The sequence below is a fragment of the Cucumis melo genome, chromosome 9, assembly GCF_025177605.1.
Source record: "Cucumis melo cultivar AY chromosome 9, USDA_Cmelo_AY_1.0, whole genome shotgun sequence".
NCBI classification, from domain to species: Eukaryota; Viridiplantae; Streptophyta; class Magnoliopsida; order Cucurbitales; family Cucurbitaceae; genus Cucumis; species Cucumis melo.
Genome location: NC_066865.1, coordinates 21,294,171 through 21,363,572, shown reverse-complemented (window position 1 = coordinate 21,363,572; position 69,402 = coordinate 21,294,171). Strand labels below are relative to the sequence as shown.

The window sequence follows — 69,402 nt, the reverse complement described above, 5'->3', positions numbered from 1 at the left end:
AGAGATTATTAAGAAACAAACTTAAATTTCAAAAAAAAAAATCTAAGAAGTTCTAATTCATCCGAACTAAACTATTGAATTCCACGAAAATCCAAAGACTTAAATGAAATGAATTTGTAATAGGTTTCAATTTTAAGCCCGATTGAGCATTTTGAGTCCATTTGGTTATACCAAACTCACCTACTACTCCTATAGTTTTTTCCCGTTGTTTTTGCTCTGTTTCTTGTTTTGTCATCGATTTCCTACTCATTTCAATATTCTTAAGATTTCAATAATCTTAATTATATTCAATCCTTCCAAAAAAAAACTTTATTGATTTTCTAGAAGGAAAGAAAAAAGAAAAAAAAAAACGACAACAAACCCTGATCCATTTATTAATTAACACATGATCACTAGATGGAAAAACAAAAAGAAAAAAAAAATAACACCTACTACATGCAACTCAAACATAGAAAAAACACATGTAATCTTTACCTTACGAAGAAGAATAATTAAGATAAACTATAATCCTTAATATAGAATTTAAACCAAATTCTAGTTAGACCATTTCATCATTTCATTTTTTACGATTGTTCTTATTTAGGTAGTTATTTTGATTTTAGTATAGATTACCCTTGATGGGTTATATAAATATTTAAGAAGTGCCTCTTTTGCATCATCAATCCAAAACTTGAAAGTATTCAATTTCAAAGCAAGACCAAAATGAAAGGACAACAACATTGGAAAAATATTGCTTTAGTTTGTGTTTTTGTGATGTTAATTTCTAAGACGTATTCGTTGCCGCTTTCAACCAATGGAAGATGGATCGTCGATGCCACAACAGGCCAACGTGTGAAGTTAATTTGTGTAAATTGGCCAGGACACATGCAGGGTATGTTGGCAGAGGGTCTTCATCTTAGGCCACTTAATGATATTGTCGCATTGGTAGTGAAGTTGCGGTTCAATTGCGTGCGTTTGACATATTCAATTCATATGTTTACACGCCATGCTAATTTGACTGTTCAACAATCCTTTGAGAATTTTGATATGAAGGATACCATCGCAGGAATAGCTCAAAACAATCCTTCTATATTAAACCTGACACTTGTTCAGGCGTATGGAACAGTGATTGATTCACTTGCTGTACATGGGATCATGGTAGTTTCTGATAATCATATAAGTCAACCAAGATGGTGTTGTGACAATAATGATGGCAACGGCTTCTTTGGAGATCGATATTTCGATCCTCAAGAATGGTTACAAGGAATTAGCTTGGCAGCACAAAGCCTAAAAAGCAAATCACAAGTATGTTTTTTCTTAAGAAGATATAAAAACAAACTTTAGTTTTTTTTACGATGATTAATGCAACATTTTTAAACTCATCGTTTAAATTTTCAATGGTTAAAATATAGAAAACGATCTCCAATTATTTATTTATTTAGTTATTTATTTCCATTTTGATTATTAAGTTTTAATTACTTAAAAAAGGCATAGTTGTTTTCCATGAGGTTTCAAATTCTAGCATTAATATAATACAAGAACAAAACCATTTATCTTGTCCAATTTGATAAAATAAGAATAGTTTCTTTCCAGAAAAGGAGTAGTAGAGATTTTTTCTTTACTTTGTAAAAAATGTTTGACCATAAACTAATAATAGTGATCGATCTTTAGAAATATTTAAACTACGATAACTAATTTAGACTGCGATTTAATATAACATGCTAACTATTTACATTATAATGTATATGTAAAAGGTGGTGGCAATGAGCTTGAGAAACGAACTGCGAGGACCAAATCAGAACGTGGAGACGTGGTTTCAATACATGAGCCAAGGAGCTAAGCTTATTCACCAAATTAACCCAAATGCTTTAGTAGTAGTTTCTGGATTGAGCTACGACACCGATCTTAGCTTCTTGAAGAATAGGTCAATGGGCTTCAACTTGGACAATAAACTTGTATTTGAGGCTCATTTGTACTCCTTCACAAACAACATGGGTGATTTTTGGACGTCGAAGCCATTAAACACATTTTGTGCTTGTGTCAACCAAGGATTTGAAGACTGAGCAGGGTTTCTTGTGAGAGGAAAAAACCCAATACCACTATTTGTTAGTGAATTTGGGATTGACCAAACAGGTGTAAATGAGGGTCAAAATCGATTTTTGAACTGCTTTTTTACCTATCTTACCGAGAATGATTTTGATTGGGGATTATGGGCATTGCAAGGTAGCTACTATTATAGAGAAGGTGTGAAAAATGCAAAAGAAAATTTTAATTTGGTGTCTTGGATTCCACTTTTGCAAAAGCAAAAAACTCTAAGTTATTCCTCAAGAAGTTTCAACTTATGCAATCAAAACTTCAAGGTATGAATCCTCAAGTTTTAGGTTACTTTTCTCGTTTTACTTTTTGTGAAATATTTTCAATTTATATCTTAAAAAGAAGATTAATTTCTATCCAATTTTCATTTCTATTATTTTACGATCCCTACTAATTGAAGAATCAAAATGATTATCTTTCACAGATTCAAGTTCAAATCTCACAACATCATTCATAATGTACCATCCTCTTAGCGGTGGGTGTGTGCGAATGAACAAAAAATATCAATTAGGAATTAGTAGCTGTAAGACCTCTAACCGTTGGAGTCATGAACAAGACGGTGCTCCTATTAAGTTGGCAGGATCTATATTGTGTTTGAAAGCTATAGGAGTTGGGCTCCCTCCAATTCTCTCTCAAGACTGCTCAAGCCAACAAAGTATTTGGAAATATGGTTCAGATGCCAAATTGCAATTGGCCACTGTTGATGAACAAGGACAAGTCTTATGCTTGCAAAGAGCTTCTCATTCTCATCAAATTGTGACCAATAAGTGCTTGTGTTCTAATGATTCTCAATGCCAAGAAGATCCACAAAGCCAATGGTTCACACTTGTTCCATCAAATTTACGTCTCATTTAATTGAGTTCAAAATGTAATTATATATATATATATATATATATATATATATATATATATATTTGTTTGAACCTCATTTATTTCGATTCAACCAAACTATTATTCAAATATTTTTTAGGGAAATAAAGTTATCCCAATTGTTCTAAAAAATGTTAAGAAAATCCCACAACTAAAATTTGAGGAGTAAAATAAGTATTATTACAATTTTTTTCCTTGAGAATTATATATTAAATTTATTTGACTAAAATTAGAAATTTGAAAAATGAGTTCTTTCTATGTAAATTAAATTTAACATCATATTCATGATAGCTTTAACATGTTACTAAATAAATAATAGTATATTATAAGATTAAAATCAATCCACAATTACTTGACATAAATCGATTTTTGTTTTAAATTTACGCTAAATGCTATATTTTTAATTTTGAGCTTTGAAATTTATTTGAAATGATACTAGATTAATTTTGAAATTATTTTAATTGTTTTCCTAATAAGATAAAGAATGAAAATTGACGTAGTAATTATGATCGTAGAAATTTCAAGAAAAGACAATTAATTAAACGATCGTGTAACCAAATCTAAACGATCGTATACCAAATTTTGAATTTTTTTTTAGATTTGAAACTCCAAATCTAAACGATCGCATACCAAATTTTTTTAAAAAAATCAAATCTAAACGATCGTGTACCCAATTAATTAAACGATCGTGTACCAAATCGCATTACCAAATATATTACGTGCATTGTTGACAGGACATTTTTGGTATTTTACACGGTGGGCCTCTGGACTTTTTCCATTTTCGAAATTATTTTATACAATGTAAATACTTTGCTAATTTTTTATATTTTTGAAAAGACTCCTTTCATATATATCCTTTGATGGACTCAAAAAATTTAATACCTTAATGGTAAGATTTAAACTTAAATTAATTGAATATTAGTCAAAATTACACTAATAATTATCTATGTTGAATATATTGTTTTCCCTAACAAGGTTGGGAAAAAATTTGACTATTATAAATTAAAAAGATATGTAATTTCCCTAAAAGGAGAAAAAAAGAAATTAGACAATAAAATAAGCAAAATTTAATATATGAACAAGATTAGTGTTTATAAACTTAAACTTTTAAAAAAACAAATTGAAAAAACTGCCTTTCGTAATTAATTTATATGATATTATAAAATTATATAAGTTTGAAAATTCGATTTTTATCATTTATAGATTTAATTTTTATAATTATAGCAAGTTTAAGGTATAATTTTAACATTTTTATGAATTTAAAAACAATTTCTTAATCTTAAGAGAGGATTTTTGCCGTTTGCCTTGTTTTAAAAATAATAACCAAAAAGTTATATATCCAACAAAGTCTAAGGTCCCAAACTATTCCAACCAATGATATTTTTGTTCCTTTTGTTATCTCTACTTATTAAATGTTGTCTTAAAAAAAATTCAAACCAAGTTTTTGAAAAATTAAGGAAAATAGTGTTTAAAAATCTTTTATTTTTATAATTTGACTAAGATCTCAAAAATTAGATAAAAACCATACTAGAAATTATTAAGAAACAAACCCAAATAAAAAAAAATCAAAGAAAAAATCAAAGAAGATCTAATTCATCCAAACTAAACTACTGAATAATCCCACAAAAAATCCAAAGAATAAAATGAAATGAGTTTGTAATAGGTTTTAATTCTAAGCTCAATTGAGCATTTTAAGTCCATAATTTGGTTATACCAAACTCATCTATTTCTCCTATAGTTTTCAACACTGGACCCTTTTTCCCATCGTTTTCGCATTGTTTCTTGTTTCGTTCTTGATTTCCCACTCATTTCAACATTCTTCAGATTTTAGTAATATTGATTATATTTTAACCTCAGAAACAATGATAACTTTACTGATTTTCTAGAAGGAAAAAAAAAAAAAAAAAGACAACAAACCCTTGGTGTGATCCATTTATTAATTAACACATGATCCTAGATGGAAAAGAAAAAAAGAAAAAAAAAAACACACACACACACCTACTACATACAACCCGTACTTAGAAAAAACACATGTAAATTTACCTTGCCTCCTAATCTTTACCTTACAGTCTACTTTAAGAATAACTAAGATATAACCTATCGTCCTTAATATAGAATTTAAACCAAATTCTAGTTAGACCATTTCATCATTTCATTTGTTAAAATTGTTCCTATCTAAGTAGTTATTTTTATGTCAATATAGCTTACCCTCGATGGGTTATATAAATATCGAAGAAGTGTCTCTTTTGCATTATCAATCCAAAACTTGACCGTATTCAATTTCAAACCAAGACCAAAATGAAAGGACAACACCAGAGGAAAAATATTGCTTTAGTTTGTGTTTTTGTGTTGTTATTAACTTTTAAGGCATTTTCGTTGCCTCTTTCGACCAATGGAAGATGGATCATCGATGCCACAACAGGCCAACGTGTGAAGTTAATGTGCGTAAATTGGGCAGGACACATGCAAGGTATGTTGGTAGAGGGTCTTCATCGCAGGCCACTTGATGATATTGCTGCTTTGGTAGCGAAGTTACGGTTCAATTGTGTGCGTTTGACGTACTCAATTCATATGTTCACACGACATGCCAATTTAACTGTTAAACAATCTTTTGAGAATTTTGATATGAAGGATGCGATGGCAGGAATAGCTCAAAACAATCCTTCTATATTGAATTTGACACTCGTTGAGGCGTATGGAGCAGTGGTTGATTCCCTTGTTGCACATGGAATCATGGTAGTTTCAGATAATCATATAAGTCAGCCAAGATGGTGTTGTGATAATAATGACGGCAATGGCTTCTTTGGAGATCGATATTTCGATCCTCAAGAATGGTTTCAAGGAATCAGTTTGGCAGCTCAAAGCCTAAAAAGCAAAGCTCAAGTATGTTTTGTTTTCAAGAAGATTTTTAAAAACTATAGTTTTATGATGACTAATGCAATGTTTCTTAAACTTCTCCTTTTTATTTTTAACTAAAAAGACCATTTTTTTACCATGAGGTTTCAAAGTCTAGCATTAATCTAATACAAGAACAAACTCAATTTATTATGTCCATGAGGTAATTACCAAATACCAATATGATCATCCAAGATCAGTTATTTTTGTTTCCTGACACTTCTCAAGCCTTCTGTCTAGTACTAGTAGTATATATCTTGAGACTTGTTTTGTTTAAACTTCTATATTTTCAAATTTTCAAATTGATTATATACAGTTAAATAAATAAAATGAGATATTAGTGTTAATATATATGAACTTAATTTTGTTTTTTATCAAATTCTATAAGATAAGAATAGCTTGATCCCTTCAAGAAAAGACACCATGTGTGATCAATATGGTTTAAAAATTTATATGACGTCTCACTTATTTTTATGATATAGGCTGATCATTTGCATTAATATTATATATGTCAAAGGTTGTAGCAATGAGTTTGAGAAACGAACTACGGGGACCAAACCAAAACGTGGAGAAGTGGTTTCAGTACATGAGTCAGGGAGCTAAACTCATTCACCAAATTAACCCAAATGCTTTAGTAGTAGTTTCTGGATTGAGCTATGACACTGATCTTAGCTTCTTGAAGAATAGGTCAATGGGATTCAACTTGGACAATAAACTTGTATTTGAGGCTCACTTATACTCCTTCACAAACAACATGCGTGACTTTTGGATGTCAAAGCCATTAAACACATTTTGTGCTAGTATCAACCAAGGATTTGAAGATCGAGCAGGGTTTCTTGTAAGAGGACAGAACCCAATACCACTATTTGTTAGTGAGTTTGGGATTGACCAGACAGGCACAAACGAGGGTCAAAATCGATTTTTGAGCTGCTTTTTTTCATATCTTACTGAGAATGATTTTGATTGGGGCTTATGGGCATTGCAAGGTAGCTACTACTATAAAGTTGGTGTGAAAAATGCAGAAGAAAATTTTGGTGTCTTGGATTCCAATTTTACGAAAGCAAAAAACTCTAAATTATTCCTTCAGAGGTTTCAACTAATGCAAACAAAACTTCAAGGTATACCTTCTGAAGTTATAAGTTACTTTTCTCTGCTTACTTTTCTTGAAAATAGAAGATTAATTTCTATATGTTTTCATACTCTACTTTTGTTTTTCTCTTTGCTTGTGGAAGAATCTAAAATTTTACTCTTTATATAGATCCAAATTCAAATTTCACAACAACATTCATAATGTACCATCCTCTTAGCGGCGGGTGTGTGCGAATGAACAAAAAATATCAATTAGGAATCAGTAGCTGCAAGACCTCTAACCGTTGGAGTCATGAACAAGACAGTGCTCCTATTAAGTTAGCAGGATCCATATTGTGTTTGAAAGCTATAGGAGTTGGGCTCCCTCCAATTCTCTCTCAAGACTGCTCAAGCCAACAAAGTATTTGGAGATATGCTTCAAATGCCAAATTGCAACTGGCCACTGTTGATGAACAAGGACAAGCTTTATGCTTGCAAAGAGCTTCTCATTCCCATCAAATTGTGACTAATAAGTGCTTGTGTACTATCGATTCTCAATGCCAAGAAGATCCACAAAGCCAATGGTTTACCCTTGTTCCATCAAATCTTCGTCGTCTCATTTAATTGAGCTCAAAATGTAATTATATATATGTTGAACATCATTTATTTCAATTCAAGCAAATTTATTATTATTCAAATATTTGTCATGGTGGCCACAAATAAATTACTCCCTTTAGATTGTGACAAGAAGTGGGTGTGTTCAAGTTAATTCTCCATGTCAAAGAAATTCTGCAACTCCAACTGATTTATTGTTGTTACACCAAACAATGTATTTTCTCGATAAAACTATAGTAAAAAGAGTAGAATGACAAAAGTTTCTCTACTAAATGGACATGACCACACATCCCAATCCCCAAGAACATTTTTCTTAGATATAAAAATGAGTTTAGTGGAAAGTGCCCAACCTTGACCTTGGTCTGCGTAGAAAAAATCATCAATGAGCATGTCCTTGTATGGAGGAAAAACTTAGGTCATGTATATCTATTAACTCAATTCTCACTCTCAAATTATAAAACTTCCACACTATTTACTCTTTAATTTAAGTATTGAAGTGTATCGGACAAACATAGGGAAAACACACTGTGAAACTTTCGTTGATGTACAGACCATCACATTCTTCCATCCTTTAAACAAAATTACTGTTGCTACGTGGAGACCAAACTCTTTTAGGCTATAATGTATTTCAGCATGAACACAGAGTTTGAAAATTGACCTTATGCTTCCACTACAAATATATATCATGAAATTGTGGTTGTGGAGATATGGAAATGTCCAAAATTGACATAAAAAAAATCATTATTGTCTGTCCTCATTCATGTTAGTCTCCAAAAAAACCCTATGCACATTTTTGGCCTTCAAGTAACAAAAAATTATTTACCTAAAATACATGAAGGTAATCACTAAAAAAACCTCCTAATTAGATTGGTTTTTTTTTTTTACCTAAAATACACAATTAGATTTAGAAAATACAAAATATTCATAATAAAATCTTGGACGAATATCAATAATTATTAATTTCTTATGTTAGCTAGTTATCTGACGAAATTATTTTTTGATATATAAATTCAGCAATTTAGAGGATTAATTATTATGTTTTTCCCCCTTCTACTTGTCACACATGTGATCATTTAGGCTGATTTGATCATCTTGCTTTTTACTAGAAAAGAGATATGGAATGATTTTATATAATGGCCAACTGATTGAGTGTGTTATTATTCCAAAAGCAAAAATAATTGTGTGTTGATAATGACTTTTCATAAAGTTTTTCTTTTTATCTTTATCGTCTTCGATTTGCCACAATAAAAGCAATGCAAAAAAGCAAAGTGTTAAAGCAAATGTCATCTATACTATAAATTGAAACAAGATCTATCATTAGGAAAAGATTTGATCATGATATAGAACCAACTAACTAATGGTACAAAAACTATATATATGCAAATAAGAGGTGGGGTTTTTCTTTTCTTTTCTTTTCTTTTCTGTCTATGTATAAAATAGTGAGTAAGTTAGTTTAGATCTTTGAAACTATACATAATGTTGATTGATCAAATTAAAATATACGACAATGTTATGTACATGATTATTTTGTCAATAAATTTTATGGCAAATATCAATTTTTACCTACAAATTTGTAGGTAAACTTAGAGAATTTTAGAGGTATTTAATCAATATATAATTTTCTCCAAATTCTAACATTTTATGACAATAAAGAAAAAATAATAATAGCTGAATCAATCTGGAATTGAAATTTGAACCTCCAACCTAGAAAAATAAAAATTAAAAAATATTAAAGACTAGAAACCCTAAACACTATTTGACAGACTTAGGAATTTGTTGTTGTCATTTATTATCTTTTTTCCTTGTGTGTGTAAGAAGGCAAAACTTTGTTTGTATTTGTAGAGGCCAAGGAAGGGTATGTTTGTGTATATTTTATATAAGTTTTGTTGATGAAAAAGGGAAAAAAATAGGAAAAAATAATACAAATACCAAAGCAAGAAATTTGTCTTTGTCCCCATGAAATCATATAAAAATTAAGAAAGATCCAATTTGCATGAACATGGCAGTGTGATGCATTAGATATAGATCTCTCATGTGCTTTGGTTCTTTCCTAAAACTATATAATATATCTTCTATGATTGATCTGATAAACATCAGTTTCTGACCCTTTGATACTCACAAACAATTACATACACATAATTGGTATTTTTCAAATTTTCTTTTCGGTATGTTACGAGTTTCTATTTTAGACAGAAGTTCTCATGTTTAAGGTTGATACTTATGGATCTTTAAACTTAACAGGGTTTACACTACAACAAATATCAGAAACGATATCATAGAGTTTTTCATAGTGTTTTCGAGATGCTCTGTAGTCTATTTGCATAACCTCATGACCTTTCTTTTTTGTTTCAAATCAAAAAGATCTTATGCCATTAAAGATAGTTGTCCTCTCTTTTTTAACTCACAATCATCCCCTTATTTAATCGATCGACATGAAACTTTTATTGCATTCACACCCAACACCATGTTACGTTATTGAAAGTCGTTTTTTGCGCTACGATAAAAGAACTATATACATACCAAAAATTATCTTTTGATAGAGCATATTTAGCATTATGGAAATTTTTCATAGAGTTTTAAAGACAGTATGTAGAGATTTTTTTTTTATATATCGGTAAAAAACAACTCTAAACTTTTTTTAGTGTATTTATAGTAGTAAAAAAAGTGTCATAAAAGACTTTCTATAGCTTATTTAGATAGTTTGTTGTCTAGAGCATTTTTTTTTATAAAAATAAATATGGTAAGATATAAAAACATTTTGATTGGAAATGTTTTTTTTTTAAATGCTGTAATCTCAAAAGGTGTTTCAAGCTACCATTATTCATTAACGAGGCCAAAAAATTGAGGAAAAAGATGTTTCACTTTTGTTTCAGAACTTTATTTATTCTATTTTGATCCAAAGTAGCGTATTTAGTTCTTTTTAACTCAAGAAACCTAACCATGGTGGTCCTTTCCATTATTATTCTACAATGGATAAAAAAATATATACCATTCAAAGAGTAGAACAATGGATAGAAAAATACCATTATATACTAGAATATTTATTCTCTTTTCATTTTAACTCCACGACATTTTAAAGATTTCCATTTTTCGTCTTACAATTATTATACCTATAAAAAATTTAGAGAGTGGAGTCACAGACAAAATTACAATAAAATTTGTAGTGGTTATAGTAAATAATCTTAGAAAAAACCTTAATAAGATCAAACAATTAGTTAACAAATTAACATAAGATGGAATATGGAAAGGTCAATAGGATTAAAATAAGAGCATGAAGATGTATGGATAAGAATCTTAGGGAAGGTTGAAGAGTGGGAGGTGGGGAGAGAATCCATGAAAGAAATCCAAAGTGATGTCGTTTTGTGAGAGTGGGGAATATTTGTATTCACCATAAAAAAGGCAATGGTGGTGCAGAATAAAAAGGAAGAAAAAAAAAACGAGAAGAAGAATAATTAATAATGGCCAGTAATAAAAAAAAATATACAAAAATAGAGAGATGAAGAAGGTAATAGGAAGTGTTGGGATAAAATAAAATAAAATTGAAATCGACTAACCAAATTCGATACCATTTCAAATCACCGATTAACCTACAGACTTAATATGATTAACAAAGCAAACTTAATATTATATTATTCAACGTGAACGAAAAAGAAAGCTAAAATGAAAATGTGATAAGCTAGGTTAATGTCTAACTAACTTGTAGATTTTGGGTAAAATATGAATTTAGTTCAATAGCCATTGACATGATATCTTGTAACATGGAAGATTGAAGGTTCAATGCTCGCTCGTGTAGAACTCTGAAGGAGTTTATTGTTGGAACATATATGATAATTTGTGAAGAAGAAGGAGAAGAAGAACGGAAGAGAAGAAGGAGAAAGAAGAAGGAGAAAGAAGAAGGAGAAGAAGAAGAGAGAGCTGGTAGGATTGCACGTGATGGGGTCTAAGGGTTTGAGTACGGGAATGGGACTGTCGTTGTCCTTACTTGTGGCGGCTGTGCGGTTCAAACAAAAACAAAACCGTAGTATGTTTTTGTGTGTGTGAAAGAGAGATGTGCCGTGTCTTTTCACATTCATATGTCTCATATAGCTCTAAGAAGTGAGAGTGAGATGGAAATTTGATGTAAAGTTCCTTTTATCACATGAAGAGATGTAATAATATTTGTTGTATTAATTAGAGAGATAGCTCACCGATGATTGATATGACTTTCCATCATGAAAGGTGGGAGGTTAAACCTCTATCCCCATAATTGTTTTACTAAAGAAAACAAGAGAGCATCAGTTCTTGTATTTCTAGATAGAGAGAGATGTAATGTTTTTGTATTAGCAAGAGGGAGTAAGATTTCTCGTAACATAGAAGGAGAGAGAATTAGTAAGGTTTCTTGAGTTATATATATGTATATTATGTATAGAAGAAGAAGAGTTTATTAGTGAAAAAGCTAGGGTGATGCAAAAGCACTTCTTTGTATTATAGAGAGAGGAAAAAGAGTAGTTTGTACGAGTGTGGATGTAGAAGAGTTGAAAAGTATAAGTAGCTTAGAGAGATTGAAAAACTCATAAGGAGAGAGGAAGGATAGTGTAATGTGATTGTAAACCTTTAGAATATAGGTGGGAAAATATTATACATTATAGTTTCACGATGATTCTAAAACATAAAGGAGTAATTTTCAATGTGCGTAGAAATATTGACAATAAATTTTGAGGTACAACGTGTCACCGACGAAGACGAATTAGTATTTTAATAAAATATGTGACCTATAAAACAATAAGATCAACACACTCGTGTGTCTAGATTGAAGGGGTAGATTTGAGTGTTGGGATGAAAAACGAGCTAAAAACAAAACATTTGAAACCCAAACGGAGAGTCTAAATTAGAGTGAGATTAAAGAAAACACAAAAAAATGCCTAAAGGATCTAGAACCACAAAGTCTTGATTAAAATCTACTTTCATGTTGTGGAGAATAGTTTTAGCCATGAGGATCTTAATCTCGATGTTTGTTATTAGAGGTGGTTATCAAAGTCCAAAATTAATCGTTGGAGTTGGTCACACAAAATAATCGTGAAAAGTGACTGCTGAAGTCCAACTACTTGTGAAATCGTATTTGTGAATCCACGAAGCTTCAACTATGCATTTTAATTCATAAAGTAACAAAAATAAGATGTGGTTTTAAAGGAACCAAAGGTATGAAGCTCACCTCCAAACACTCCCAAAAGGTGAGCCCAACTAAAATTATTCCTAATTCTTAGAAACTATAATATAATCTTCCACATGGGGGAAATAGTAAAGTTTTTCATTCCCATGATCACAATCATTTTAAATGCAATTTCAATTTAACATTAATTGTTGTATTAGTTAGTAATATAAACCCTTATTAATAATTTATTTCAAGTATCAACTTGATTTTTTTTATGGATGAAATGATTTTTTATTTCCATAAATTAAGATTAAAAATGGAAAATTATATCGGATGACAACAAAAAATTAGAAAAAACAACACACAGCACCTCTTTTTTACGTATGGCAAATATGACAAGTAATTAGATATATTAGAGAGCTATCAAATGACTATCAGAAGGTTGTCCGCATTTAAAATTATTACTTTTACAATTTAGAAAATGTAGTGACATGAATCCTATTATCATAAAATGTTTTGCTATTTTTATAAATAACTTTTAAAAATATGTCGTTAGGTCCGATTTCCCCTGCAAATATATCAATTATTAAGTAGAAATGTATGTTCAAATTAAAAAAAATGAGCATATTTAACTTTGGTGCCAAATATTATACTCGATCAAACTCCTCAATAAGAACAATATTTCTATTTCGTAAAGAAAACTGTTAACATTGTACAATTTCTTGTCATACTCTTATAGGGATGAACAAAAATGCTCATGTTATTATAACTTTATTTTCCTCTCAATAACGTTTTTTTTATTTAAATTTGTAAAGAGATTTTTTTATGTCATCGTTGTTTACTAATGGTATTAAAAGTAGTTGAATTGTGATAGGTTGCTAAAAAAAATGGTTAGGAGTTAAAATTCTATACCCTCAACTAACAACGTCAAAGTCAAAGTAAGTTTAATTTTTCGATAATTGACATGAGATCTTCCGGTTTAAAAGGTTGGAAGCTCCATCGATTTTCAATTTTCACATTAAAAGAACTAAAAAAACATATATCATATATTCAACAATTTGATCTTTACCGACCTTATTTTATTTTATTTTATTGTGATGCTGCCCTTTACCACACAACATTTAAATTGCTTGTCTGCTAGTAATTCTTTTTTATTCCATAGATATCATCTCATCTAAAATAAACAATCATATCTTAGAAAACTATCATTGAAAATACCATATTAAAATACCCTTTTACATAAACATATGTAATTAATTGTACAAAAAAATATTAAAGATTGGGACATATATATATATATATATATATATATATATATATGAAAGTCGAGGTTGGATGCTCTACCCTATTTAATTATTGTATTAGGAAAAAATATAGCAAGAGGGGAAAAGAAACGACATTAATATGCATATATATATATTCTAATATTAAGAAAAAATTCTAAATTATTTAAAATAAACAAGGATTAGGAAAAATATACTTAGTTCATGAACCTTTAATAAATTATGTCAACTTTAAAAAAAAAAATTAAAATGTAAAGAAAAAACCTTTAATAAATGTTTTTCTTAAGCAAATGGTAGCTTGTGATAATATTCATTGCACCTCAGCAAAAAGAATAATTAAAGTATTATTTTGAAGGTAAATAAATTAATATAAAGGATAGAACTTTCGGATATATTTATAAATATAGTAAAATTTTAAAATCTATTAATAATAGATTTTTATTGGTGCATGTCAATATAACGTCACTGATAGACAACACTATCGTCAGTTGTATATTATGATATTTTGCTATATTTATAAATATTTTCAGTAATAGTTAATAAACACTCTCATAGAAGTTTATTCAATGTCTAGATTGTGATATTTTGTCATATTTATAAATATTTTGGTCCTTCTTGCTATATTTGAAATCAATTAGAAAATTTTTAAAATGAGAAAACAAATCTAAAGACTAATTTTCTTTTGCAATTTAAATCCAAAACGTTGTTGAAAATAATAACTTAAACTAGATTAAGACATATACATTCAAACACAAAGTTGAAATATTCTATCTAAGAAACAAGGAGAAAAGACATAATTAAGTGATAATAATCTTATTTTCATAAAGGTATTGAATTAATGTATGAAATAAAGTAATCGAACCTATAATTTTAAAGTTGAAAGTACAGATACTATATCAGTTGACCTACGTTTATTTTGGTTTTTTTCTTTTCACATCTTCAATACTTTCTGTATTTGAATTTTAAAAATAATTGAAATGAAACTTAATGTTTAATTAGTTTATATAAAAATGTGTTTAATATGCACTTGAATAGTCTCAAAAAGTATTCTAAACTTTTGAATTTCTTTATATGAAATTTAAATTTAAAAATATCTAATAATTGGGCTTATTTAAATATGAAATTAAAAGTTAAAAATTTTAGTTAATAATTTAACGAATTCATTTCTTCTGTTTTTTTGTTGAATCAAAGTAAAAAAAAAAAATCCCTACTTTCTTTTATTTATTTATTTATTTATTTTACAATTATTCTTTTAGTATAATATTATATGTTTGATATTATAAAAATATATAAAGAATCATTTCAAGACAAACAACAAGACAAATTGCAGTAACTCTTTTTTTTTTTTTTTTTTGTATTCTAATATATCTCACAAACTTCCAAATATCCAGTTCTTTTTTCTTCTTTTTTTTTTTATCATAGAAAAAAACAATTATTAATGAATAAGAAGAATATGATAATAAAAGAAAATGCTTTTCACAAAAATACAACAAAAAAACAAAGTGAAAGCTACTCTGTCAAACTATATATATCCTCAATGGATATGTATTCTTATTATTATTAATTTTTATTTTTTATTCCATTTACATTAATATTTATCCAATAATTTCTTTTATTGGTTTGAAGATGTCTATTTTTTTTTATAAATAACTATTTTTCCAATTTCATCATATTATATCTCTTTCGTTTTCCCTATTTTCCTATTTATTTATAATTCCAAATAAAAGTCAAATTTTAAAGTGTATTTCATGACTATTTAGTTCGTTACCAATCACTTTCTTTCATTATACATGTCTATTATATATTTTTAAAACCTTAGCCACATTTTAAGATAAAGTTTTATAAAATCATGCCATGATATAGATTCTAAAGTATTTTTGAAAAGAATGAAAATTAATAAACTACTAGAAATAAAATATAATATCGTTATCAAACAAGCTATAAATAACTAATCCATAGACTCCAAAGTATGAAAGTGAATCGTTTTGGAATATTAGTTAGCAATATATATTTTATTTCCAAAAATTATGTACTATTTTATGAAAAATTTGGTAAAAAGAATAAGATGATTTTAAATATAGAAAAATTGGGTAACTTATTTAATTTTTGAGTAATTGAAAATATTATTTAGAGTAAAATTAAAAACAAAAAAATCAAGAGTTTTTTTTTTAAATAATAATAAAAATAAGCTATTTCCACTCTATTAGTAAAAAACCACTAAAGAACAAAAATAAAAATATTTTGTCCTTTTTGATTTGTCATTTTTAATGATTCTTCATTTTAAAATCATTCTTAAATATGTATTAAAATTTTTGGAATAATTTTGAAATTTAAAAACAAAAATCATACAAAATTTTATGTACTTTATATAATTAAAATATTTAAATACAAAATTCATTTACTAATATTTTTCGTTATATTCAAAATTGATAATAAGTTGTTATTTTCTTAAGAAATAAAATATTTTTCATAAGAAAGAAAGAGACGTGTAATATTAAATTAAACCATTTTAGAATGTATTTCATATAATCCTCTAGACTATATCTTTTTTTTTTTTCATATCTTAATTATTTTTCTTTGCCAAAATTTTTATTCTGAATTTTGTGGTGCGGTTTTCTTTATAATCTTTTTTTTTTTTTTTTTTTTTTGAAGGAGACAAAAGGAGATCAAACTGTCAATAGTTCATTTTCTTGACAGCTCTTTTACCTAAATTTATTGCAAATAGGTGACAAATATTGAAAACAACCAATATAAGGAATAAAAATTAAAAGAAAATTAATAATAATAATAAAATTAAAAAAAAAAAAAAAAAAAAAAACAAAAGGTGAGTGCTTTGTAGGCCCTATACTCATTAAAATAAAATAAGATAAAAATAAATATTCAAAAATGCAAAAGGCTTGGAAAATGCCTTTTACTAGACAACAAAGGCCAATATCAATTCAATATTAAAAAAATCAAATAATCTTACCTATAATTTAAAATTGTATTTTATTTCTTAATTACACTTTTCCAATTTGATCTTTTATTATTCTACCATCTAAATTCAATTTTGTTTATGGATCTTATTCTTCACTAAAACATGGATTGTCACAAAACACATAGAATTAGTTTCAAAAGTGCTACTAATATAATGTAATTAATATCATATTAATTACACTTTAGTAATTGAGTTAAACAAATTTAATGCACCATGTGATATGAAAATAATTGATCCTAACTTATTCATAAGAATGAGAATTATTAACTAAATTGAATTAGGGTTAACGGTAATGATATGATCTTCCTCTTTAGACATTAAAGGTATAATCTCGAATTTTGTAAATTTTTACTTATAATAAAGACAAAAGAGATGTTAATGGGTAAAAGAAACTGATTGGTAATACTTACAAATTTGTTCTCACAATAAGTATTTACAAATATGACCATTTCTTACATCGGATGCCATTTATATATCAAATATGTACAATTGATAAAATATTTATTATTCATATACCTAATATAAATGATATCATTTGACACATATCGAGATTTAAGCATACCAAAAAAACATGCCTTTTTTTTTTATCATTTATATATTCCTAATATGAACTTTAGCACACGTAGTACCTCTATACTAATTAATCTATTATTTTTTTTTTATCATAGATAAAATAAATCACTTAATATATTTACAAATGTTTATTGATATACGTTTAATTAACCATAGGTTTGGGTTGGGTGTTGTGTTTTTGAAATTATTAAATTTCGTTGTGTACGACTTCACGTTGAAAACACCACTCCAAAATACTCACTCAATTACTAAAACATAATATAATATTTAATTTTACAAGGTAAATACAATCTTCGTATCATCAAAATTAATTTTGAATAATTAAAAATTATTTGAGGTGATTTTAACTATTTTGAAATCACTCTTAAACACACGCTCTAAAAAACATTAATCGATTTACATGTAGTACTACTATTAGTTAGATTTATCTTTCTTTAAAAAGTACAATAAGAAGTACGAGATTCAATCACTCCTTCTAAATAACCTAATGCATAAAGATGAAATAGATGAAAGAGTAGGGACCAAATTGAAAAGACAGAAACTATTAGGGACTAGAACTGCACACACACAAACATTATTAGCAATTCCTTTTTTTTTTTTTTTTTTTTTTTGTTGAAACTAGAGGTTCATCACTAGAAGCTAAGAAAGTTACTTACAAAGATCCAAAAGCACATTAAGAAATATATATATAAAATAAGAAGAAGAAAGAAACAAAAACAAAAGAAAAGGAACGCTGGCTTTTCCCTCAACTTTTCCCTTGTCATTTCACTGAGAGTAAAATTTAAAAAGAAAAAAGAAACAAAAGAGTCACTTCTATTTTCCTCATCACCACAAGAAAAAACTCTTTTAGCATAGAGAAAGAGGCAATAATAATACTAAAGATGAAGAGAGGATCAAGAATAAATATATAAAAATATATATATAAATAATTAATTTAAGATTGTTGTCGTTGCTGTTGAAGAGAAGCTGAGAAAACTTCAAGTGTTTTCATATCAGCTCTATAATTATTCTGTGTGAATTGGAGAAGCATGGACCATGTAAAATCTGGATATATTCTTGGGTTCTCATTGTCCACCAACTCCCTTGGTGGCTTTACCACTTTATCATTTCTTGGACATAAAAAAAATGCTAAAGATTTCCTTGTTCTCTTGCTGTTCACCACTGCTCTATGCAAGCAACTCTTGTATCTTCCATTTGATAGTGCCTTTTTTTTTCCCCACAAAAACAACAAAAACATAATTAGTATGTGTGTATATACATACACCTACGAAGGTATATATTATTAGAGTTGGTTTAAGGAAGTTTGTAGGTCCTACGATTTGAAAACTCGACTTTACCTTTACCTTTATCAAGTCAAAGGGTGTATAGGTTCTAATTCGTTTTCATTGCAAAAGTTTTTATCCTTTTTCTTTTTCAATTTCTTGTTGAATATTATTATTATTACGAAGAATCTAATGTTTTCGAGAAACAAAGATGTCAAACGTTCAGGGGTAATTAACAATTTAGTTAATTAAAATCACTTCTTTCTATTTACTAGCAAAATTATATGTACTTAGTAGGGTTAAATCAAGAAGAGTAAGTAAAATTGGAAAAGAGAAAAGGAAAAAATTAAAGTTGAGTATTTTGATGATGATGGGGGGTGTTTGATTACCATGAAAGTGTCACCAATATTGACAACAAAAGCATCAAAGTTAGGGGCAATGAGTCTCCATTGGTTGTCTACAAAAACTTGTAAGCCACCAACTTGGTCTTGGTGAAGAATGGTCAAAGAAGTTGGGTCACAATGAGGGCCAGTCCCTAAGGTGAGATCTGGCTTTTGACATGGTGGATAAAAATTCAATCTCATTATTGAATCATTGTCCTTGAAGAAGTTCTTGAAATACTCTCCTCCTACTCCAAGGCTTTTCCCCAATAGCTCCATTATCCCCAAAGATAGTCCACTCATTGCTTCACAGTACTCTTGATAAACCCTACTGTTTAAACCAAAACAATATATTATACAACATGTTTGAAATAAAAAAATTATTGTATAGTTAAATGAAAAAACTATCGAAAATATTAGTTATATTTTGTAAATATTTTCATTCTACTGTACTATATTTAAAAATGCAACATTTATATTAATTAAAAAGTCATTTCAAAGAGAACGGTTAGAGAAAGGAAGAACTACCCAAAGTTGACAAATCGGTCGCCGAGTTTGGTGCGAAGGTAATGAAAAACATGGTCATCCAAGGATTCGTCAGCGGAGAATCGAAACGAAAGAGTTTCTTTCCAAGGCAGTTTAGAAGAGAATCGACCAGTAAAACTACTAGCATAACCACAATGTTCGCCAACTTTTCTTTGAGCCCTTTGTTTTTCACAAAGAGGCAATTCAAAGAAATCATTCATGTACTTGTGAGCATCTGCTATGAGTTTTAAGTCAACTCCATGGTTCACCACAAGAAAAAACCCATGTTTCTCACATGCCTCACCGACGTGTCGGACGGCTTCTCGAACTGAATCTTTATCTCCTGACAAAAATCCCGACAAGTCGATTAACGGGACCTCCATCTCCGGACACTGCTGCTCGCTTGGCTTCTCCTCATCTGGCCATATGAACTGCTTAGGAATCTTATGTTGGTATCGTAGAAACGATGCATCGAACACTAACGGAACGTCGTCGTTTTTGGCGGCCTCTTTAGCCATAGATGATGTTACTACATGCATGCATGGTTATTAGAGAAAAAAAAGAGAAATTACAAAGAGGGTGACAAAAGAAAAGCCATGGGGAGGTTCTGAATTTATGTGTGAGCAAACATGTTAGAGAAAAATGAAAGTTTGGATTTTACAAAACAAGGGGCTTCATCATATTAAAATTGCCAAAAGGGTCTTCTAGCTCCCAATTGGCAAATTTAATTTTTTTTCTTTTTTTTTTTTTTTTTAAAAAAAGGTTATTTTATTTTTTTATTTTTGTTTGGGCAGTGACACCATTACATGGAGTGTGTGTAGTGTGTCTTCTTTATAATATTGACAGGAAAGCGATTCCCAATGGAATTTTGGCATTTCATGGGTGATGAAATAATGTCACCCCCCCTATCAATTCAAATCTCTCTTTTATTATTATTTCTTTTTACCCTCTCTTGTTTTACTTTTTGATTTATTATGTCACATATGTTATAAAATAAAAAGGTCACAATAACTTTGTACCAATGTAACTTTTTTGGTACCTAAACTCTTTGACCTGATTTTGCTATTCAATTAATTTCTTAGAATAAAAGAAAAATAAAATGGAAAATGACTTTACTATATCTGAATTAAGTGTGACCTTATAAAGTGGTAAGATTTATATAATTTCTAAAAGTATTTATAGAATTAAATTTTCTTTAAATTTATTTTTAACTAATTGATAGAGACAATAAATAATTTCTAGATCCTAACTTCTCCCTATCACTCATTGTTAGTCTTTCTTATCTCTTCTTTTGTTCTGTTATATAATTATGAAAGTAAAATTCCACTTGGTCAAATAATGAAAAAAGCTTGTGACTTTATCTGTCAGGTATGTTTTTAATACAACGAGTGAGTCGTATATACTGAAACTTTATAATGATGTGTTTAACTGATACTTGATATATTTGTCGACTTCACGAAATAACTTATTCAAATTGTCTCTCGTCGTAACTCTCCTTTTCAAAGTATGTATTTTTAAAGCTTGGGTTTAAACTATTTACGAAGGAATGGTTTTTTTTTATGTTAATTAAGTAATTGTAAACCCAAAACCCACAATGGAAAAATAATAATTTAGAAAATGGTAAAAGATTTTTGTTGGTTTGTTGAGGGATTCTAAAAATAGAAATATAAACAAAAAAGAAGGGTTCTTAATAAATCAACTTATTTTCTAAATATAGAAAAAAATTAAAACCAAAAGTGCCTACAAAACTTGTGTTGTCAGTCCACACATGTGCTTTACATTAGTAATTAATTATTACACTTAATTTTTTTTCTCTCTCACACATGTACGCTTTAATCTCTCTCGCTCTATAAGATAGACTAATTTAATCTCTCGATATGTAATTGTTTTTTATGTTAATCATGATAAACGATCGTATTGATCATGAAAAATGATCGTATTGTTTATGGTAAACGATTATGTAGTTCAGTATAAATGATCGTTAAAACTTCAAAATTAACGATCGTGTTGACAATGGTAAATAATCATTTAAATCATGTCAAAATGATATTTAGACAATCTTCATATTTTCGAATATGAGAAAAATGAAGTAACTTTAAACAATCTTGTCGAAAACGATGAAGATAAAATAATATATTTAAAGAGAATAATAAATCGTTTAAAAATATAATAAAGAAAATTTGGAAGAAGAGGTAAAGAAATTTGGAAAAGAAAATAAATGAATCGCAAAAAGAAGAGGAAAGGGAAGTGATGAACCATCCGTGATATTTAAGGGCAAATTTGAAATTTATGAAAATATTGTGTCGAGCTTTGTGGGCTTTTGTTCTTTGTTATTACATCAACCGTTAATATTTTTGTGCTTTGTTACATATATGAAAATTAACCTTTTTACCTATTTCAACGAACTTACATTTTTTATTACTAAGTGACTTTTGGTAGGTTACCAAAAGACTACCGATGCATGGAATGTCTATACAACAAAGATTGGAGGTTTATATCAACCCATTTTGTAATTTATAAAATTTATGTTTTACTCATCTTCAAAGGTTGATATACTCATCAATATATCTCCCCCTTTCTTAGCAACATAAATCTTGTATGGATGTTCATTTGATTATATGGATTGTAATTCTTTTTATTTCACTTTAATGTGTAGCAAAAGCAAGGTATAAAACACAATACGAACAATTTTGAGAAGCTATAAAAAACAGTTCTTAAAAAAGCTATAAAAGCTATGGAAAGATCTTTTCTTGAATCCCATTATAACTTTCGTTAGACAAATAGTTTTGTAGCTAAAAACAAATGCTACAGTACACAAACAGTATCCTCAAAGTATTTTCGTAGCTTTTTCAAAAAGCTATATTACGTTTTACAAAGATCAAATATGGTTTACAAAATAGTATTAAAAGTCAAGTATTTCCTTAAGTGTTACCAAAGTTTAGAAAAAAAAAAAAACCCACACTTTCAATAGTTTGGATTGACACGACTTTACAATAAACTCTATAAAAGATCAATTATATAGCACTTCTTAAACTATCGTAGCCAGTTTTTCCTGTAATATGAACATAATTCTCAATTATTATAAAATATATATGCTTGATCAAGAGATTAAATATTTGAATTCCTTACCATTGTGTTATTTGACTTGGTAAAAAAATAATCATATTCATTAAAACTACATCTATAACAGCCACATTGTAGGTCCTTATTTTATATCTTTAGTTATAAAAGAATGGTTTGAAAATTCAAATCTCTTACATCGTTTGCCCTTAGATAATAATTCAACTGATTTGCGCATATATATGTGTGCGCACGTGCACACTTTAAATAATATTAATACTATTTGAAAATATTTACAAAATACAACAAAATGTCACGGTTTAGCGATGATAAACAACCCGATTGACACACATAGCGATAACAATATGAAGAGAAATTATAATTGAAAATGAATAGATATATAGGTAAATGATTAGAAAGAGACAAAGAAATACATATATATTTGAAATGAATGAGATCTTTCCTACGGGTAGAAAATCTGCAGAAGCTTTTTCAATCCCTTTGAATGAAATCCAAAAACGATAATGAAAACAAAGGTACTGTCTATAGTGTACCTTGTCGGTTCTCTATTCTCAAAATCAATATTCATTTACAAAAACCTAATCACACAAATACTCAAATTATCAACATCTTCCTTCTATATACATAAACCATCATTCAAACAAAAGATATTTTATAAAATATACGAGAACAGTATATCTACAATCACCAGTAAATTTAGTATAGGTCTAGGGGACTGGAGCTCCTCAATACTCTATCTGTCAACTCTCCTTCTATCCTAGGTTCTAATCTTACCTATATAATTTATTTTTTCGATTTGTTTTCCCAAATTACAAACCTTCGATTTCCACTTAAAAAATGAAACCCCCTATCAATCAATTTTCAGGGATCCGTCACTGTCTACAATGAACTGCAATATAAACTAATATTTGTGTCTATCACAATAGATTGTAATATTGTTTAGAAGTTATGTTATTTAAAATAATTTTTTTAAAAAAATAAAAACTATTTTCAGAATCTATCAATAATAGACATTGCTAATATAACAACAAAATTTAAAAGAGTCGATGACAAAATTATAGTTTTAGGATTATTAAAAACATGTACTATATAGTTGTCAATCCTTTCAAAGTTGTTAGTCATCTATTATTATTACATTTCACCTAATATTATTTATACCATGAGATGTAGGTATATAGTTGTTGTCACCAACAAATTTTGGTAAAAAAAAACAGTGAATCTATAGGTGAATAATAATTGTACAAAAAATAAAAACAATATAAATGTTTTTATTTGATAAGTTACTCATCGTTTTATGAAGATGTTGATAAGATTTTTCTACTATATATATAATGTACAAACATGCAATCTCTTAATGGTTGTACAAAAAATCTAAACAAAAACCTCCTCACGTGAAGTGGGTCTCTTCACATTTTATTGATCTTCTCATGAGTAAATCCCACAGTGTGTGTGTGTGTACATGCATGAAATTAAGTTCAAAACTTCATTACTTAATTATTACTTAATTACACTACATATTAAGTAATTAAGCTCAGGTCTAAAATATGGCATGTGGATGGAGTTGAGGGGAAGAATGAATAGAGAAAATTAAAGACAAAGGCATAATAATATTGATTAAACACTTAATTCAATTGGTTTAGACTAATTGATATTGAAATGAAAAGCAAACTAGAAGAAAAGAAAGAAAAGAGACCCTTCGGCCTTTTGGAATAGGGGAAAAGCAAAAGCAAAAGCAAAAGAAAAGATATATATAAAATGAGGAATCTTTTTATTATTATTTTGGGGCTTTAAAGCATGATCAATTGATTTAATTAAACACACAAACAAATACTTAGTGGGTTTTCAAATCTTGGATTGATTGATTCAAAGAGTTATTATTTTTTAGGGGCAAGAAATCAGAAATGATATGGCAGAGGTGAGTACATAAACATATATGGTTGGATATGAAATATAATCCACACAATTGGACAAAAAAAAAAAAAAAAAAGGAAACATGTTTTTTCAAAAACAACAAAATCTGCGAAATAATAATATTAATTTTACATTATTACTTGATATATAGTGTAATCATTAATGGATCTACAACTTCATTTTTAACCATTCAATTATTTTGGCTTAATTATCAAGCAACCCAACCATCAACTTTTGGATTATTTCATTTGACCCAGCTGTCTCTCTACCTCAGTCCTTTTATTTTTCCCCTTTGGACCATTTATGTTCCATCCTCCACTTTTAGTTTCACCATTTTCTTTTTCATGTATACCAAAGTAGTTTGAACTTGTTTGAAACACATTTAATGTGTGATGTGAAATAGATTTTCTAATCCAACATGGATTTATATATAAAGTTAATGTCCTTTGGGGTGGTTGTGAAAAATGGGCCAACAATTTTCTGATTGGTAAAATGGGTCGTTAAACTTTGTGTTGGAAGGCTAAAATTTGAAAATAATGCATGTGATCTTCGGGTGACACCAACAATAATGAGAGTTTGTTTGAAGAGGAAAGAACATAGATTGAGAGTGGAAGGTGGTGAAAACTATGAAGTTTGGAAGTAAGATTCAAGTTGTTTCAAATGAAAGAATAACCGATGTATTTACAACAATAATGAGTTTTTTTTTTTCTTTCTTTGTTTCCAATTCTTGAAAAGAAGATATGATATGGTAATGTGTGTTTAATGTTGCAATGATAAATTTTGAGTGCATGTTGTGGGTGATGATTTTGTCTAGGATTTGTTTGAAATTGTATGTTTTAGATGATCTCTGCTATTGAAAAAAGATAACATATAGTCTTGAATTGAGTTATATCTTGAATGACTCCTCCTTGGATTCCCTTGCATTGTTGTAAGCACAGAGCCCATTTCAATCCTATTTTATATATATTGTTGGGAGAGAATTTTCTTTTATTAAAATAGTGAGAGAAAAAACAACTAAACAGAATGTCTTTATTGCTATTCAGATAGTTGCTTACTAGTTTTGTTTTGAAGTTAGATTAGGGAGAAGACTAGAGGAAGTTTTATTGAAAACATTCTAAATTAAACTAATAGCCACCAAATGAAAAGAAAGACTTGGGCATACAAACACTCATGAGGAATGAAAAGATCATTTGGCCTTAAGAAATGGATGTGTTTGGCTATTGTTAGCTAATTATGCACATCTAAATTGTTACTTAGAATAATGAGGTCTGAGTAAGTAATATTCTACTCATTTATTCTACTTTGCTTGAGATTGTAAAAATTCTATGTTTAAGTGGTAAATAAAAGCACGGATAAAAAAATAGCTTTCCTTAGAGATTAGGTTTTTAATAGTTTTTGTACGTTAAGTGTGTTTGATACTTTTATTTATATTATACTTCTACATAATTAATAAAAAAAAAATAGTCTACTTAAGAAGAACAAATAGCCCTAAGCCATAAAAAGAGGTGAAAAAGCGAGGTTATTGGCAATACAATGCCAGTGACGTTAGCACAAAAAAGTCAAGGCAAACAAGTAAGAGTCATTTATAATGGACATTTCTTTATTTCTAAGGTGAATGTGACAATCCCATTCGATCTAAGCTCTTATTCTCCATATTTATCTTCGTTGAAATCAATTTTTACAATCTTAACTCTCTCAATATTAAAGCTCCACTAACCGCTAAATTAACTTTTCGGTTTAACTTAAACAAAGAGTATATATATATATATATATATATATATATATATATATATATATATATATATATATATATATATATATATATATATATATATATATATATATATATATTCGAGATCACATCATGCTTATATCCTAAAGTGTCTGACTTTGGTCATTGGCAATTCACCTCTTGGTTGCTTTGGTATTAATTAGGGTTGTAAATGCTAAATTTCTCTTTGATTTTGATCAAAAGGATGAAGAGAGTAGTGGCAGATATACTGAAAGATAAAAATAACATAAAATGAATATAAGCAACAGTTGAGTAATAATCTATCATTATCCAACAAAAGATAGTTTGCTTTTTGGTTGCTCCATGATATGCAATACAACCATCATTTTCCTTAGAGCTAGAGGGGTCCTTTTTCTTTAATACCAAAGATTTTGTAAAGAAATGGGCAAACTCACTGACCACCACTTTGTCCACCAAACCCTAAACCCTCAATTTCATTTCAAATTATTATTATTATTATTATTATTATTATTGTTATTATTTCATTCCACCAAAAAGTAATAATCCTTATTTCAAATTCTCCCTCTTCTCATATTTTGTCTCCTCCTTTTTCATAAATTTCCATTTTTCTTTTTTGAAATTCCAATTTGGCTACCCACTTGTTCAGTGACTTGTCCAGTAATAACACAATTTGCCAAATTAAAGTCAAATACAATATTCACTTAATCGTCTATCTTTTGTTTTTTCTTTTCAAATCCATTTTATTTATGAGTGTTGTTTAATGGTTGGATATGAATTTCATTACCCCAATAATTCTCAATTTCAAATAACAACTGTTGTTAAGTGAAGAAGTCCCACTTGCTTTAGTTGACCTAATATCTAATCTTGAATACCACTCAATTACTTTTGCTAATTAATTTTATACAATTATGTAAAAAAGATAGTAAAAAGTTAATTGTATTCAAAATAATTGAATTCACTGGATTATTATATCATACCTTAACACCATACTCCCAAATAAAGATTTTAATTACTCTTCCCCATACAAAATTGGATTTATATTTACAAACAACTTAAACTTTTAAATTTATATCTTAAATACCTGTGAACCGTAATACATGTCAAATGAGCCAATGAAACACAAAAATCCGAATTTAGAAATTCATTATTCCTACTAAAAATTACTTTAAGTTTAAAGACTTATTAAATACAAAATTAAAAGTTCAACAAAAAAGATTAAGAATTAAACATTTAGTTTAAGATAGAAGTACTTTAACAGCATTTATTCTTATTGTAAGTTTTTTTTATTAAGGGTTGAAGGATGGAGAGCGTAATTGGAATTTTAATAAATTCAAGAGTAGAAGATTACGAAACATCAGCAACATTAGCCACAAAATTTCTAGAAGACGTTTACCAAAAATTAGTTTCTGCATTTGAAAAGTTAAATTTTCAAGATTTATTTTGCGACAAATGGAACGACTTTTACTAAAAAAGAAAGAAATAAAGAAAGAAAGAACAATGAAATGTACAGTGACATCATAATCTTTTGCAAATGAAGAGAATGGAAAAATGTGTGTTGAAGCACTTAGATCAAATCCAATAACTTCATATATATTTTTTGCTTTTCAATAGAGAAGATTTCCAAAAGTAAAAGGAAAGAGTTTCTATTTTGTTCCAACAGTTATATGTCCTTTCAAATGTCAATGATAAAAAATGTGTTAATGGCGCACTTACTGCTTGGTGGGCACACACTACATTTACCATTCACATCACATCACAATGTTCAAAGCTATTAAATGTTTTTTCATCACCAAAAATGTACTTCTCTTTGGAAGATTATAGTTTTTAAAGTATATTTTAGCAGTGTATACTTCTTTTGTTAATAGGATTTTGTTGAAAACAAACAAATATTGGTGTCTACAGTATACTAAAAGATCAGAAGAGACTCAATTGAATCCTGTTGAGTGTTTAGTACAGAGAAGTTGAACAAATCAACATTATTTCATCCATTGGAGAAGTCAAACAAAAAATTATGAAATGAATAGATTAGTGGATTGGTTAGACCTAAGTACAAATAGATCTATTCTTGATTTTAGAAATCAACTTATGAACTTCAAACTCAACTTTCATAAATAAATTGATTTAAATTCTTAGTTATAATTTCCACTAAAAATCGTCTATGCATTTACACTTATCACTTCTTTTATGGGTAAAACAGACATTTATAAAAAAACTTATACATCGTTAATGCATTTACACTTATCACTTCTTCTTTTTTTGAGTAAAACGGACATTTATAAAAAATCTAGACATTTGAAAATAAATACATGAATAATTTTTAAAAGTGATCACGGTATAAATCTAATCGACATATGAAAAATTAAAAGTTTAATAAACTGAAAACATAAGTTTCACAAAATATTGGTTTAAATTGATATACCTAAAATAGTTAAGTTGAAATTGATATTGGTTTGATACAACTTTCAGAGAGTAGTTTAATATTTTCTCTAAAAAAATCGATTTTGACATAATATTACCCTAAAATAGTACTTTTAATTAGTTGACACTTTCATCCTGTTAAATGTCATATCATATCAAACCACCACCATTGCTGTAAAGGAGACATTTTAAAAATAACTACTTCAGTGAAAAATGAAAACAATTTGATAAAGCATGCATAATCATATATTGCACAAATGTCTGTCCAAGTGATTTTCCACCCTTCCTTAACAAGCACTTAGGTCAAGCGTACTTCAGAAGTGCACCTTTTATCATTCCCAAAAGCACTTGTAAATTAAGTAGAAGATTTTAAGTTCCAAAACGGTCTAGACCATGCAAAAGCAACCATAAAACATATCCTTGAGAGATCATAATATAATTTCATAATAGGTTAAACAGAAACATAGTGGAATAACATGCAACTCCAACAACATAGAATAATTCTCAAAGAAAAACAACAAAATATTCCGGGTAAGTGTAAAGTCTAGAAGTTGAGAAAGATATTCAAAGTGATCTATCGTATATACTTTTCCAGACAAAATATATCCATCCAACATTTGTCTTCAAAAAAGAGAAAAATAATAATAATAACAATAATAGCAACAATAAAAGGAAGAAAAAATTGCAAAAAAAAAACACTGGGGTAAGCAATTACACCCACAAACTTTCAATTGTAAGTGTTAAAATCAAACACTCAAATAGATATTATAACAATTGTATAAGTTTCAAAGTTCAATTTCTACAACTATTGTAAGTTTAAGGGTCTAATTTTAACACTTGTAGAAGTTTGAGGGCCTAAAATTAAAATTGAAAGTTTGAAGGTGTCAATTACAACCACCACCATAACCATACTTTGTTTTTGTGCAATTTGCTTTAAAAAAGGAAAGGTTGCAAGCTTATCCTCTGAAATTTTCCCAATACCCTAATTTTTTGTCACTAGAAGACAGGGAACATTTGGTGGAAAGTAGGAGATGGAAGACACATCAAGGTCCATCTATGTAGGCAACTAACATGATGGAGGAGTTGTCAAACACAATGTCATGCAGATGAAAATCAGTACAAATGAGTTCTCCCTCTAAAGAGAAAAATCCCATGAAACTGATTGACCCAACAAAGTTGGATGTTAGCATAGCTTTTCAAATTAGTGACAAATTAGGACAAAAACAGTTAAATTCCTTTTATTATCCACTACAAGATTGCTCTTTAACTTCTTATGCTTTCCTTTCCCATCAAATGTTGGGTGGGGTCTGCCCTAAAGGAAATATAGAAATATGCATATTGATTATGTAACAAATGGGGAGCAGAGACAATCCAATTTTGATACTGTTTTTGCATATAGGGCCAAAGTAGATTGGTATCACATCAAAAGTATGTTCCCTTAGCTTAGTTTCAACTTAAACAATGCATTATGTTTGCTGAAAACGGAGTTTCTATCTTACACGAGTATACTCAAAATGTTGGGACTATTATTCTTCAGTAGTACCCAACCACACTAAGTTCAACACAAACAAATGGGTCCCCAAACTCTATCATTTTTGGTGCCATTCCTCAGGCTCTCATTTCTAGGGGAAAGCTTTCCCTATAAACACACATAGTCAACCTCATAATCAATCTTTCTTTCAACAAAATAAAAAAGATAATATTAGTTTTAATGAGAATTTATATTTGCATCATGGTATCCTTTTCCAAAATGTGACAAGACACCTAAGTCATCATCTCAAATTACTCACTCGACGCCACTGATGATCCACATTTGAGTTGAGATCAATAGGTAATTTGACATTCATATTTACATCCTCGGGAACTAAAACCAAGAATCTCCAACTTTGGAGTAGAGCATTATGAGAGATCTAGTACTTGTTACACTACAAATCATCCTTGGCCATAGCTTAGCTTTCACATTCAGCTCTCTAGAATCTACTTTGATCGGTAGAGATAGATGAGAGTTCCCTAGCGATGTCATTTTGGAGTTCTACCTATACTCGTGGAAGCACCCTAATTGAAGACAATTAAACTGATGTCTTGTAGTTCGTAAGTTAGCAAATCTAGCAACCAGAGAGAGAAGGCTAAAACCATGTTCTAGGTAGGATTATCATCGCAACCAAATGGAAAAGTTTGAAATATCAAACAGCTGGAAGAGTCAAGTAAAAGGACTGGTCCAAATACATCACGGATTAATTTTCAGTTTTTGATATCTTATGCCTAGCATCCGTCACTGTTAATATAAGCAGAGTACAAATCATGTTTTAAAATGACAAGAACTTGCTCTTCGTTGTGTTCTCAAGCAATCGTTTTGTTTTAACATTAAAAGCGAATGTATCAGGAGATGTCTTAGAGTATTTCACCAACTTGTAAGACATGGACATGATGCAAATTGATCTACATGTTAATAACCTTGTTATTTGTACCAACTTGTAAGACATGGACGTTATGCAAATTGATCTACATGTTAATAACCTTGTTATTTGTAGCAACTTGTAAGACATGGACGTGATGCAAATTGATCTACATGTTAAAAACCTTGTTATTTGTTGGTTTAGGCCAACCAACCACAGGCCTATTCTAATCCTTCTAAATTGTCCGTAATAATGAAGGCAGTCCATGTGAAGACTACAAGCACATCATGTGAATCAGCTACAAGGTTTGGTAGGTGACAGTTCACTAAAGAAACTACCATGTCAAAAACAGTTCTTTTATCGTCATTGGTAATGTGGAAAAAAGTCCATTTGAGACATCTACAACTCAATCAAAGAGATTGTGAAAATTGGAAGTGAAATAATGAGAATGGAAAATATTATTTATTTCTGATGTTGATGTTAACTGTCAAATTTTACATGAGTGAGCTATTTATTCTGCAGACTAAAATTAAATAAAATCAACTAAAATTTAAATATAAGCAAGCATGACCCTAAGGCAGGGCAAGGGTTGAAAGGCAGACCTCCGTCTAGTGGATCTAGGCCAGTCTATAGACTATGAGCTTGTCCGCTTAGGTGATGACTGTTGGTTTCTCCCTCCCAGTGAACTCCTCCAGCTTGGACAAAGATAGTGCCAAATCTACAACATGACGAAAAGGAAGAAAATAAATAGATAAATCAAGAAATCTATGGTTATAGGGGCCATTAAACAAACCTATCAATGGTTTTAGAGATATTTGGGCATCCACATCATGTTTAGAAATGTCCGGTTCAAACTGCTCAATGTATATTCTTACAGTAGCCCCTGCTGAGCCAGTTCCCTGTAAAACGTGAAGCTTAAAAGGTTGTTTTGAAAATTAATAATACATACACGCACATACACACACATAATAAGAATTCTGGACGGTGGATCACGATGTTCTACGATAGGAAAGAAGAGGAACAGAGGAAAACAAGAACATACAGATAAACGGTATATTATCCTTGATCCATCTGAAAAAACAAAACGGACTCCTTGCTTTGATGCCACACTTCCATCAACCTGGACATACTCAACAATGAATCAAATAAATTCAGAAAAGGATAAATTAAAATAAAATACAATAAATTTTCATTACAGAGACTTACAGGGTCGGTATACGAGAAGTCATCTGCAAATTGGAGGACATAACTTCCTGCAAGTGTTAGAAACAGTCATAGCAATGAGAACATAATAAATTACAGTTTGTAAGATCTTTCCAATAAACTTGGGTTAAATCATGAGTTTTAAACTTCCAACTGTCTATTTGATCCTGGGAGAAACTAATTGTGAAATTAGAACCTTCTTGTGGATAGAAGTTTTGGAAAGATTTATTACACTTGTAATCTTCGATACCTAAAGTAGAGAGCTTGTTTAGATTCGTTTGCACTTTAGCCTTTTTTTCTTGAATTTAACACAAATATTCTAATAAACACTTGAACTACTTTTCTGTCTAACAGATATATATCATCAGTTTCGTCCATTTAACCCTCGAAATTTCAGGGTTCCCAAACTTTCAATCATGAATCATATCAAATTGGTTCCCATCACAAAACTCAATTACTTGAATACTTGTATCATCAAATGCCTATACTTGAAAAACATCAATCCACATCAATCATTAAATTATATAGTCAAGGTGCCAACATAATTGTTAAACTGATGAACTTAATTGCAAGAACCCATTAGACAATTTAACGTATTGTGATGAAGCTGGGGATTAGTAAAAATATTTTTTTAATTTTAAAAAAAAATTATAAAATTAAAGTATACAGACTAAATGATACTCCTATGTTCCTCTTTTTTTTTTTTTTTTTTTTTGTCATATTTTTATTTCTATTTAGTTGAGATTCTATTAACTATTGTATCTCAACTTTATTTAGCTAGTTTCCTTTTCTGCATTAGTTTCCTTTTTTTCATTTTTCTTCCTAGTATATGTTCTTGTAATTTAATGTTGAGGCAACAACATTTTAGTTTTCTTTCAAACCAACATGGAATCAGAACTTAATCCTAAAACTTAAAACCTAACAAATAAGAAACTTAACCCACGAACAAAATCCTTACCCTTTCAACTTCAACATCTTTGGCAGAGTTCCTCTTGTCTAGTTGTTCGCTCACCATAATCACGCATTCCTTCCATTTGCTTCATATTTTTTATTTTTTAAAAAAAACATTCACTTCGTTTAGGTTAGTGAGTTTGTTTGTACCGTCCCATTGCTAACACTTGTCTGTCATTTGCTCACCTCTGCCCCTCGTTCGCCCATCACCACCTTAGTCCAAAGCCTTTTCCATTTGTGTCAGTGGGTGTGGTTCACGATTTTGCTCGGGCCTCTTCATTTCTGGGTTTCTGTTTTTTTCTTTTTTTTTTTTTTTTTACAATTTGAATTGCTCTGTTTTGTGGGTTCTTCAAGTTTGTTGTGGTTTGTGGGTTCTTCCTCCAATTTTCCATCAATCATTAATGACGAAACACGGGTTAGGAAGTACTAGGCTTGAAAAATCCTCTCAGCCCCATGATTCCTCTTCTCAAAATTGTAACAAGGTCACAATTCTTAAATGGAAACAATAAGTTTCACGTATATTTATGGCCCAAAAATATGATCATCTGATTAATAATACCTATGTGATATATGCTAAGGACCCAAAATTTTTATCATGGAAAACAAACGAACATTTGGTCATGTTCCAGCTAATGAACTCTTTGACTACAAATAAACTCTGACTAAAGATCTTGGAGAAAACTTTCTATAGTACAAAACAATAAAAGAGAGATGGGAACCTCCCGTGCTACATACTTTAGCACTGAGAACTCCTCTGCCCTATTGAATATTGAAACTCAACTGAATGATTTATGTAAAGGAGATCTCAATTTCACTCAGTATTTTAATCTTCATGCACCCAATTGACAAAGAAATGTACAACACATGAATATCAGATGACCTAACTATGTTCATAAGATAATTAAGAAAAATAAAAGAGAGTAATATTTTTTTGGAATTTAATAATGAACTTAAGAAAAAGACTAATGGGAGATGTCTTCTCTTAGAAAAACATTTGCTGAAGTAGGACATGAGGAGAGTAGAAAATGCCAAAATAGATGCTTGAGAGTTGAGATAATGTCATTTGTTGGACCAAGCCTTTCAACCATGGTAACGCACAATTTTTTTTTATAAGAAATAGACATATTCATTGAACAAAAGAGAAACAGCCTAAGGGCAAGAGACAAGAGGGCCCTCCCCAAGAAAAACTAAAGAATAAGGGTCTTCATTACAAAAGTGTTTGGTGTAATTCGTACTTTACCAAGAAGTTGTGTGTTGCAACATAGTTCAAAAAGAATCAAAAGAATTATAGTTGTCTTCAAAAATTTTACTCTTCCTTTCTTTCCAAATACACCACAAAAGGGAACGGGTAGCACAACTCCACAAGATGTAACCTTTTGGGCTATAACCTCTAATTTTGAGCCCTTCCAACATCCAACTGTCAATCTTACTAGGAAGACAAACCTCCGGATCAAAGATTCTAAACAGAATGTTCCAAGCTTTCCTAGTAAAGGAGCAACGCAAAAAAAATTAGTCCAGGATCTCCTTGCTTTGAAACAAAGGCAACACATCGAGGGGATAATCATGGTATGCTGAATTTTTTTTTGAGTTTTCTCATGAGTGTTGAGACTTCTATAGGCAAGCGACCATAAGAAGAAATTTCACCTTTTTCGGGATTTTAGACTTCCAAATGTGGCGAATCAAGGGAGCAGCAATGGAGGGGGATCTCTTGGTTGATTTAAGAAAGGTAGACTTCGTAGTAAAGTTGCCATTAGCATTAAGAGTCCATTTAAGACTATCACAACCGTCCAAAGGGGCCCAAGAATGAAGAGTTTCCTGAATGGTGACTACGTTGTCGAGTTCATTATCAAGCAAATTTCTTCTAAGACCCAAATTCCAAGCTCATCATCAGATGTCATTATCAACCATGGTAACGCACAATTCATCTCAAAAAAACAAATTCAAGAAAAGAAATTTTCCTTGGTGTGGCCAACTATAAGAAAGTGAAACAACTTTGAGAAACTAGTGGCAAACCAGCAGACTGAAACTAAAGAAGGGACTACCAAAAAAAACCATTACCTTATTCCACCTATCAGCTTAAGCTTTTGGGTCAATTAGTGATTTGAGATTAGTCAATAGATTCCTCTCAATCACACCCCTACCCAAGTTACCCTACCAAACGTAGAACATGACATGATGACACAATAGATTTCAACCATACCATGAAATCCATTGTCTAACTCTGAAAACATTTGTGGCTTGCAAATACTGTTTATAAACGTCATTAAAAGATTTGGTAAGGTGTCCCTTAAAAGTTCGATAAATCACACCTGCAAGAAAACACTATAAACACTCCCAAAATGTTTGTTTAAATCAGCCACCAAGTGTGTCCCACCACACACTTCAATAGAATCAGATCAAAACTCTCCAACCACATTTCACAAAATTAAGTAACCAATTTAGCACACTTAGTCCAATTGCTAGGTGGTCAGAGTGCGTCTTACACTCTCTGAAATCACAAGAATGGAGTCAATAAAATTGACAAATAATCTAATTCTCTCTAATGTGCTATATTTTCCCAAGTTGAACTTTAATTTGATTACAGTTAGTGATGTAGCGAGAGTAAGGAAAATTAGGGTAAATCCTCAATAAATCTTCTTACAATATCCTTTGTAATTTTGGAATGCAGTTCTCTCTAATTTCCTATAAATAGAAGGTTCTCTTCATGTATTTGACATAACTTTCTTTCTACTGTGGATTTTAGAGTTGATTCTTGGAGATGTTTCCTTATTTTTAGGATACACCATGGATTTACCGATGCCTCAAACTACATCTCTAATTTTTACACAAACTTGTGAATTCCAAGAGATTGATTGAGAAACGTGATTGGCAGTGCTAAGCAGCCTAGTGGCCTCTATCTTCTTCAAGAAAAACGTTCTTCAAATTCAGTCTTCTCTATTTCTGAACCATATTCTAAATCTGTCATTCTATTTCCAAGCCAAAGTCTATGTTTGAAAGTTACGTTTTGTTATGGCATTTTCACTATGGTCATCACAATTTCTTGCAACTTGAAAAGTTGGTTTCCAATTTATTTACAAACAAATTCAGTCTTCTCCATTTCTGAACCATATTCTAAATCTGTCATTTTATTTTCAAGCCAAAGTCTCTATGTTTGAAAGTTACGTTATGTAATGGCATTTTCACCATGGTCATCACAATTTCTTGCAACTTGAAAAGTAGGTTTCCAATTTATTTATAAACAAAAAAACTGACCTCTTTCCATGGGAACCTTGACAATTCTCTAAACATACAAGAAATGTTTATCCTCATTTGCCTTATAAGTCTTCAAAACCATTTTCTCTCATTCACAATGATATTTAGGGACTTTCAGGAGTGAAATATGTGGATGATCATACCACGAAGACTTGAATCTTTCTAGTAAAGAAAAAATTTTAAACATATAATATTTTCAAATTCTTAGAAAGAATTGACAAAGCACGAGACTATTTCAATTCAACTCTCAATCCATATCTCTTTTCAATTTTCCCATGGCATAATTTCAGTAGTTCGTGTGTGAACAGTCCACAAACTGGGATTGTCAGAACGAAAAAAAAATTGACATCTTCTTATGGTAGCTTCATTTTCTCATATTTTCTCAAAATGTCCCAAAAAAAACAACAAAAAAATATGCCCCTAAAAGTTTAAAAAACTTACCGTACTTGTCACCAGACTTGCTCTTACTGATGAGATCTCTGAGGTGATTTATCATCTTATTAGCACCTTCAGACTCACATTCCTGAACAAACATATTCAAATATATGGAATGAAACAGTGAAAAACTGGATTGTTAAATGTTACATTAACACAATCACAACGCCAATTCAGGTCAATCTTACTTCATAGTCATATCTTGAAAAGAAGTTCCTTCCATAAATAGCCCAGTGTTCCCTCACTACATCTGAAACTGAGATCAACTTCTCCCCAACTTTCTTGTCTTTGTTTCGGAATGCAATAATGGAAAGCCAGGCCAGCACAGCCCTGTCATGGAAAGGACTTGAATCATTTCATGTGGTCATTAGCATGAGTATAAAATGATACATCTTGCAAGAAATTTTACTTTGAAGTTCCACCAACAAATAAACCACAGTAGAAAGAAACAAACTAAAATGGTGGTGTTTTCCAATTTTGTAAAATGAACTGGTCGAGGGACCTATGCTAATAATCAAACAAATCTACAACTAAAGTAAACAAAAGGCTCTGATAATTTCATTTATTAAATAATATATCCTATCCACAAAAACATATAACTAATTGGTTCTTCAGTGAGATATTATTAAAATGCACTCCTGATATATCCATGTATCTTTCCTCTTTATTTCAATACTTTTAACCCCTCCACCAAAAGGAGCATCTGACACAAACTCAACTGTGCCTAGAAGTGAATGAAGACTGTTACCATATGCCATCCTTCTCACGGATATGATCGGAACCTGTTCCAAAACTCTCCTCCCCGCATATCGACAATTTCCCTGCATCCATAAGGTTACCAAAGAATTTCCAACCAGTAGGAACCTCGAAAAATGGTAGATTGAGCTTGTCAGCTACACGATCAAGTGCTCCACTTGTTGGCATTGAACGAGCTAACCCCTATAAATGAGGAAGGTTATTTTACCTTTTTGTCTAAATAGACTCAAAAATTGTCAAGGAATCCTTGATGTTCATATTGCATAAGGCCTTCTAAAAAGTCGTACACAGTTGAAGTTCTTGAGAAATGAAGCACGAGAATTTTATACCTTAGGACCATTCTTGAAATATGGAATTGCTTCCTGTGCATTAGCTGCAATAACTGCAACAGAGTCTGAAGGAGTAACAAAAAAATTTTTGCCCAATATCATGTTTCTATCACCATCTCCTGCAAAAGGATTAAAAAAATTATAATCACCTCTTCTTGCATGTGCAAGCCAAGAATCCACCAATTAACTAGCAGATGTTAACAAGGAGAATCTGTATGCCCATCATTAAGTATTGTTAGAGCATGCCCGTCAATCAAGATCTGCTAGCATTTATTTTCTCTTTTTTATTCCTCATCTTTTAACCATATCCTTTTTTAAGGTTCAAATTTATTCCTCTTATCATTTGCAGATGCACTTATATGGAAGTATAGAAGGAAAAAGAAAACTTGAACTAAAATTATGGATTGTGTAAAAGATGAGATACCATCACTAGCAGCACCGAAATCAGGTCCATCTTCACTGAACAAAATGTTGACCAAATCCTTAGCATATCTGTTGAATAGTACAGATAGAAATTACTCCAAGACAACAGCAAATCACGCAGTTGTACCCTCTTATCAGATCTAAAACAACTTACGTAAGATTAGGATCTGGATGTCCATGCCCAAAATCTTCTAGAGGCACTCCATTAGAAATTGAGTCCTATATGTAAGGATTGAAAAAATTTAGCCCTTGTTTGGAGCTCTTGTTTGTGTAGTTACTGATCAATTGTCTTATGTTTGTCTCCTACCGTGAGTTGTATTGTATTTTTCTTAACTGTATGCAGGTGTGTATTTGTGTATATATTATATTTTACTTTTGATGTTTTTGTTTTCAATAACCATGTTAATTTTAAAAGAAAAAATTGAAAAGACAAAAAAAAAAAAAAAAAACAAAAAATCTCGAACAACATTTTATGTTTTCTGATTTTCTAAAATAAGGAAACCTAAATTCATTTATTAATTATTCTATAATAAACTATACAATAATTATCCAATTTTAATGATGTATTTATAGTTGGTTTTGTTTTAACTGTGTTGGTAACATTTGCCTGCTTTAAGTCTTAATAAGTTGCTGCTGGAATTTAATAATTTTAGGTTTTCTTAACTGGTTGTAAAGGTGATAAATCACCATCTGTCCTTTCTTAAAGCTTGGGCTGTAAACATTTTAATTCAGAAAAATTAATAAAGAAATAGAAATTCTCAGTTTTAGCTTGTTTCGAGGCTACTCCAAGATTCATCATTTAATTTTAGGATTTAAGGTTAAACTACCACTTTGGCCCCAGTACTTTAGGTTTGTTTCATTTTGGTTTCTATATTTTTAAATATTCAATTTTAGTCCATGTCCTTTCAATGAAATTAAATCTAATCCATGCAATCAGTTTATTGTGGACTTTTCTCAAAATAAAAACTTGAAGAAGGTTGAATATGATGAAAAATAGCTTTCAGTTTCAACCTTATGGTAACGTAAGTAGTATTTTTCATAATTGTCTGACATTTGAGAGAGAAATAAGTTAAAAGGATGTGTTAGAGAAAAAACAAGTTGGAAAAATCCGTCCATATCTGTGAGGACTAGGAGGTACATGAAGTATCAAATTAGAGGCATTTTACAAAACAGAAAATTGTTTTTAAGAACTTTCTGGGGCCTATAGCCTTAAAACGACTGTCAATACATTATAGTTAAATGGATTATCAAACATTTTTCAGAAAATGGAAAGCCAAGAACCAAAAAGATATAGCGAAAACTGAATTGCTGTCAACAGTATTCTAATACTAGAATCTAAAATATAATTAAATTCATCTGACTAAAATGAAGATGTTTGTGTGTAGCACATCATACCAGACTCGCTCCTAACTTGTCCACAAAAATTGGTTTTGCATAAGCACCAGTTACTGCATGCATGGCATCAAATACAAACCTAACAAAGTTAAAATACCAAAAATATGTCAACAAGACATTCATAGAGAAAAATAATGAGAAATCATAGCATACACATCCCCATACAAAAATAATCAGATAGAAAATTGGCATTGTTAATGTGGAAACGTATGGGTATCTAATATCAACAACTAAGACTTGCTTTTTAATAAAAACAACGTAACGACTTACTATAAGGAAAAATGAAAGGGAAAGAGGATCCCTTGCATAGAGAAACAAAAGTTAAGTTGATCTCTTCTCTCTCCTCTATTCTTCTCATTCTCGTCCCTTCATGACCTCATCAACACCCAACCTCCATTAATTTCAATTATCTTTTCGGCCACCTCCATTAATTCCAGTCATCATATAGTCTCTGGGCTTTTCATTTTACTTAGTAACGACCTCCATGAATTTTAATCATCCGTCCAGCCACTTCCATTACTTCTGATCACTGTATAATCTCCATGCTTTTCATTTTACTTATGGAGGACCGAAGCTGGTCAGCAACTCATTCTTTTGTATTTGGTTTGAAGATGGACTTTTCTTTATGCAAACATGTTTTTTCCCTGTCAAAGCCTCATTGACTCTGGTTTGAAAAATGCATTGTTGAACTCTTGGTATTCTCCAGTCAATTTTTTGAAAAAAGCAGGCTCTTGATGGTTCAAGTTCAAGTTGTTTATCGGAAGAGCGATTTGTCTCCTTTTTTGGGCATGATTAGTAATTTGTACAAGAATTATGAGTTTGTACCTCTAAAGAAACTATCTTCCTTGTTTTCTTGGTTATCAAGTGGAATTTCTAAGAGTTATGTGGATGTTTTGAAAGGAAAACAGAGTGTTATCTCCCTTGAACATGGTGGCGATCCCGTGGCAAATTGGACGATTTACTCTTTTTGACTATAAAGACTTTATTAAACTTGATAAAGGCAATTTAGATCAAGTTATTGACTCTCATAGTAATAGTAAGTAGCAGACCTGTGGCTCTTTTCATCTACATTTTGTCAAATGAAACAAGCAACCACATAAACGTCCAATATTCTTACTAGAGTCGATTATTAATGTCCGGATGGTCTCCCCCACCCAAACCCACTCCCTTTCCTAACCCTAACCGCCACCTTCTCATCGCCCGTCCATCGCCCCACCATCACTATCCATCGGTACTCTTTACCGATCTGTTTGTTATCTCTTCTTCTCTCTTATAGTTTTTGTTAGATATTATATTAAATTTGTCTTCACCCTCTAGCTTAAGCTTTTTAGTCAATTGGTAATCTAAAATGGTATCAGAGCAAGTAGGTACAGGAAATTCTGTGTTCAAACCTCTGTGTTGTTTCCTCTCCAATTAATATTCCATTTTCACTAGTTGGAGCCTTCTTCATATTTCGAGCCTACAAGTGAGGGGGAGTGCTAGATATTATATTAAGTTTTCCTTCACCCACCACCTTACGCTTTTGGGTCAATTAGTGATTTAAAAGTTTTTCTAGTCCATCCCCGTTTCCTAGATCCCTAACCCTCTCCATCATCCATTCTCGTCGTGTTGTCTTCTATTCTACCTTTCCAGTCATCTCCTCCCGGCACCTCCAACTGTTGTTGCACAGCTCGCAGTTCTCAGCTATTTTTATTTCGTTTCTCATCTCTTACCCTCTGGTCTTAAGTTTTTCCACAGTCTTGGTCGTGCAGCTCTTTCGTGTGTTGGCTTTCAAATCTCAGCTATCTCTTCCATAAAAGTTAGACCATTATCACCTAAAATACTACAGTAGATTTTTCGAATGCAACAACTTTCAAATCTCAGCTTTGCCTGCATGAATTTGAAAGTTGTTGCATTCGAAACATCTACTGTAGTATTTTAGGTGATAATCGTCTAACTTTTATGGAAGAGATAGGACGATAGGACGTCAAGAGACTACACAAATTCACCGAAAAACCAATCCAACGACCAACCAAAATTATGTTGAATTGATCATTTGGGAAATAGTCTGATTTGTTTCAGTCTTATAAAAAAATAGTAATAAAAGTCTTCACTATATATATAGTTTTTTTACTGTATAAAATTGCAAATTATAGATTTTGATTTTTTTTTTCATCCCATCCCAATGCCCAGTTCATTGACTCCATTCAGTCACCTTGAATTCAACTAAAAAAGAAATGAAAACCTATCTTCTTCATCACCGTTCGTTTGTGTTGCACCACGCCACCACCCCCAATCGCCCTCCGCATATCCACATCTCAAGCAATATGCAGAACTTCATAAGTTATAAAATTGAAAGACATGAGCTTTTTTATTGGACTCCTGTATAAATTTTAGATGGCTAGAGTACAAATTCTTTCGATCTTATAGATCCTAAGCTTTTAGTATGGTTCCTATGGAGAATTTTCAATCAGGCTCTTCACTTTATCTGACCAATACAATGCTCTTATCAGTCAGAATAATGATCACATAGGTAACAAAGGGATGTGCACCTCTACTTCGAAAATCCGTTCTAATAATCAAAGACAACATTTAGAGGAGTTTGTGCGTCACTGCAATCATAAGCCAGGTCATATGAAATGTAATTGCAAGAAATTCGTGAATAAGGGCCAAAGCCCTCAATATGCACAAATTGCTTTGAACCCAAAGAACATCTGAGAAGTTAATACCATCTCTGCCAGTGATTTTGCTAAGTTTCAACAGTACATTAATTGCAAGCATCATCATCATCTTCTACCCCTACTACACACGTAATAGAGTGAGGTATCATGTAATGTGCCGCATTGTCTTCTTTCGCCCTCTACCAAATGAAACTCTGGAGCTACTAACGATATGCAACTTATGAGTTTAAGCTTTACAAGGTTTTAGATGCACTCATCTATTGGGAAAAACAAACGATAGAAGAAGCTGCAAGAGAACTCTTTGATATCATCAACCACGGGATTCCTTTCTTCACCTCGTGCACCATGTGAGTGAATGTTTGTGGAGGGGGTATTGATAGAATAGAATTATAGGCCCTGAAAAATACATGTGTACTAGAAAGGGGGGAGCACAAAGGCAGGAGTGCTCACACGGAAGATAAGTTAGTCATTTGGCAGCAAACGTAATATCTTATATGGAGGGGTGGTGGGTCTGATCCTTAGATAAATTTTTGGAAAAATACGCATCGCCTTTTGGGAGAGTTACAGACCAATGTAGGATGCCTTTTGGAGAGTTACAGACCTACGTAGGAGTTCGTAGGTTTATGATAAATTTTTGGAAAAATACGCATCGCCTTTTGGGAGAGTTACAGTTCAATGTAGGATGCCTTTTGGAGAGTTACAGACCTACGTAGGAGTTCGTAGGTTTATGATAAATTTTTGGAAAAATACGCATCGCCTTTTGGGAGAGTTACAGATCAATGTAGGATGCCTTTTGGAGAGTTACAGACCTACGTAGGAGTTCGTAGGTTTATGTCTCCTATCCCAATTTTGACTATCTTGGATCAGTAAATTCTCTCATACTAGTGGGGTGGCTCCTCAAATGGAAATCTATATCGCCTTTTAAATTAGTATCAGTGACCATGAAAATAGCAGCTTGAAAATTGGTAATTTGAAAACAACAAAATGAATCTCTTATGGCAAAACGGTTCGGTGGTCCTTGAAAGAATCCAATCAAGTGAGCACAAATTGAAAAAAAAATACATATGGGCTAAAGAAAGGGTTGTCAAATTGGGAGGAAAGAAAAAGAACATGCGTGTGCCATCCTTGGTGGAATATCATTTGTTATTTAATACATATGGAATTAGTTATTTATCATTTCCTTATCAAATTCAGAAGGTGACGTGGGAATTGATTTTCTGAGCACATGGTTGGATTCTCGATCATTTTCTGTTGTCCAAACCAGTATGCAATTCCCTATTTTCAGAAAGAAAACTAATATTTACTAGAAAAGAGAGAAAATCCATCATTTTCTATCTGCTTACAACCAATCAAACAAATAGTAAGAAACCAAAGAACCAAAAAGGATGACCAAAGCTCAAAAAAGACGTAAGGCAATAAAGCAAACCTCTTACCTGAAATCTGAACGTGAAAGCAAACTTCTTATGAGTGGGAAATCAAATACATTCTGCAGTAGATCCGTAAACCTTCATTCAGTCCTCAGGAATAATCATATTCAATTTTCAAAAACTTATATATTTTCTTCTTCCTTTTCATTTTTGTGGTGTGTGCATGATTTTTATCACCTCCATCAGCTCCAAATAGTCAGAAACAGGATCTACAACTTCAACACTGAAGTTCCCGTACTTGATTTCTCCAAGGCGTGAGAGGTCAACATCAGGAATATCGGCAAATTTTATTTCAGAGATCTGTAAAATACTTGCACAATTACAATCTCGTAAAATAGGAAAGGGGGACATCAATTGAAGATGTTACTGATGCAAAAACAGAGATACATGAAATCAAAGAAACAGCCATGGCTAGCATGCAATGATTTCTTTTTCTTTTCTTTTTTGTTTTTCTTAATAATACAGAACTTGAATGAAAATAGGCTAGTGCTCAAAATACAAGCGGAAGAAAAAAGAGAGAGAGAACACCAAAAGGAGACAATACAAAACAAAACTAAAATCCCTGTAAAGAAACAAAAGATAACAAATCAATAATAGGGAAAACAAAAATCCTAATACATTTATTGGAATCTAACGTATTCAATTACATCTGTTATAAGACTTAGCAAACAAGGAGACAGGGCAAAATCAAATGTGAGTCCTAGTAAATTTATTGATCGACCATCAGAGAGGAAAAGTCATATGATTAGCCGTTGGTATCTTTTTTTTTTTTTCTTTTTTTAAAGGAGACCAGCTTCTTTATTAATTAAAGCTCAAAGTGCAAGAGAATTATACATTGAGCAAATATAAAAAAACCAAAAAAGGACCATGAGGCACACCCGGACATCTTAACTAGGTTAACACCTCCATAGCACCCTCATCATATCCAAGACTACATCAAAGATTCATTGAGACTCCTAACTAAAACAAAGTAATCCCCAAACAAGGAAAAAGAAAAACAAAGCATAATAAAATGCAAACTTACCCTAAACCCTCGTTTAAAAAAAGGAATGAGGGTTTTCATCGATGAAATGAGAAGAGTAAATATTGTTCTCCTTTTCTTTCGTTCTTTTTATAATTACTTTTTTTGTAAGGCAAATCATTCCCTATTAGAGGGTTGTTTGGCAACTTAAGTAATTTGAGAGAGTTGAGTTGGGTGGGTAAAGAAAACCAACCCACCATTTGGTTCACCAATAATTATAGAGATTTACCTCGTTATTCACATCAACTTACATTTCTCACTTCGCTATTTGTGTCAACTTCCCCAATTGCTTTCCTATAATTCTTACCAACACAACACTGTGTTTTTATCACTATCAAAATGCCCATGTTTCTTTCAAAAAGGAGTTTCAAAATGGTCCTTCTTTATGACATAAAACAATTGGTTTCACATAATTGGTTTTCACCATCATTGTTGGTGTAAACCAAAAGTCTAATTTTTTTTTTTTTAAATGAGACAAGCTTCTATATTATTAATAAACTCAAAGTACAAGAGAGTTATACAATGAGAATGATAAAGAAGCCTAGAAATGGGGAGAGAGAGAGCGGATCAGTAGGTGCACCCAGACATCTCAACTAGTTGACACCCCATAGCACCCTCATCATATCCAAAACACAAGAACAATACCAAGGTCATGAAAAGACCAAAGTAAACATCCAAAATAACAATATAATCTACCTACGTAAGACAAAAGCAAAGTTGAAAAATAAAAACTCAACGGTAGAAATACATATTAAAGCCCGTCAAAACTACAAAAGCACTAATTTTGAACTAGCAATCTAGGGAAACTGCCTTGTATCTCTTCAGATGAAAGCAGTCCAATTGAGGCAGATATCTTGTATGGAGTAATCTTTGAATTCTGCATTTGAAGAACACCAAGCTGGAGCGTTTTAGAACTGTCTACGAAGTCTAATTTTTTATAATGAGGAGAGAAATGTTGTACTTATAGAGAAATATGATTACAAGGTCCAAACTACCCTTCTATCTAACTTTCTAACTTCCCTCTTTTAAAAACAAGTAACTCTCACTCTCTTGGGTACACCAATTGATTTAACCAGCATTCCTCTCCTATTTTTTCTAATCAAAATAATGAGTTTTATTTAAAATTAATAATTAGGTTATAAAAAAAAAATGGATCTTGTGCTTGCATTTTTAAGTAATGGAGAAGCTAGCCTTAGTCCCTTCAGGTTTAAAATTTGTAGTGATCTATCACTACTTTGAAAATTCTTGTCAAGGTAGAGTATTGATATTTTTTTACATGAAAGAAAATTTTGGCATTTGGCCTCCAAGCAAATGTAACAATAGTTTACTTACACATTTGGTCTCCGAGCAATTAATCAATTTGCATGCAAAAAAGGTCTCATTCCATTACATCTTAACGGGATTTTTCACAGCAGGGGCTAAATTCATACTAAAGTTTTGAGACTATCATAGTAAATTTTAAACTACAGGGAAGGGAGAAAACGTTATTTGAAGGAAGAAGGCACAACTGTATCTCTTTTTGGCAGTCCATCATTGATAAAATTCAGGGAAAATTGAGTAAATGGAGAAGGTATAACCTCTCTCGAGGAGGAAGAATCACTCGCTGTAAATCAGTACTTTCTAATCTCCCAACATATTATATGTCCACTTTTCTCATGCCCGCCTCAATATCCAAACTCTTTGGAAAGAACTATGAGGAAGTTTTCTGGGAAGGTAATAATGGGGGAAAGCTGAAACACTTGGTCAAATGGAATACAGGTGGAAAGGAGCATTTGAGCCTAAGAAGCCCGTGGATTAGCATCTCTAGACAATGGTGCAAAGTTGAAGTATTGGCTGTCTATAAAGTGGGAAATGGCAGTAGAATTTTTTTTTTTTTTGACAGATACGTGGTTGGATGTAATTCCATTAAACAGCAAGTATCCAAGCCTATTCGAATTGACCAAAAGGGTCAATTGCCGATCATTGAAACAAGTACAACCAAACCAGCTCTTGGTTTCTTTATTTCAGAAGAGTGTTGAAAGATGAAGAAGTCCCCAATTTTCAGGTTTTGCTGAGTTCATCGGAAGGAAATTTGATAAATAAATCCCCGGATAAAAGAGTTAGGTCCCTCGAGTCAAGCGGCTCTTTCACTATTAAATCATTGGTCAGTCACCTATCCATGGCTTCACTCATTGACAATACACTGCAAAGGAGTCTTTGGAAAACTAAAAGTCCAAAGAGAGTTAATATTTCAATGTGGATCCTGCTGCATGGTAGTCTGAACTGTGCGTCAGTATTGCAGAAAAAGCTCCCATCCCATTATCTTTCACCCCATATGTGCTCTCTGTCTCAGTTACCAGGAAAACCTTCAGCATCTCTTTATTGACTGCTCTTATGCTGCAAAATGTTGAAACCAGCTGCTGCAAATTTTCAATCTTTGTTGGGCTTTCGATGATAACATCAGAATTAACGTGCATCAGGGCAAGTCATGAAGAAAAATGCTCTCCTTTTATGGTGCAACGCGGTCAAGGCATTACTAGTAGAGTTAGGGTTTGAAAGAAATCAGTGTGCCTTCCATGACAAGTCTTCAAGATGGAAAGATCGTCATGAGTATGCTCGCTAAATGCCTCGTCATGGTGCTGCTTATCCAAAGAATTCCAAAATTACTCCTTACAAGAGATGTTTTTGAATTGGCAGGCCTTCATTTTCTAATTGTTATAAAGAGTTTGCATTCATGTTTTCTGTAGTTTCCTTTAATTTTTCAAGAGTTAAAAATTTGTATCTCTTTGCTATCATTAGATTGTATCTTCTTAGCTTATGGGGTAAAGGCTCGATATGGTCGAGAGACTTTGACGTAATCTGTTTTGGACATGATGAAGGCGCTAGAGGGTGTTAACCTAGTTGAGATGTCTCAGTGCGCCTACTAATCCGTAGGTTATTTGCTCTTTGTATATCCCTCATGTTACCTTGAGCTTTGTTTCTTTATTATTAATAAATTAATCATTATAAAGAGATCTGTTTCCTTTTTCAAAAAAAAAAAAAGGAAGAAAAATGTTTTTTAAGAAATCAAATTGTCAACAAAAACTATGCAAGTTTTGCACCTATTAAAGATTTACTTCACAGAGTGCACTGAAATTTTTATTTATGATTTACAAATTAGGAAAAGAAAAATTCATCATAACCCTAGCAATATTGATTAGTGGAAGATCAAGTATAAACGAAATCATTTCTGTAAAAAAACCAACTTCCATTGAGAAAACAAACGAACAAATAAAAAAAGAAAATCCACAAAAAGACAAGTTATGAGTGCAAACTATATTTCCCGAGAAACACCCTTTTGTTTCTTTCCAGCCAAATAAACCGCAAAACTGTAAAGAAACCAGCCTCCTGGATAACACTACCCCTCCCCCTCTGAAAAGGGGGTCCAGCATGGCCTCCACCAACATACGATGACCACCCAACCTTAGTAAAAAGAAAAAGCTAAAACAAATCCCAACCAAAATGCCTCCAGACTCCAGTGAAAAGAGGACAACCACAGTAAATATTTTGAACTTCACTATTCTCCACAACACAAACCACTTCAGGCCTAAGACGTAATAGGAGCGTTCTTGCAAGATATGAAAGGAATTAACTTTCCCAAAGAACCAACCAATAAAATAGGTGAAGTTTCAATGTGACCTTTAGTTTCCATCAGGAAGTGAAGATGTACTGAATCGGCACCAAAGCCAAAGAGTAGCAATAGCAAAACAAGTAAATAGGGACTTCCAAGAGGACCCAGACGGCTCAACGGGAACTTTAATACAAACAAGAAAAGAATAAAAAATGTAAAAAGTAAACAAGAAACTGAACAGGAAAAAAATTAAATGAACCAATCACAGAGTTTTAAACGTCTACTTACAGAAAGAGTGTTTCCATATATTTTGTCTGTAATTGATTCAGGTGCAGGCTGCCCACTGCTATAATTAAACTGAAGAGTCCATGAATTCAAGTCAGATGAACTTAGAGATAAATATTGTAGTCGTCATGGATAAGATAAGGTCATAGACTCGTAATTTCAACTGACACTTTGCAACAAAAAATTATGCTTCCTCAAAAAGTTGCATTTTTATGAAAAGAATTATTTAATTAAACATCAAGGACAGCACAAAATAAACAAAAAAAAAAAAAAAAATCACCTTAATACCCCAGTCATATTCAGGCCCACCTGGATTGTGGCTTGCACTCATTATAAATCCTCCATTGGCCTGTGTAGAAACACAAAATTACGTAGAAGGCAAAGGAAGTAATCAAATGTCACTCCAAAATGCTTTGATCATATAATAAATCTATAGCGTGAACTTGCCTGCCTCTTTCGTATTACAGCAGAGACCGCTGGCGTGGACAAAATACCTTCCCTGTATCATACAAACTTCATTATATTTTACAAATTTCTCCTTTAAATTGTTTTTCAGCAAAAGTTAACATTTGTAGTCCCCAAATAAGATTTTCATTACTCAGTACCATCATAATGCATCCATCTGGCTACCACTATGAACCAAAAATAATAGTTTTCTGAATTTCAGATTTACCAATAATAATCCTAGAGAATCACAGGCCACAGAAGTAATCGAACATCGACTCCTATTCTTATATTGGCTTTTTCTTGCCATAATTTTATTTCCCTTAACAAATTACAGTCGCCGATCTCAGGTCAAATTGGAGAAGCCATCTTGTGACTGTTCTTGTGACTCTCTTTGATAGGACCACGTAAATAGAACTTCAAAGCATATATGGTTGGGACGATTAGTGGGTGGAGATAGACCCCTTTGCACTATTTTAATTGTTAATTCCATTTGTCCTCTAAGAAATATTACTGTGTTTGATGTTTTGGTTCCTTTCAAGAGCTTTACTCTTTTTTTTTTTTTTTGGTGTTCTTGTCATCTTTTGTCCAATAGGGAAATGACAGATTTCATGGTTCTCCTTTCCTCATTCCAGTGTTTGAGTTTGATCCTTGGGGAAGGGATGTATGATATTGGAGCCCTCACCTTTCAGGGAGTTCTTATTGTAGATCTGTTTTCATTGTTTTCATTGTTCGATATTGGAGTCATATCTCAATAATTGTTGTCCAAATGCGAGTATGAGTTAGAACTAGGGATGAGCATGATAGATCGAAAAATCGAGCCGATCAACCAAACCGAAGTCGGCCAATCAGAGAATGAGAGGGATTGATCGGTATCGGTTTGGAAATGTTTCAAATCGAGAAATTTCAAAAAATATTTCATGCAGTTAAACCGACCGACATTTAGTCATCGACGATCAAGAGCAGTTTGAACATTTATTAAACCAGCTATAGTTGACTCGGTGGCGGTTTGGACGAAAAACCGACTCCAGCCGACCGATGATCACCCCTTTAGAACATAGAGCCATACCACAATCTGTGTGAAATAGTGTGGATACATCACTTTTATCTAAGATAGTTTTCATTTTCAATGTTACCATGCAACCTAAATTATGGTGTGATAATCAAATTAAACTTCACATTGCGTCCAACTCGGTGTTTCATGAGAAAACACAATATATTGAAGTGGATTGTCATTTTATTTGTGAGAGAACACAAGGGGGTTTGAGTTCATAGTATTTGAGAAGCTAAACCAAAGATAAAATCAAAGCAAGAATAAACTATCTTGATGAGTTAGATGGGTCAAAAGGATTTCCAAAGCTCTACTTGAGGTCTAGCAGTCATCAGAAATGAATGAATGAAAATGATAGACGCAAGAGGGCATTCAAGAAACACTAGGGTCACTATGAATTCAGGTGATGCGATTTGGTTTAGCCACGCCCTCGTCACCTTCCACTCATTGATGAACCAGATCTCTAAACCTTTCCTCACGCGATTTATCTTAATTTTCTTCAACGACATTTTGGTATGTAGTCTTGATCTATATACTCATGAGAAGCATTTCCAGGTGGTGTTCAATGTATTGGCAGATAATCAGTTGTTTGCCAACCAAAAGAAAAGGTGTAGTTTTGGGTAGTCATGAATCCAATATCTCGACCATTGGGTATCAACACAATGGGTAAATTGGTTGAGGTGGACAAAGGGGAGATACAGGATATGCAAAGTTGGCCCCAACCTTGCAATCCAAAAGAACTAAAGGGATTTTTGGGATTGACTGGTTATTACATAAATTTGTGTTGAATTATGGTAGGTAGTACAGCGACCTACTACATAAAATCCTTCACAAGGATGCGTTAATATGAAGTGATAAGGCACCTTGGGTTTTTAAGAGTTAAAACGGGCCATGATGACATTGCTGGTTTAAACATTACCTGATTTTGACTTACCCTTTGTTGTAGCAACGGATGCCTTAGAAATGGGACTTTGGGCAACATTATCTCAGAATGATAAGTTGTAGGGATTTCAATCCACTGTTGACTCAATTGGGAAGCTAGTGTTGTATCAAGTTAATAGCATAGCAGAACCTCATTCTTGATTTTGGTCACTTGGTCTTTATAAAGCCATCTGGAGATCTGAGCATCCAGAAGAAGGTGTTGGAGGATTCATACATCCCACAGATGGTGTTGGTCAAAGAACTCAAAGCCATAAGCCTTCAAATCTGCCCCAAGAGGTGCTGCTTATTCAAGGCGAGAAGAGACAGACATGTGAGACCACATTTTCCTCAACTGCATTTTCTTTTCCAATTTATGGTAGAATCTACCTGAAGTTTTTTATCATGCATTGGCCTTCCTTTACAGTTATTATATGACCATGCTTACTAGGAACTTGCTTGGGATATTTGGGGTATTTGGAGTGAAAGGAACAAGAGAGTTTTTCGAGGTCTTGAGAAGGGCCCTTCAGAGATTTGGTCCTAGGTGAGATTCCATGTTTATCTTTGGGCTTCGGTTTCAAAGTTTTTATGTAATTATTCCCTTGGTGACATTTTGCTAAGTTGGAAGCCTTTCTTGTAGATGGCTTTTTTCTTTTGTTTCTGGGCTTGTTTTTTTTATGTTCTTGTATTCTTTCATTCTCTCTCAATGAAAGTTGTCTATTTTCATCCAAAACTAGAAACTTACTTAAATCCAAAGTTGTTTGGCTTAACAAAGGGAGGTGCATTATTGGAGAGAGTACTGTACTGTTTTGTTTCCTCTTTTTGGACCATGCTTATTGGCATTTTTTTCCTCTGCGAGCATGACTTGAGCTCCCTTTGATTACTAATGGTTGGAGGAATTTTCTATAGTCATAGTTTAGAAGAAACCCTAAAATTACATTCACAAGCTATTCACTCACGCTTTATCAAACATTTTTTTCATATATATTACGAAATAAATTGCTAGACAGCTCTGTGGGGTTTGGTTAAGCAGGATAACTTCCCTTTTTAGTTCTTGATTATCTTTTCATAATTAGTTGAATCTTTTCTTATTTAAGAAGTATAATACGAAATAAGCATCCATTTAAGTTAACTGTGAACTATATCATCAAATGATGCTTGGTAGTTGGTATATCGTACATGCATGTCCAAAAGAGAGATCAGATAACTTCAAAATACAAGGATAAGACCATAGTATTTGGAAATTAGTACAGGGTAGATCAACTTACTGTCCAACCAATATTTTCCCGACGCCATTCCCTGCAGCAATTTTGATGATAATCTGCAAAACATCTGCAAAAATTAATTGAAAAGTTCTAAGGAAACTAGACTACTGAGTTAAGCACAAACAAAAGCACTAGAAGAGACCTGAGCTGCTTCTTTATTAAAATAACGGCCATCGCCTCCTAAAACCAACAGCCCATTTTCATAATCATCCGGAGGCAAGGAATTAAACAATGCCTGCAAATGCAAAAATGCTAATGTAACACAAAATTCAAACTCATGCTGAGATCACATAGATTAGCATTGCCTATAGAATGCAAAGATTCAAACCTGGATCCAATTCGCAAGGTAATTTTCCTGCTGAAATACTTTCACCTAAAACTCCATGTAAACTAACAAAGTGAGTCGTGAAGGCATCAACACCACCAAAATACCAAGAAAAATGATTGAAAAAACGGATAAATTTAATAAGCACTTCAAGACTAGACTTTTTTCATTAAAAAAAAAAAAGGAACAACAATGGCTCATTCAACCGAACGCTGGCAGTTTTCCCAACGTTGAACAACCACACCAGATACCACAGATACATCCACATTATCAATCCATCACCGCTTCGTATTAGAGACTCCCAATACTCATACATAGACACATTAAATAGAATTTTATTACCACTCCCTCATTCAGTTTCTTCTTCTTTTACAAAAATAAAATAATCAGTAACTACTCGAAATTAATTAAAATACGAATACCAGAAACACAGCAGAACAATCTAAAATGAAAAGAAATAGAGAGAGAAAAAAAAAAAAACAAACCTTCTTCCGGAGACCACTGGTTCCAGTTTTCTGACCTTCAATCGGGGTGGTCGGAATCAAATCAATCTAAATATCCAAAATATAAATCAAGTAATCAACATGAACAAAAATGAGTAACAGAAACACAGTACACCATCCATGAACCAATAGAACTTGTCCTCAATTATAATAATAACAATCGAAATCACAAAATTGAGTAATGAAAAGGAAGAAGAAAGCGGAGATTCAGAGAGGAAGTGGCGGAATCAGTTACCTTGATACCTTGAGACTCGGCAACAAGTGAAGGAGAGAAAGAGGAAGAAGAAGAAGAAGAAGAAGAGGAAGATGCCTTGAGGGAAAGAATTCGAGGAGAGGAAAGGAAAGGAGTAGAAGAAGGAATAGCCGGAAAGGAAGGTCCAGTGGAAGAGAGTGAGAATGATGATCGAGGTATGAGTGGAGAAGAGAGGAGATTGTGGAGGCGAAGAGAGGAAGAAGCCATTGAAGAGGATGATGATGATGATGATGATGATGATGATGGAAGAGACAGAGACGAAGAAGAAGAAGAGTTGGAGTGAAAATGTTGAAACGGAGAAATAGGAGAAGAGAGGTGATGGGGAGTTGGAACAGAAGGGTGTATGCCACACATGCACTTTCACTTTCCGGATACACTTATCGAGACTCTTGCCGGCTTCAACTTTCTACACATTTTGTCATATTACATACTCAAAATTATATTATCATTTTCAACCGTTCATTCCTTCCCTTCTACTCTTTTTAACTCCAACCCAAATTATTGTTAACACTTAATCCATCTTTTTAGATAAATAAATTTATAAATTTATTAGCTAATTTAAATAACTTTTTATTTTAGAACTAAATTGTTTCTCCTAAAATATTACAAAATTTAAAATTCAAAAACTAAAAATTAAATCGTAACAAATAAAATAAATAAGATGTCACTAATATAAATAATAAACATCCTAATCAATGATATTTCTATTGTCAAACTAAAATTTTACTATTGAATTTGAGAGAATAAGAGCGCATTTAGAATAAGTTTTATAGTAGTTTATGTTTGGTAAAAATAAGTTTGGATTAAACTCATTAAAATTTCATTTACCATTCACATTTTATATCGCTCAACTTAAAAAAAAAAATCAGTTCTCCGCTAGCTATAAATAAATATATATTAACATATTTTTTTATTTTTAAAACAATTTTGATGTTATGAAATTTGATTAAAAGAAAAAAGTGAAGCTTATTCACGAAAAACAAATGAAACTTTCTCTATATTTTGTTTAAGAATTTAATCGAGATATATTACGACTAATTTCATTGACAATCCATGTGACCTTATCAAAATTCGTAAGAAACTAATTTTTGATAGGTAAATATTATTTAAAAGAGTTGAAGTAAATACTCCACCAATTATCAAATTTGATAGTTCAAGTTATTAAGTTGATGAGCATATGTTTGTTTAGTTTAATAGAAATTTAAATAATGGATTTTGAACTCAATCGATCAAGATGCATATTATCATCCAATAAAAGATCGAGTTTGATTCGGTAATTATTTGAACTTTCGTTTCTATACCCTATAGTCTAGTAATTGAGAAATGGCTCAAAACAACCAAAAACGTAAACTTTTTCTATCAGTTTGACCTCTTTTTTAGAAATTGATTTTTTTTAATGTTTATTTGAGTAATCAAGTAAAATAATAATAATGATAATATAGAGTTTTGAGGTACTAAATTAGTTATTATAATAAATCGACAATAGTTATTATAACATATGAGTCACATTAATATGTCTTTAAGAGGTAAACTAATTCAAGTTAGAATAGTTTACGTTTGTGATATATATACACTATTCCAATTAAGAGATAGTAAACAATGCAACAAAGATAGAGACGATAACAAGCAAGAAACGCAAATTTTGTAACAAATAACAAATATTGTAATGTTAGTGGACTTGAAATAGTAATACTTTAGTTAAATTGTAGGTTAGAAGGAAAATCCTACGATTATATTTTAAGCACGAAGCATAGAAGCTCACTCCATCCACTTGAAATTAAGGATACAAAGATTCCTTGATGTATATTAACGATGGTTCGTAATAGATTAACGGTCACTTGAATTAGAATGACGAGATTGAGATTGTTAAATTTTGAATTTATGATCACTATGTGATTGATTAACTAGTCTCTTTGCGTTAGTTTGTGAAATATATTAACCTTTTCGTAGAGAGATTTGTGATTGTTAGGATGATTAGTATGTGATTACTTACGGTTCTCTAAAGGTAAGTTTTTTATGTTAACGATTCTATTTATTTGAATGTTTTCTAAAGTTCATCTACTTCCCTACATATCTATCAATGTACTTATAAAAAGTAAACTATCTGAGCAAATATACGATCACCTCTTGATTCATAACATATACATTAACGAATTAAACTAAGTTGAAGTTGAAATAATATAGATCATTCAAAACTAATCTAATGTGCCTCTACAATTTCTTTTATTAGAACTCTAATAAATATAGAAGTTTAACAAATCTATTAAACACGTGAACTCAAGCATTATTCATTTATTAAACACATTTTAAATTCAACATACATTTAATAATTTATTAAAAAAAAATATCGTTCTCTATTAAATACAACTTTTAGAAAATAACGACCATGTTATATATATATATTTCTTCAATTCAACAAACTATGAAGTGCAAGATTCGAACTATAAATTTTTAGACAAAAAATGCATACTTTACGTCTTGAGTTATGTAAGCTCATGTTGACTTCCATACTTGTATTTAGAACATCACTTTTGCTTGAACGTTTCAACATTTTCATACGTTCTTAAAGTCAACGTCAATTAAAGAAGCAGTGAGGTAACATATCATGCATACTATTAAAAACAAAATTAAAAAAGTATTTTTTTTTTAAAAAATTGTTATCATCTTTATTATTTATGCGGTTAATTTGCGTATATTTTTAGTATTTTTCGAAAAATATAAAAATTTGATAAACTATTTATATTTTATAGAATAAAACTACTAAAACATTAAATTCATTATACTTTAGTTTTTATAAGAAGGGTAAATATTTTGTCAAATGTTATATCTTTTACGATTTCTCATTTTTTTAATTCAAATATAGTAAAATAAACTAAAAAATTTATAAAATATAGCAAAATTTTATATTTTATCAATAATAGAAACCGATAAACTTTTATTAAGGTTTATTTATTAATGTCACTAATATAAGTATATAATTAAAGTTGGAGTTTTACTGTATTTTACAAATATTTTGTCAAAATTTTCATTTTTATCGATTTCCCTCTTTTTAATCTAATATTTTCATAAGAAATTCAAGATTACGATTAAATTTGTCCGGTATAAAAAGTTCAAATTTCTAATTACCGAAGATTTAACCTAGTTCACACACTAACTTTAGTTCCAAACTAAAATTTAGATACTAAATCGATACTTTCAGTCAAATTTCTTTAGAAGTTTAATAAATTTTGTAAGTATCCGAACATAACTTCGTGAACAAGACATCAAAACTTATTACCATGATTGAATTCCATACCTCTACGTGGTTCTAATTAAATAAAAGAAAAAAGGAAACAAAAAGAAGTAAGCAACATAGAAAGCCCGTGGAGATTCTTAAAAAGAAAATGAAGAAGAAGAAGAATTCTGGGGGTTAAATTTTGTCTGTGGGTACCCAATGATTCTTCTACTTCTGTCAATATTTCAGCCATCACCTTCACTCTTCTTAACCATTTCCCTTAATTTTCTCCCATTTCTCTTTTTCCAATTTTCACACCCACATCCCACCAAACCCAAACTCTCTCTCTCTATCTCTCTCTATTACTTCTTCTTGCAATTCTTGTGCCATATTCTTCTTCCATCAATCTCTCAATAAACAATCACAATGGCCGTTTCTCTCAATCCTGGTACGGTTTTCATTTTTTTCTGGGTATTTTCTCCTCCACTATTTACTTCTACTTTAATACTTCATTTCTCGATTCCCCTTTTGATGACAGCTCAAACGGTGTTGTTTTCCCTATTCTTTGATCCCTCATTGCACTCTGTTTCTCCACTTGATTTGGTTTCTCAATTTCGTTTTGGAATCAATCTTTGAATCTTTGTGATGGGTTCTTTTGTAAACTCTTTTTTTTTTTTTTTTTTTTGCTTCTCATTGGATTTCTCGACATTGTATGTTGTTTTGCTTGCCTGATTCTTACTGGGTTTTCTTTTATTTGATTTTTTTTTTATGCTTTGATGAGATATGAGATTAATTTGTTGTTGATTGGTCTATGATTATGGTTTTCTTAACGATCCTTTTCTTTTTCTCTTTGGTCTTTTGTGTTGTTACTTTTGATTTTATCTGTTCTTAAATTTAATGTTTTGTGTCTTTGTCGGTGGTGGAGATTAGAGATGGTTGTGGAATGAAGAAGATAATGGAAGAGTTTTTTACTTGGATTATGTGAGATTGTTTTGAATTTCATTCACATTTTTTGGCATTAAAAGAAAATTTACTCTGGCTATCCATGCTTTAATGTAATAAAAGAATATGGATCATGTTCTGTTTTATGGTTTTATGACTTGTGAATCGAAAGATTCGAGTAAAATATGAGATGTTGAACAAATGATGAATCGATGTATGTAGTTTTCCAAATTGTGAAATTTCTTTTTGATCGTTGATCTCAAGGAGATTGGATTTGGCTTTTACAGGTGATATTAAGGATCTTTCCTCAGGATTTGAAAGAAAATTGGAGGTTAAAAATTCCCTTGTGGTTTGTTTTGGTGAACTTTTGATAGATTTTGTGCCAACAGTGGGTGGAGTTTCACTTGCTGAAGCTCCTGCTTTCAAGAAAGCCCCTGGTGGTGCTCCTGCTAATGTGGCTGTTGGCATTTCAAGGCTTGGTGGCTCCTCAGCTTTCATTGGCAAGGTTCAGTTTCACAAACTTAAAACGTCCCATTTAATCACACTGTTGAATCATTGAATGTTTTTGATAGTTAGAAGATTGTTTGGCTCCATTTTTTGTGTGTATGTCAAGAAAACATGTTCTTGTCATCAGTATTGGTTTTATTTTTCCATAAAACTTTAATTTGGGAGGAAGAAATGTGAACATTTTCCCTTGTGTTATAGGTAGGTGATGATGAGTTTGGACATATGTTGGTAGACATTTTGAAACAAAACAACGTAGACTGTTCTGGAGTGCGGTTTGACCCGAATGCAAGGACAGCTCTGGCCTTTGTCACGCTTCGGGCAGATGGAGAACGAGAATTTCTTTTCTTTCGCCATCCAAGTGCTGACATGCTTCTCACTGAACGAGAACTTGAGCTTAAAGTTATTCAGCAGGCAAGCAACATTTTCTTATCAAGAGCTTGTACATGTTTACTATGCTTCTTTCCTGATACTTTTTCCATTTCGAATTCAATTTGGTTCAGGCAAAGATCTTTCATTATGGATCAATTAGTTTGATTGATGAACCAAGTAAATCAGCACATCTAGCTGCACTGAAACTTGCAAAAAACGCTGGCTGCCTTCTCTCTTATGATCCCAATTTGAGATTGCCGTTGTGGCCTTCACCTGAAGCTGCTCGGGATGGCATAATGAGCATCTGGGATCAATCCGACATTGTTAAGGTATAGTCTCTGATCATGAAGCATTTCGGTGCCTTCATCATAGCTAGAAGTGTGAGAATTGTGTAGCATTCTTTTCATTCTCTTGTAAATCTATGCAGATAAGCGAAGATGAAATTACTTTCTTGACTGGTGGAGATGATCCCTATGATGATAATGTGGTGTTGAAAAAGCTTTTCCGTCCCAATTTCAAGCTTTTAATTGTGACCGAAGGGTCACAAGGCTGTAGATATTACACTCAAGTAAGCGTTGTCTTTTCTTGTGGGCTCATAATTTGACCATAAAGTATTAGAAAGCGAAAGGGAACTAACATTGTACACATTTGAACACAGAACTTCCTATGTAGAGATTTCTTTAAACTAACAATAACATCATACGACAATGTTCAACACAGAAATTCCGAGGCAGGGTTGCTGGTATCAAAGCCAAACCTATTGACACAACCGGAGCTGGCGATGCATTTGTGAGCGGGATATTGTTCCGAGTAGCTTCTGACCCAAGCATTTTTCAGGTTCCATATGTTCTTGCCTAATGCAACAAAATTATCTCTTGTACTCCTCTATGTAAACTGTTCCTTAATGTAAATGAAAGAGTATCCTTCTGGCAGGACGAACAACGGCTACAAGACGCTCTACGCTTTGCAAATGCCTGCGGCGCCATCACGGTGATGGAGAGAGGAGCCATTCCTGCTCTACCGACGAAAGAAGCTGTCCAAAAAATACTGTCCAATGCCACCCCTGTATGATAATTTTTTAAGAAAAATCTTTTTAGCTGTGTTTGCTTTCTTGCTTGCAATTAGGCTTAATGTAATTTGAGTTTCTTTCCTGGTTAGTTGAGTGAGCTTTGAGCTCAATTTTATAGTGTTTTGCCCACAGCACCCTTAACTTCTAATAAATGCTATATCTTTCCTGTTTTTTTTTTCCCTCCAACAGTGATCTTAAGAGAGCATAGGTTGTTCACTGTTTTGGGTTGTAAGTGTTATAAAAGAAATTGTATATTTGATGAAGCACAATTAGAAGAACAATCTCCCGATTCAGTTCACTATTGATAAATTTCAGTAAATACCAATAAGCTTCTATATGCATCTAATAATGATAGACTTGTATTAGTTCTATCATAGACTTCAATTGTAGAAAAATTTTCTATAATTTGTTAATAGTTTGATCAATTTTTCTATACTTAAAAAATATGACAATTATCAAATTGTGTATGATTGATAAAAAAGAGAGTTAAATTACACCTTCTAATTTGTGTCAATTAAGACCGACTAGATGCAAAATTGAAAATGTTTGGAAACCTATTCTTACACTTTTTTTTTTTCTTTTTTTTCTTCTTTTTTTATAACCCAAATAAACACACACAAACCTCAAAATTTATTGATATCATGTATAATTTGAAAAGAAAAAAGGGGGAAAAAATCAATTAAAGTTTGACATTTTTATTTCTTGGATGGAATGTGAAATAAACTTATAGATAGAACATGTTTTTATGAAATTGAAAAATAAACATAATAAGTAATTCAATAGTTTTTTTTTTTTTTTCTCTTTTCAAATACGAAAACATATAATTTTAATTATCGAAGCATAGTTTATATGGAAATAAGCTAAATAAAAACTCATTCCATTCTCCACTCTTAACCTAAAGAGAGAAAGCAATTCTAATTTGTATATTCCTTTACACACACACACACACATATATATAAAGTTGTCATATTTTAGGGTTGAGATTCCAAGTGAATCCACTATATTTATTATTATAATTATGATTAAGTTATTAATTAGTATATTCTCCATCACATCTTAGTAGCCAATCCATTACATTTATTATTAGTATATGCTCCTATCATCTTCGTATACAATTCACCACACACACACATATATATTTATTATTATCATTATTTTTATCGTAATATATTTATTATTATTATTATTACTAAGTTGGAAAGTATAAAATGGGAATGATGAGGAACAGATGGTGAGCAGTAGGGCGGATCTACCTATGAACTTTTTAATTTCTTCTATTCATGCCAACACCTTCACTTTTATTTCTATACATAATAGCTTATAAAACCAAATATACAACTATTCACGATTTAAAAATAAAATATTTAAAGTGTGTTACATATATATTTTTTTTATTTTTTCTTTTGTAGATATAATACGTTTCGTATAAGTACTCTATTATGTTCGAATTTTGAAATATATTAAATGTATTGTGTGTATTATATATGTTAGTACTTCTTTCTTTTTTACATTTTATTAAACTTGAGGTCAAATCTTCAAGAAATCCTTTTAACTTGACAATGATGTTTCAATAATATATCTCTATGTTAAAAAAGTTAAATTTTATCTTAAAACTTTAAATTTGTTTTAGTAGATAATATATGTGATAAACGATTATATTTAACATTTTTAAACGTATAATTTCCAAATAAATGGAAAAATGGTGTTTGGAAAAATAGTGAAATAAAGATAAAAATTGGCCATAGGTTTCAACGGTCCAATCATTTTAACTTGAAAAGACGGTCCAATCCAATCATTCAAGAAACCGGTCCACTCATTATTTTCTTATGTATGATTTCAATACAAATGATTAAAATAGAACCAAACAAGAACCAACAAAAAGGATGAACTTGGATTACCCACCAAAAAATAAATTCTCAAATATCAAAACATATTTGGTTCTCTCAAACAACAACTATAAAATAATGTATATTTGGTTATTTCAAGGGTTTCAATTTTTCCATAAATATAAAACAAATATATAAACATTTTGATGCTTATCTTATTTAGCAAAAAAACTAAAATGAGTTTCGATCGAGGATTACTAGACAAGTTCTAATATATTTTATCATATTCATATCATATTCACATCAACAACATTTTGATGCTTACATACCTATATTATAGATCTTTTATGGTTTAATTAATGAAAATATCGATTTACTTTTCATTTTTAACTTGTTAAACTCATAAAAACATGAAGATAATAGAAATATCGATATTTGTTGATGATTGTAAATTAAGGTGATGTTTGTTGATGATTGTAAACTGAGTATAGACCCAAAATCAACAAAGCTTTGGCCCCTAAGATATATTTGATTGTTGAAAACAAGTTGGAGATGTTCCAAGAGCTGCACAAGACTAAAAAGACTAATCAAAATTTCAACAAAATCAAACAAACTACAAGTAGATCCACCTAAAAAATCGACATGCCAAAAATCGATCCAACTTACAAGAACGGTTAAGAATCAGTGCTTCAATTTTCGATCAAGTCAACTATTATATAAACAATGAATCCACTACATATAAATCAACAAAAATCAAATTCAAATACGAAATAAATAAATTTTCTCAATTAAAATACAGTGTCAAAAGAAAAAAGAAAAAAAGAACATTACAAAGCCAAACAAAAATAAAACAAAACACAAAGAACCTACACAAAAGTTATAGCTAACAACAAAAGTTATAGCTAACAAAAAGTTGAAGAACATATAAGAATCCTAACTTAAACCAAAACCAAATAAGTATAAATTTATATCAAATTTCCACCAAAGTTCTAAATACTTTTTATACAATAAAAATTGAATTAAAAATTTGAATATTTGTGTTCCCCAGAAGGAAGTGAAGTGTTAATAAATTGGGGAAAGTTATTGCAAATTAATAGTACCATTGAATAAATAGTTTGCAGTTATTGTTGGTACTGCAAAAATACATTACTTATTTTTATGTGATTTGATAAAGTCTTGAGGAAATCAAAATTTCTAAATTTATTATTTATCAACATTTTTAGGTGTTTATGGGTTAAATATCAATTTTCGTGTATCTTAATGTGAATATATATAACATTTTAACAAAAGTATTTTAATTTATTTAGAAAGTGTAAAATGTTTATTTAATAATTTAAATAAATATCTTTTTTGAATTTTTTGTTATTTTTTTCTTGATGTAAATTTTCAAACTTTAATCTTAATACAAATATATAAGTTTATTTATTTTAATATTTATATTTTAAGCCACCAAATTTCAATAGTGTTGATTTTTTAACTTTGAAAATTAATGAAGAAATAATTTTTTTTTTTTAAAGAAAAGATGAATCTATTTTCAAATTTTGTAAGGAAAAGTTTGATGGTGAAAGGACCAATGGGATAATGAAGTGTATAGCAACACAATTTAGAAAGATTATAAATATAGCAAAATCTATTAGTGATATCGATGATAGACTTAATTCTATTAATGATATGATCTCTATTACTAAATAGATCTAAAATTGTAATATAATAATACTATATTTTTCAAATTCTTTTGCGTTGTGTTATATTTGTTGATATTTTTATTCTTCTTACCGATGACGGATCCAAAATTTTTATATACGGAGCACTAAATCAAACATTGAAATTTGCTAAGGCAAAATTTGAAGGGTACAACCATTATACTACAATTATTTTGTTTAAAATTAAGTAATATATTTTGTAATCGGACACTTTAAAATTAATATTAAACTACAAAGATAGATAATGTGAGGGGGACATGTGCCCCCAGCTCAGGCCCTTACATAAATCCGCTTTTTACTATATTTTTTTTAATGTATCTATTAAATATTTAGGAATGCATGAATCAAAACAAGTCAAGATGAGTACAAGTCAAATTTGACATAATATACTATCAACTTTGAAGTATTCAATTTTCTCGTTCGAGAAAATTAGAAAAAAAAAAGTCAATCTAAAAGATATCTTATTTGTATACTATTAATTTTAAGATCTCTTTTGATCGTAAATCTAGAGATTAGTACAACTACTCTTCTTAGTCCTTTTATGTGTCATTCAAGGAGTTACACTAATGCTTCCAAATGAAAGACACATGCATTTTGAAATGAATGTTTGTACGATTTCTTAAATTTTTAATGAAATTTAATAATATTAAGAGGTTTGAATGATATTGGTTCATATCGTGTCTAATTATATATGTGTCAAGAAGATTTGTTATTTTAGACGTTTGTGTTTGGGTTAAATTAACGGCTAGATTCTCATGTGGTTTAATTTGATAAGTTATATTTTAATTTTGTTAGTTGGAGTCGTATCGCAACGTTTGAAGATTAATAGAGAAGGGCAGTAGACAGTTAATTGTTAGTGAATATTAATAACATTGTTGGACATCAGCCACGCAAAAGGCCAACCATATAAAAGAAGATTATAAGTCTAGAGCTTACTTGCTCAATTGGAGTTGATCCATAGCGATGCAAAAATGTATTACTCATTTTTCTTTGACGAATAACAATTCGAATACAAACTCAAATTAAGATTTTGAGCATTCAATAACAATGTAGTCAAGTATGAAAGACGATGATTTCAATATTGCTTAAGGTCACAAAGAGAATATATGATTATCGGTTTGTTAATTTTAAAAGATGTTCAATCGACTATAGATTTGTAAAGTATACAAAAACCAAATTATGTATTATTATGTATTATATTTTAACAAAAACTTTAAAAACAAGGTTTCAATAAACATAGTAGTCAATCTTGAAACCCTAATATTACTTTTTATAGAAAAAATGTGTAACATATATATAAATAAAAGCTACAAAATGTAAGAGCAAAAGCTATAAAAAAGTATGTAAAAAGTAGGTCAACATCTACAAATCCCAAAGAGAGCATACTTCGTATTTAAGACCCAATAGGCACATGTGGTGTGGAAGGGAAATTCATATTCACCACTAATATATCTCCGACTAATCTAAACATAGTTTAATTGATTAAAATTTATATTTACAATAAAAAATCGAGAATATCCTACGCTTCCATCAAATCAATTGAACTCAAAACTTGTTTTCAAATGCTAAAAATTTAGTGGGTGTATAGTAACTAAATTAAAAGAATAAAAGAATAGAACTAACTATAATTAAGCATGGTTTTTACTAATTTTTTCACTATTAAATAATATTTTAATATCAACCAGAGACATTTGTATTAAAGATGTAAGTATTATTCAATAAAAAATTAAAATTAATTAAAGTGCAAAATTTTAATTAAAAAACAAGCTAAATATATTAAATTATTTTAGATGGCAAAACTTTTAAAAATATGGATAAATATAACGGGATTTATATACATGGACCCTCTGCCCCCACATTCAACAACACGTTACTCTTTTATATAAGCTCCTCCTTTTCCCTTTTTGCTTCATTTCTTTCAATACAGAAGTAATGGTCTTTGAGTAGTGTATGTGTGTTCATTTAAGAACAATTATTATGGGAAAGTTAGAGTGGTACTTTGGAGGTCGATCATCATCTTCTCGCCGAGCCACCACCGCCGATGATCATTCCCGACGACGTCGTTCTCTTCCAAGTTGTATCAGCACCCTCTTTCACTTCTTTGATTTTCGTTCCTCTCATTTTACTCGCATCGTCTTCGACAATCACCATTCGTCCTCCTTTGACCAGCTATCGCATCATCACCAAGCTCTACAACCCAAAGCTTCCCATCATGGTATATATATATATATATATATACTTTGAAGATTTTACATTTTGATAATTCTCTCTATGAATGCTTGTTATCTGTGCATGAGTAAGATTATAATATAATTAAATCCCTATGATATCATATATCAGATAAAGTTTTGACGAATATGCAATAATGGGTTAAATTTTTACTTTTAGTTTTTTTATTTGTTCAATTTGTAACTTATATATCTATATATTTGGGAAATTCTTATAAAATTTTGGTACAATTTTTTGTACTTCAGGTGTTGAAGCACCAAGGAACAGCTTGGAATTAGATGGAGATTCAATTTCTTGCTTAAGAAATAAAGAAGAATATTTGCAACTTCAAGTAAACACTTTTCCTTTCTCCTATTTCATTAAAGTCTATTCAAAATCTCAAATTAATTATGTTCAAGCAAAATGATGATATGCATCTTTAAACAGATGGAACTTCAAATCAAAACTAGAAATGGTAGCACGAAATCAAAACCAAGCGACCAACAACTTCCAAATAATGATCACATTATTGCATTAGAATCTCCAAGTACAAAGACACCAAATCTCTTGGCAAGACTAATGGGTCTTGATAATTTTCCTCAAACCTCCTCTTCTTCCTATTGTCGTTGTGGCCTAAACCTCGAAACACGTTCTCTTACGGAGAGTCTGAGGAATTCCTCATCAAGGCTATCAAACGTCGATTGTCATCATCGTCGCCTCTCACTCCAGATTAATATTCAAGAAAAAGAAAACAACGGTATTGAAATTTGTGAAGAGATTATTAAGCGAGAAAAGAAAAAAGTGGGAAGGAAAGTTGCACTCGTTGATATCACCAATAGCAACAACAAAATAGGATATGAAATACAAGAAATTGGTCGTTCTAGTCAAAGTAGAAAAGTAGAGATGAAGTCCTTGAAGAAACTTGAGAAAACGACAGTTGGTAACAATCAAAAGAACGAAATGGTTTCGAAGAAGCAAAAGTTGATATCGATGCCGATGCAAATACTAAAAGGAAGAACTAGCGAAAGAGAAGCATTTGATTGTCCAACAAATAATAAGCTTCTCCTCCATCATCCAACCATTTTTGAGGTACTACCACGTATTACTTTTTCATGTCCTTACGATTTACTTTTTTAATAAAGAACTTTATATATATTTTTTTTAAAATTAAATCTATAAATAACCATTTCATCTCTAAAATTATTTCTAAAATTCTTATTTGGGTTATTTCTGAAAATTCTTCCAATGTTCACTATATTAAGAATTGAAAATATTTCTTCTAGTAATAAATGGATTTCAACTACTAGAAAAAAAGTGTATTTTCTTTTCTTTTCTTTTCTTTTCTTTTCTTTTCTTTTCTTTTATTTTATTGAAGACCAAAAGTAATTATGGAACTGATTGTTTTCTGTTTCTTTTTTCTTTTTGAATAATAGCAGCAATTTCTTTTTCAATTAATACTCATAAAATAAATCTTGAAATTCTAACCATTAAATATTTTAAAACATAACTTTCAAAATAAAAGAAATAGAAAAATAACTTGATTATTTCTTTAGAGTGAACAGTTCATGTAAGATTTTCTGCAGAAGAATAAATTGATTATTTAATTTTGTCAAGAGGTTCAAAAATTTCATGTGAAAATTAAATAGGTGAATCACTTTATTGAAGTATTAATGCAAAATTTTGTTTTTCTACGTAAAATTGTTTTCTTTTTAAGAAAAAGAAAATATTTTTAAATTTGGAAGTTATCTAACGGGGCATTTGCAAAAATAACAAAAAAAGTATGATAATAAGACACATATCACTGCATTTTTTAAATTGCAAAAGTAACAAATTTAAAAGCGGATAATCATCTGATAACCGTCTGACAGTCATCTGATATCATTAATTATTTGTCATATTTGTCATATTCGCAATATGTAAAAAAAGAGATGCTTTTCTGAAATTTTTTTTGTCAATGTCTTTATATGGTTGATTTTTTTTCTCCTAATAATTGGTTTATCTATTCTATGTAAATTACTAAATGAATTTTTTTTAAAAAATTAATAAATAAATTCACAATAATGAAGGAATTTAAGAAAAAGTATTTGTATTTGGATCAATTAAATTGAATCTCTCAACAAACAAATAAATAAAGAAATAAAGGAGAAGTTCTTATATATGAAAAAGGAAATGAAACCATTTATAAAAATATAGCAAAAAAAAAAAAAAAAAAAAAAGAAAACTTAAATCAGCTAATTTTTTTTTGATAGATTTTATTATTTTTCGTGAATAGTTTCAATTTTTTTTTTTGAAAATGGAAGAAAAAATATTATAATTGAGTTAAATATTTTACGTAAAATTATTTTTCATGCCATTCAATAAATGATTTTGCTATTGTTGTTTATTATTCATGCAATGACAATTTTAAAAAGCTTTTCTTTCCAAAGAAATTTATAAGCTTTCAAAAATGAGAAAAAGTTACCTAACGTTTTCGTTAAAAAAGATAGAGAAATGGTTATATGAATAGAAAAAAACTATTTACGTAATATAGAAAAATAGATTTAAGTAAAAAGTAAAATTTTATCATATTTATAAATGAGATTTTCTTAAAAAAGAAAATAAAAAGGAATTTGATAAATTATTTATGGAATAAAATTACATGCTATAAATTTGACAATTTTCTTAAATTCCATTGAGTTTATTTCTTCCAATAACATAGCAAATAGTTTCAAAAACAGCCGTGTAGTTATCCAAAAGGAAAGCCGAAGCCGGCCGGGGGAGAAACAAGCGCCGTGGACATCACCACCACCACCGACGGGGAATCTACCGATTTCAAATACATCAAAACAATACAAATTAGCAGTAAAGAGAATTCAAACTGGGTCGTCCCACCCTCAACCTTCCACCACCTGGAAACCACCCTCGCCGGGAAGGAGCGGCGATGGAAGAAACGACTGGAATTGCAAACGGGCGTAGTGGGAGGGGATCGAAGAGGAAGGAAGAGGGGATGGGAATTCCCACATGCAAAATGTGGGTTGGTGGAATATGGCTTAATTAACGAAGATTTGGAGAAATCAAAGTTAATTATAATAATGGCGGAGGAAAGAGAAGGGATTGTAAAGTTGGTTGAGCTTCACATTTTAGATTCACTTTTACGAGAAACCCTTGCCCTAATTTCTTAATTGTTAACCATTTTTCTTCTCTCTCTTTTATGTATATTTAATTTACATCCATTTTTATCTATATATTTCAAATTTAAGTAATTATGAAGTTCTTTTTAAATATTACAACCATTGCGAACAATCACGACAATTAAACGTGTGGTCTATGAGTAACATTTATCGGTTGGAGTAGGTAAATGTTCAAACTGACTCCGACCATGAAGAAGCACAAATCGACCGTTGATTCTTTAAAAAAATTTTAAAATGTTGTTGGGTGGATACCTTTCTCAACCCGACATTGATCAACTTTGGTTTAGTCGGTTGGCATAGTTTTTTTATCTATTATGTTCATTCCTAAATTGAAGGAAAAAATTTAATAATACCGTGTTAACTACTTTTGAACTAAACCTATTTTGGTATTGTAATTACTTTTCCATTTAATTACTTTTATCAGCATATGTGTATTTCTTCAAAATAAAATAATTATCGTAACATAATTATAAGAATATATGTACGTGATCAAATGAGACTAATTTATGACAAACCTATTGAAAATTATTATATATTAATCTTAAAAAAGAAAAAAAGAATTGAAGTCGGCTTCTTTAGTAGATAAAAGGGATGCGTCAATATTTTCATTCATATTTTCACGTTTTTACCAGTTCAATATCGAATTGAAATGAAGGAACAATTGATATTTTTACTATTATATCGTAAAAAAAAAATCT

General features: G+C 30.8%; 4 protein-coding genes across 4 annotated transcripts; 2 read left to right on the top strand and 2 right to left on the bottom strand.

Moving 5' to 3' along the window:
* Positions 1-18,223: 18,223 nt before the first annotated feature.
* Positions 18,224-20,460, bottom strand: LOC103504653 (gibberellin 20 oxidase 1-like). Its single transcript, XM_008469033.3, has 3 exons — positions 19,656-20,460; positions 19,137-19,458; positions 18,224-18,689 (listed from the first exon to the last, which is right to left on the bottom strand). Exons 1-3 carry the CDS (start codon positions 20,189-20,191, stop codon positions 18,420-18,422), a joined length of 1,128 nt encoding a protein of 375 aa, XP_008467255.1. The 5' UTR covers positions 20,192-20,460; the 3' UTR covers positions 18,224-18,419.
* Positions 20,461-31,651: 11,191 nt separating this feature from the next.
* LOC103504651 (phosphoglucomutase, chloroplastic) lies at positions 31,652-54,092 on the bottom strand. Its single transcript, XM_008469031.3, has 21 exons — positions 53,679-54,092; positions 53,426-53,491; positions 52,944-52,988; positions 52,758-52,850; positions 52,619-52,671; positions 49,385-49,436; positions 49,218-49,286; positions 48,941-49,009; positions 44,220-44,342; positions 44,049-44,101; positions 39,956-40,034; positions 38,715-38,779; positions 38,562-38,629; positions 38,138-38,256; positions 37,801-37,991; positions 37,241-37,382; positions 37,059-37,140; positions 32,418-32,464; positions 32,254-32,331; positions 32,005-32,110; positions 31,652-31,929 (listed from the first exon to the last, which is right to left on the bottom strand). Exons 1-21 carry the CDS (start codon positions 54,048-54,050, stop codon positions 31,862-31,864), a joined length of 2,040 nt encoding a protein of 679 aa, XP_008467253.1. The 5' UTR covers positions 54,051-54,092; the 3' UTR covers positions 31,652-31,861.
* A 2,933-nt stretch (positions 54,093-57,025) lies between these two features.
* LOC103504652 (probable fructokinase-7) lies at positions 57,026-60,134 on the top strand. Its single transcript, XM_008469032.3, has 7 exons — positions 57,026-57,358; positions 58,140-58,357; positions 58,558-58,770; positions 58,860-59,057; positions 59,156-59,296; positions 59,449-59,565; positions 59,662-60,134. Exons 1-7 carry the CDS (start codon positions 57,337-57,339, stop codon positions 59,797-59,799), a joined length of 1,047 nt encoding a protein of 348 aa, XP_008467254.1. The 5' UTR covers positions 57,026-57,336; the 3' UTR covers positions 59,800-60,134.
* A 5,169-nt stretch (positions 60,135-65,303) lies between these two features.
* Positions 65,304-68,695, top strand: LOC127150884 (uncharacterized). Its single transcript, XM_051089580.1, has 4 exons — positions 65,304-65,541; positions 65,801-65,886; positions 65,982-66,623; positions 68,252-68,695. The coding sequence occupies exons 1-4, from the start codon at positions 65,304-65,306 to the stop codon at positions 68,693-68,695; spliced, it is 1,410 nt and encodes a 469-aa protein (XP_050945537.1).
* Positions 68,696-69,402: the final 707 nt, after the last annotated feature.

Excerpts from the sequence above, each read along its gene's own strand:
- LOC127150884 (XM_051089580.1), top strand. The coding sequence starts at position 65,304 with ATGGGAAAGTTAGAGTGGTACTTTGGAGGTCGATCATCATCTTCTCGC. Across the intron at positions 65,542-65,800 it reads ACCCAAAGCTTCCCATCATG|GTGTTGAAGCACCAAGGAAC; the intron begins GTATATATATAT and ends TTTGTACTTCAG. Across the intron at positions 65,887-65,981 it reads AAGAATATTTGCAACTTCAA|ATGGAACTTCAAATCAAAAC; the intron begins GTAAACACTTTT and ends ATCTTTAAACAG.
- LOC103504653 (XM_008469033.3), bottom strand. The coding sequence starts at position 20,191 with ATGCATGTAGTAACATCATCTATGGCTAAAGAGGCCGCCAAAAACGAC. Across the intron at positions 19,459-19,655 it reads GACCGATTTGTCAACTTTGG|TAGGGTTTATCAAGAGTACT; the intron begins GTAGTTCTTCCT and ends TGGTTTAAACAG. Across the intron at positions 18,690-19,136 it reads ATATTGGTGACACTTTCATG|GCACTATCAAATGGAAGATA; the intron begins GTAATCAAACAC and ends GGAAAAAAAAAG.
- LOC103504652 (XM_008469032.3), top strand. The coding sequence starts at position 57,337 with ATGGCCGTTTCTCTCAATCCTG. Across the intron at positions 59,058-59,155 it reads ATCAATCCGACATTGTTAAG|ATAAGCGAAGATGAAATTAC; the intron begins GTATAGTCTCTG and ends AAATCTATGCAG. Across the intron at positions 59,297-59,448 it reads GCTGTAGATATTACACTCAA|AAATTCCGAGGCAGGGTTGC; the intron begins GTAAGCGTTGTC and ends TGTTCAACACAG.
- LOC103504651 (XM_008469031.3), bottom strand. The coding sequence starts at position 54,050 with ATGTGTGGCATACACCCTTCTGTTCCAACTCCCCATCACCTCTCTTCT. Across the intron at positions 53,492-53,678 it reads CCGAGTCTCAAGGTATCAAG|ATTGATTTGATTCCGACCAC; the intron begins GTAACTGATTCC and ends TTGGATATTTAG. Across the intron at positions 32,465-37,058 it reads CAAGTCTGGTGACAAGTACG|GAAGTTATGTCCTCCAATTT; the intron begins GTAAGTTTTTTA and ends TAACACTTGCAG.